The 72,089-nt window shown below is 42.0% G+C and overlaps 1 protein-coding gene across 1 annotated transcript; it reads left to right on the top strand.

The window, feature by feature from the left end:
- The first annotated feature begins 47,137 nt into the window (after positions 1-47,137).
- On the top strand, positions 47,138-48,668 carry KCNA10 (potassium voltage-gated channel subfamily A member 10). The gene has a single exon (XM_068266169.1). The coding sequence runs from the start codon at positions 47,138-47,140 to the stop codon at positions 48,644-48,646; it is 1,509 nt and encodes a 502-aa protein (XP_068122270.1). The 3' UTR covers positions 48,647-48,668.
- Positions 48,669-72,089: the final 23,421 nt, after the last annotated feature.

Below are 72,089 nucleotides of genomic sequence, written 5' to 3'. Positions count from 1 at the left end.
AAGAGAAAGATAAGTTGATTTATTACAGAGATGGTGATAGTAGAACGTGCTGCAGTAAGCCAGAACACATTAGAATAGCCTTTGGAACTTGTAGGATTATAAAAAACAGGATGCAATTTTTGTTACGGAGTCTCTTTAAGACAGGTGTCCTTAATGAGGGTGACTAATTGAGTAGAAGTGTCTAACCACTCTGTGGGAGCCAGAACTCTTAATGGTTGGTAGGGGTTCAAAAACTTATTTCACTTAATGAAATGCAAATCAGTTGCTTCCTTTTATTTAAGGTTATTTTTTCGATTTTCCTTTTGATGTGCTATCACTGTTAAAATAAACCTACCATTGAAATGATACTGTTCTGAGACTTTTCATTTCTTTATTATTGGACAAACTTACAAAATCAGTGAGGGAGTCAAATAATTATTTCCTCCACTGTAAATACAATGGAATTAATAATTTAGAGAGTGTAAATGTTGCTGCAAGAGGCTAGTAGTTGTGAGTTTGAGTAATATAATCTGATAAATAGTAACCAGGTTTTCCAGAATTTTTTATGGCATTTATTGTTCTGGATTAATGGAACTCAGTTAGTTGCATGAATTCATGTAACATTAAAAGGGTTTGTTGTACAGTGTGGGGTGTAGGGTTACCCCATTGAGTTAGGATAGCCGTTTAAGTAGCTAAAATTGTTAAGTGTTTGGTGGATATACTGTCAATTTTGATTATTGGACATTTGTTAGAATATTCTGGGGAGAATGAATAATGTAGTTGTATGTTACAAAGATTTCGTCATTGAGGCAGGGCAGCCATCGGGGGGACAACTGACACTGCAGGGAGGGGCCCAGGGCTTGTGGGGGGCCCCTCAAAGCGCTGGAAGGGTCACATGTTCTGGCTGCAGGCCTGTGGCTCACTAACCAGCACACCGTGTTCCAGCACTGAGAGAAGAGTGACATCAGCGCTTGAACATGGGGGGCAGATGAGTGAGCCCGCTACAGCAAACTTTCTATACTGGGGCACCACCTATATCTGGCTACAGGCTACTTATACTGGGCCACCACCTATACCTGGCTACCTTTACTGGGGCTCGAACCACCTATATCTAGCAACCTATACTGGGGCACCACCTTTACCTGGCTACCTATACTGGTGCACCACCTATACTTGGCTACCTTTACTGAAGGCACCACCTGTACCTGGCTACCTATACTGGGGCTCCACCTATACTTGGCTACTTATACTGGGGTGCCTATAGCTTGCTACCTATACTAGGGGCACCTGTACCTGGTTAACCTATACTGTGTCCACAGCACACTTCGCGCATGGACATGGGGGTGGGGTGGCTAGTGGGCAGGCACAGCAACCAGTGGGTGGGCCCGGGGGGGCCCAGGCCTGATGATGTGTATGAAACTGATGATTGTATAAAACAGTTTTTAGAAGCTTTTATACAATCCAGGGCACCTCTTTCCCACTATTTGTAAGAGTGATATCTTATCTTTCCAGAATGAGTATATAGGAAAGGACCAGAAATAGTGTAGTTTTTTTGGTTTTGAGGCATTGCACTTATGAGGCATTACAGCTGTATGATGCATCTATCCTTTTAAGGTAATACAAAGCTAACAGGTCTAATTCAGTATAGGGACACTCATAAAGAATGCTTAGATAAATGTCACATAAAATTAAAAAAAAAAAAAAATATATGGGTTCCATATCGCCATTTTTTTCCAAATGTATTGCCGTATGAGATTGATAAGTGTCTCTTTAAGGGTTAGTCCCACTGTAATTATTATTAATTATTAATTGCTAACATACTCAAGAGATGTGGAGGGCAGTAAGAATACAGTTGAAGATGCTTACTAATGGGCTAATTTAGTAGAATTTTAGTACTTAATCGAAGTGTGGTTAGGGACGGTTCTAGACTTTTTGCTGCCTGAGGCAAACTTGTGAGGATGCCTCCCCCTCCCTGAGTTGGAGTGATCGCACAGCACCCAACAATTTACTCTGCTTCATTTAATGTTCTCACATGACATGCTGCAGCTCAACACAATAGCACACTGGTTGACTGAGTCTGTGACAAATAAAACTGCTCACCCTCAGCCATTCCATTGCACCTCAGTCAGGACAGAGTGCCACCTCCTAAGTTCTGCTGTGCAAGTCAAATGAAACACTGCTGCTCTCCTGCCTCCCCCTTCTCACTCACTATCAGATTCCTCACACAGCACAACAAGCTGCTTTTCCCCAATGATGACCTCTTCACCTCGCTCTCCTCTTGCTTCTCCTTCTACTCTGACTGCATGCTGTTAGTGTAAACACAGTACAAAAATGCTCCCCCTGTAATCTCTGAACCTGATGCAAATGTTTCACCTTGCTTCATGAGAGAACCAGCCCATGAGTGTGGTTAATCAAATGTACTAGAAGTGATCATTTGCATAAAGACACATTCATTTTTAGTGCCTCCAGTAATGAGTAGGTGCTTGTTAGACTGAAGTGTTAAGGTAAATGAAGAATACCTTATGACTTTATCACAGCTGCTGTGTTTCCTGGACAGCATGCGCCTCTGGAGTTCTTTTGTTACCTATGGTTAGTCTTTACAGAAAGCATGTCACAAAAGAAACTCTGCGGTTGATTACCTATGTCTAAGATGCTCAGCTTCTAGGAAACTACAGCTAGACTCCTTGCTGTAATGTATATCCTTCTCTGCTATTGTAGTTAACAGATCAGGTGCTTTGACTTGGTCTTGACTGGTGTCTAACCTATCTACATACTGGTTCCAGATAATATTACAGTAATATAGCCTGCATTACTGCCAGACAACTAACATTATTGGAAGGTCAGAGATGGAAGCTTCCATCAGCTTCCATCATTTCCTCATTATAGGTTTACAGCATGAATTTCAACCAGTCACACAAATTGATGGTGCCAGCATGCAATTGCCTTTAACCACTTGAGGACCACAGTCTTTTCGCCCCTTAAGGACCAGAGCCTTTTTTTCCATTCAGACCACTGCAGCTTTCACGGTTTATTGCTCAGTCATACAACCTACCACCTAAATGAATTTTACCTCCTTTTCTTGTCACTAATACAGCTTTCTTTTAGTGCTATTTGATTGCTGCTGCGAGTTTTAGTTTTTATTATATTCATCAAAAAAGACATGAATTTTGTCAAAAAAATGACTTTTTTAACTTTCTGTGCTGACATTTTTCAAATAAAGTAAAATTTCCTATACATTTGAACGCGAAAGTTATTCTGCTACATGTCTTTGATAAAAAAAAAATGATTCAGTGTATATTTATTGGATTGGGTAAAAGTTATAGCGTTTACAAACTATGGTGCCAAAAGTGAATTTTCCTATTTTCAAGCATCTCTGACTATTCTGACCCCCTGTCATGTTTCATGAGGTGCTAAAATTCAAGGATAGTTTACATACCCCCCAAATGACCCCATTTTGGAAAGAAGACATCCCAAAGTATTCAGTGAAAGGCATGGTGAGTTCATAGAAGATTTTATTTTTTGTCACAAGTTAGCGGAAAATGACACTTTGTGACCCAAAAAAAAAAAAAGTTTCCATTTCTTCTAACTTGCGACAAAAAAAAAATGAAATCTGCCACGGACTCACTATGCTCCTCTCTGAATACCTTGAAGTGTCTACTTTCCAAAATGGGGTCATTTGTGGGGTGTGTTCACTGTCCTGGCATTTTGGGGGGGTGCCTAATTGTAAGCACCCCTGTAAAGCCTAAAGATGCTCATTGGACTTTGGGCCGCAAAAAAGTGCCACACATGTGGTATTGCCGTACTCAGGAGAAGTAGTATAATGTGTTTTGGGGTGTATTTTTACACATACCCATGCTGGGTGGGAGAAATATCTCCGTAAATGACAATTTTTGATTTTTTTACACACAATTGTCTATTTACAGAGATATTTCTCCCACTCAGCATGGGTATGTGCAAAAATACACCCCAAAACACATTATAATACTTCTCCTGAGTACGGCGATACCACATGTGTGGTACTTTTTTGCACCCTAACTGCGCTAAGGGGCCCAAAGTCCAATGAGTACCTTTAGGATTTCACAGGTCATTTTGCGACATTTGGTTTCAAGACTACTCCTCACGGTTTAGGGCCCCTAAAATGCCAGGGCAGTATAGGAACCCCACAAATGACCTCATTTTAGAAAGAGGACACCCCAAGGTATTCCGTTAGGAGTATGGTGAGTTCATAGAAGATTTTTTTTTGTCACAAGTTAGCGGAAATTGATTTTAATTGTGTTTTTTCACAAAGTGTCATTTTCCGCTAACTTGTGACAAAAAATAAAATCTTCTATGAACTCACCATACTCCTAACGGAATATCTTGGGGTGTCTTCTTTCTAAAATGGGGTCATTTGTGGGGTTCCTATACTGCCCTGGCATTTTAGGGGCCCTAAACCGTGAGGAGTAGTCTTGAAACCAAATGTCCCAAAATGACCTGTGAAATCCTAAAGGTACTCATTGGACTTTGGGCCCGTTAGCGCACTTAGGGTGCAAAAAAATGCCACACATGTGGTACCACCGTACTCAGGAGAAGTAGTATAATGTGTTTTGGGGTGTATTTTTACACATACGCATGCTGAGTGGGAGAAATATCTCTGTAAATGACAATTGTTTGATTTTTTTTACACACAATTGTCCATTTACAGAGAGATTTCTCCCACCCAGCATGGGTATGTATAAAAATACACCCCAAAACACATTATACTACTTCTTCTGAGTACGGAGATACCACATGTGTGACACTTTTTTGCAACCTAGGTGCGCTAAGGGGCCTAACGTCCTATTCCCAGGTCCTTTTGAGGCATTTGGATTCTAGACTACTCCTCACGGTTTAGGGCCCCTAAAATGCCAGGGCAGTATAGGAACCCTACAAGTGACCCCATTTTAGAAAGAAGACACCCCAAGGTATTCTGTTAGGAGTATGGTGAGTTCATAGAAGATTTTTTTTTTGTCACAAGTTAGCGGAAAATGACACTTTGTGAAAAAAAAAATACAAATCAATTTCCGCTAACTTGTGACAAAAAATAAAATCTTCTATGAACTCATCATACACCTAACAGAATACCGTGGGGTGTCTTCTTACTAAAATGGGGTCACTTGTGGGGTTCCTATACTGCCCTGGCATTTTAGGGGCCCTAAACCGTGAGGAGTAGTCTGGAAACCAAATGCCGCAAAATGACCCTTGAAATCCTAAAGGTACTCATTGGACTTTGGGCCCCTTAGCGCAGTTAGGGTGCAAAAAAGTGTCACACATGTGGTATCGCCGTACTCAGGAGAAGTAGTATAATGTGTTTTGTGGTGTATTTTTACATATAACCATGCTGGGTGGGAGAAATATCTCTGTAAATGACACATTTTTGATTTTTTTTAAACTCAATTGTCCATTTACAGAGAGATTTCTCCCACCCAGCATGGGCATGTGTAAAAATACACCACAAAACACATTATACTACTTTTCCTGAGTACGGCGATACCACATGTGTGACACTTTTTTGCAGCCTAGGTGCGCTAAGGGGCCCAACGTCCTATTCACAGGTCATTTTGAGGCATTTGCTTTCTAGACTACTCCACACGGTTTAGGGCCCCTAAAATGCCAGGGCAGTATAGGAACCCCACAAGTGACCCCATTTTAGAAAGAAGACACCCCAAGGTATTCCGTTAGGTGTATGGCGAGTTCATAGAAGATTTTATTTTTTGTCACAAGTTAGTGAAAAATTACACTTTGTGAAAAAAACAATAAAAATCAATTTCCGCTAACTGTTGACAAAAAATAAAATCTTCTATGAACTCGTCATACACCTAACAGAATACCTTGGGGTGTCTTTTTTTCTAAAATGGGGTCACTTGTGGGATTCCTATACTGCCCTGGCATTTTACGGGCCCAAAACCGTGAGTAGTCGGGAAAACAAATTTCTCAAAATGACTGTTCAGGGGTATAAGCATCTGCAAATTTTGATGACAGGTGGTCTGTGAGGCGGCAAATTTTGTGGAACCGGTCATAAGCAGGGTGGCCTCTTAGATGACAGGTTGTATTGGGCCTGATATGATGGATAGGAGTGCTAGGGGGGTGACAGGAGGTGATTGATGGGTGTCTCAGGGTGTGGTTAGAGGGGAAAATAGATACAATCAATGCACTGGGGAGGTGATCGGAAGGGGGTCTGAGGGTTTGGCCGAGTGATCAAGAGCCCACACGGGGCAAATTAGGGCCTGATATGATGGGTAGGTGTGCTAGGGTGTGACAGGTGGTGACAGGAGGTGATTGATGGGTGTTTCAAGGTGTAATTAGAGGGGGGAAATAGATGCAAGCAATGCCCTGGCGAGGTTATCAGGGCTGGGGTCTAAGGGCGTTCTGAGGGTGTGGGTGGGTGATTGGGTGCCCTAGGGGCAGATTAGGGTCTAATCTGATGGGTATCAGTGACAGGGGGTGATTGATGGGTGGCAGTGACAGGGGGTGATTGATGGGTGATTGACAGGTGATCAGTGGGTTATTACAGGGAAGAACAGATGTAAATATTGCACTGGCCAATTGATAAGGGGGGGTCTGAGGGCAATCTGAGCATGTGGGGTGAGTGATTGGGTGCCCGCAAGGGGCAGATTATGGTCTATTCTGATGGGTAACAGTGACAGGTGGTGATAGGGGGTGATTGATGGGTAATTAGTGGGTGTTTAGAGGAGAGAACAGATGTAAACACTGCACTTGGGAGGTGATCTGACATCGGATCTGCGGGCGATCTATTGGTGTGGGTGGGTGATCAGATTGCCCGCAAGGGGCAGGTTAGGGGCAGATTGATGGGTGGCAGTGACAGGGGGTGATTGATGGGTGGCAGTGACAGGGGGTGATTGATGAGTGATTGATAGGTGATTGACAGGTGATCAGTGGGTTATTACAGGGAAGAACAGATGTAAACATTGCACTGGTGAATTGATAAGGGGGGGTCTGAGGGCAATCTGAGCGTGTAGGCGGGTGATTGGGTGCCCGCAAGGGGCAGATTAGGGTCTGACCTGATGGGTAACAGTGACAGGTGGTGATAGGGGGTGATTGATGGGTGATTGATGGGTAATTAGTGGGTGTTTAGAGGAGAGAACAGATGTAAACACTGCACTTGGGAGGTGATCTGACGTCGGATCTGCGGGCGATCTATTGGTGTAGGTGGGTGATCAGATTGCCCGCAAGGGGCAGGTTAGGGGCTGATTGATGGGTGGCAGTGACAGGGGGTGATTGATGGGTGATTGATGGGTGATTGCCAGGTGATTGCCAGGTGATTGGCAGGTGATCAGGGGGGATAGATGCATACAGTACACAGGAGAGGGGGGGTCTGGGGGGGGTCGGTCTGGGGAGAATCTGAGGGGTGGGGGTGATCAGGAGGGAGCAGGGGGCAGTTTAGGGTTAAAAAAAATAGCGTTTTTAGATAGTGACAGGGAGTGATTGATGGGTGATTAGGGGGGTGATTGGGTGCAAACAGGGGTCTGGGGGGTGGGCAGGGGGGGTCTGAGGGGTGCTGTTGGCGATCAGAGGGAAGGGGGGGGCAGGATCAGTGTGCTTGGTGCAGACTAGGGTGGCTGCAGCCTGCCCTGTTGGTCCCTCGGACACTGGGACCACCAGGGCAGGAGGCAGCCAGTATAATAGGCTTTGTATACATTACAAAGCCTATTATACACTATCCGTGCGGTGATCCAGGTGCTAGTAACCCGCCGGCGCTACCGAACGGCCGGCGGGTTACAGCGCGGGGGGGTGGCGGAGCCAGTCGCCGGCGGCTGATCGCGTCACGAATGACGCGATCGCTGTATAACCACGCCCGCCGCCGCCACCGCCGATGGGCGTATTGCGGTCGTTTGGGCCCAGCCCTTGCCGCCGCCCGTCGGCTTAAGGCGGTCGGCAAGTGGTTAAACAATCATATTTTGTGTTTACAGAGCAAATAATGTAGATGATGCGTACAAAACACACAACAAAGATAGCGCATGTAAATTTTACCAGGCGTTACGCAAAGTATGCAATGTGCATTACGTAGTTTGCATAACTCACGTTATATATAAAGTCCATACATTGCTTGTATAATTAGCAATATGCTATTTGTGTATCGCTTGCTTTATACAAGCAACACATACGCTGTGTGTATGATGTTAGTTATGCAAACTGTGTAACAGTTGTAGTTTGTGTAGGTCAATTTTTCTGCATGTTAGTAAAGCTGTATCACTGGAGCTTTAACTAAAGCCTTATACTGTACACACAGAGGAATTTCTGTCACCCAGCAGGAATCGGTATTTGTTCCCTTGGGTGATGGTGCAATGCAGATGCTGTTTACATGCATCACTAGTGTCCAGGCTAATGACATGGCTGTTGCTATGGAGGGTGGTGGAGGGAAAAGTGGGAAGAACAATGCAGCCGGGTAATACTTTGGGTCGGTGGTTGCTAATGATCCAGAGTGCCGGATCATCATTAGCAGACATAGGAAGGCTTCTGTACTCAGGCTAAGTAATTTCAAGAGTTTAAACCAGAGTGTATATATAGCTAAGGAGAGGCCAACTTACCGTAGCTTACGCTATAGCACACTTTCTACTAAATGCTTTGCAAAATGTAGTAGGGCCTTTTTTGCACCGGCTGTGTTCCATTTTTTTTTAAAGGCTTGGGATTTTCCAAAGGCAAGTATAGTACAGTTATGATTGGAAGCATGGGAATGCGTTCATGCTGAATGCATTTACGGTTTTCTAAAAGGGCAATCATAGTTCTGCTGTATTTTTCCTGTATTTCGATTGGGCCCTACATAGAGAAGATCGCAAGACGCGTTTATGTTTTATGATTGCGTTCTGTGATTTTTGGTGTGAAAAAGCCTGTAGTTACACAACAATAAGCCCTTTACAAATCCCTCCACTCCAGCTCTTCTCTGCTATATTTCTGTACAAGTGTCCAGGTGCTAAAACAAAGACTAAACAAAATTTAGAATATATTTACAAAATGGAAACACAGCAGACTTCTCCCCTCTCTTAATGTGCTTCCTATGGCACTAGCATCTAATGGATAATACAGCCCTGGTGCTAGTAGAGCTGCAGTTTAATAATACTCTGTGGATGCAAGCAATTGTCATCATTTAATGTTACTATTTATCTAGGGCAGCCCTGGGCAAACTATGGCCCGCGGGCCGGATTAGGCTCACGTACGCTGTACATCTGGCCTGCCACTGTATCTGGCTACTGTTATGACAACCACATTTTTGTTCATGGTTCTGTTCATCCTGGAATACTGCTGGTTGTTCTGCCACTATCTGAGTTACCTTACATATTTCAATGAAATCTATGTTTTTTGGGGCTTGATTCACAAAAGAGTGCTAACTGATAGCACGGCTATTTATTTTCATGCGAAAATGTTCTTTTGCGCACGAAACCATTATCATTCCGCGCACATTTTTTATTGGTCTCCCTGTGGCGCAGCAGTGGTGGTTGAAAAGTGGACAGAAGTGCACTAGTGAGAATGAGGCCTTACTCTTCATAGGGTGGTGCTATTCACTGTGCCTGTATCTGTGAGTCTTCATTTTTAGGTTTCAAAACTGAATAAATTAAGTTTAAAAATAAAAACAACAATAATTTTGTTGGTGATACGCTTGACGCTAAAGAAGAGACATTCCCACTTTCCATGTATCCCATTGCATTTTTTTGTCTAACAACAGGTATATCATAGTTGCAAGTATCTTCTGTAGCCCTCTGGTGCAGGTTTAAAGAGAGTCTGAAGCGAGAATAAAGCTTCAGACCTCATAAATAGCAGGGGCATGTGTGCCCCTGCTAAACCGCCGCTATCCCGCGGCTTAACGGGGGTCCTTGATCCCCCAAATCCCCTCGGTGCAGCGGGGGAGCGCTTTCTGGTTGGGACAGGGCTAACCGCCGCAGCCCTGCCCCACGCGCGTCTGTCAGCGCGTATCTCTGCCTCTCCCCCGTCCCTCTCAGTCTTCCTTTGTAAAGAAAAAATAAAAAAGTAATAAATAGGAAATAATGAATTCACCACCCAAAAGCGTTAATATGTCTCTGTGGTTTGAAAACGTTGAATAGGTCAATTCATCTCCTTTGTGCTGAGGATAGAATTCCAACACTACTGGCAATAAGGAACTATTGACTGAATACTGCCAGGAAGGAATTTTACATATACTCATTGCAAAACATATAATTGTGCAAAGCACAACTTTTTATTGCTAATTAATATACATTTTGTATTGTATGCATTAAAAAGGTGGGGCTGAACTAATGCTTTAACCTAATTTGGTTCCTGGACGTATAAACTACGTCCAGGAACCAAGCGCGCTACCGCTCGCTCTTGGCGTACACACGCGCTCCCGGCCCGCGGTTCGTTAGTCAGGCAATCAGTGAATCGGGCTATGGTGCCCGATCACTGATTGCTCTCTCCCGCTGAAAAAGCGACAGCTTCTCTCAGAAGCTTCGCCTTTTCTGGCTGTTACCTCCCCCATGTGTCGCTCTAAGCGTGTGTTATGCTTAGAGTGACGTCATGTAAACAAACTCATGGCCGCCATCTTGTGGCCAAAAAGTAATACTACAACCAAAAGTAAAAAAAATTAAAATCAACACACATTTACATTTTAAACCTATTAATTACATCCCACCCTCCCAAAACTACCCAAATAAAATGTTTAATATAAAAAACAACAACTTTACAATAAAAAAAAACAAAACATGTAAATATTTACCTAAGAGTCGAAACTTTTTAAATATCAATGTAAAGATGATATATTTCTATATTTTTTTTATTTTAAACTTGTAAATAGTGATAGATGCAAAGCGGAAAAAATGCACCTTTATTTCCAAATAAAATATTGTCGCCATGCATTGTGATAGGGACATAATTTTAACGGTGTAATAACTGGGACATATGGGCAAATACAATACGTGACTTTTAATTATGGAGGCATGTATTATTTTAAAACTATAATGGCTGAAAACTGAGAAATAATGATTTTTTCCATTTTTTTCTTATTCTTCCTGTTAAAATGCATTTACAGTAAAGTGGCTCTTAGCAAAATGTACCCCCCCCCCCCCCCCCCAAGAAAGCCTAATTGGTGGCGGAAAAAACAAGATATAGATCAGTTCATTGTGATAAGTAGTGATAAAGTTATAGGCTAATGAATGGGAGGTGAACATTTCTCAAGTGAAAACGATGGAACGCAAATGGGTTAATACTTTGTTATTAGTCCATTACAGCCGTGGAACAGTGACCTAGCAATGTCATAAGGAATAGCGTGCACTTTCACTGTCTGTTTACAGGAAATGATAACAAGTTAACATCTGCTGAATGTGGAAAGAGATTGCTTGCTGTATGCCAGTGATATGATTGATTATATTTAGGAATCTACCACAATGTGTATATAAAGGCTTCGTTTGTATGTTTTTTAAAAACAGAGCCCTACTTCCCATGAGGCTGTATACTCTCTGGATCACTTGTCCATTCAACAATTATTAATTGTAGAAATACCTCTATAGAGGTGCTCATACAAGTGTGAGAGTGTAGCCAAATCAGCATGGTGGCGTAGTGGTTAGCGCTCTCGCCTTGCAGCGCTGCGTCCCTGGTTCGAAACCTAGCCAGGTCAACATCTGCAAGGAGTTTGTATGTTCTTCCCATGTCTGCGTGGGTTTCCTCTGGGCACCCCAGTTTCCTCCCACATCCCAAAAACATACAGATAAGTTATTTGGCTTCCCCCTAAAAATTTGCCCTTGACTATGCTACATGCACTACACTATACATACTGTCAGGAATATAGTAGTTTCCTCCGCAGCTTCCGTGTCTGAAGCTACCGCGGATCTCGCCGCATCTTCTCAGTCATTTCCGTCAGGCAGGACAGGTCTCTCCAGGGTTCATTTGAGCAGGGCAGCACACGCACGCGCCAGGAGACAGGACCTTTATGCTTTGAGGAGACGGGTCAGCTGACCTGCCGGTCAGCTGACAGTGCAGGACCGATCACCGCTCCTGATTTGTTGATGTGTGAGCTGGGTGGAACTGTCTGTATTTAAGACCTGAGCTGTCAGTAGCTCATTGTCTGCTGTTGCTGATACTTTGCGGTTAAGCTCTCAGACCATAGTCAGTTCCCAGTGTGTTTGATCCGGAAGGACCTCGGGGATTCACACATAGCTAGGATTATTATTATATTTGTAATAGTAATTATCATTCATTGTATAGTGATTATTTGTGTATGACTCTTTGCCTGAACCTTTGACTCCGCTCTCTGCCTCTCGATTCTGTACTCTGCCTCTCTGATTGTTGCCGACCTCGGCCCGACCCCAACTCAGATATTGCCTCCTGATTCTGTACCTTCGCACATCTGATCTGTTACCAACTCCGGCCTGTTTTCTCACTCCAGTTAAAGTATAAATAACTCGCACACCAGGCAAGCAGTAGATGCAAAAAGGTGTATATTGAATACAAAAATGTCACAGTGATTGATAACAGCTGGTTACATCAGACATAACATCACAGAAAGTGACAATTACAATAAAACTCTTATGGAGTCAATGTGCAGCATAAACAGGGCAATACATTACATACAATAAGCACACTTGTTACAGACAGAACATCAGTAAAGCTAATCAGCAGCCAGCATGAAGGCGGCATCAGCCATGAAGCTAAGAAGAGATGCAATATCAATACAAAGACTTGTCACTTTCTGTGATTATTTTAAAATATACATGGGGGGAGTTTGAGGGGACTATATTTTTTGGATTGGAAGTCATAAGCCATGGGAGAAGGGGGGGGGGGGGGGGAACTATATCCAAAAGATGTCCAAAAATGAATCTAAATGGATTTATCAGCTGGGGACATTAATTCCTAACGGTTTAAATAGTGAGATGGAACTATTTGCCTTTTTTTAATTAGTTCATTTTTTGTGGCAAATTGTTATTGTGGTGACATCAGGTAGGGAATAAGAGCAATAAGGAATATCCATATATAGATCTTTGAATGAAGAAAAGACAAGAAAATGAAAATTAGTCACTTTTATGGAATAAGGACTACAGGAAAATGGAGTTGGAGACTAGATGTTTGAAACTATTACCTGGAAAATGGGGGGCGGATCAAGTGTGTGGTCAAACCAGTTATAAATATGGCAGGACTAAATCGCTCTCTATTCTTGAATCCTCCTGAAGAAGGCCGACGGCTAAATCGGCAGAAACACGTAGAGGTGTTAATTCAAGCTAACTGAATGCCCACATGAATCTGTATAAGCTTTGGAAATAGCGTACTGCCAGCACGCAGCAGCCGCCAACAAAGTTCCAACAGCTTAGAGAGGTGACGTCGCCCATCAGTAGTACAAGCCAGAAACCAGAAGACGGGAAGAACATAGCGAGCGGACTTCAGTGACGTATGCGGAAGTGACGTATGCTGTTCAAGAACGTCTACCTGGCAAGCGGCGGGCAGAAGGGGAGAACCCGGATTATCCGAGCGGTCTAGGAACTGACCACACACGGGGGAGATACCAGTCGGGACTCTCTAACGGAGTGATGTATCCGCTTACAAGGAAACTGTGAGTTTGTGACTACACCGCTAGTTTTGAAAAGTGACATTTCTAGTCCATTTTTTGAAAAGTGACTAGGATTGGAGCAACGCTCTCTCTTTTCCTCAATTTTTGTAAACAAATATTGGCACATTTTTCAAGGGGATCAAGACGTAGGATTGACTACATACAATCTTAGACCGTAAAATAATCTCCAGTTTGGGTGTTGTACATTGGAATTTACACAACCTTATAGGTATCCAACGACATCTCCTTTCATATAAGTCTCTGACGTCATCAGTTGGCCGAGGCCGACATCACAGATAAAGGTTATACGGACTGTCTTTCGTATATTCATCGTAGCAGCTTGATTATTACAGAAATTATAATATATATTAAACAAGTTCACCTGAAATATCATTGCTGCTAGTCCCAAAGGAGGTAGAATACTAATAATAGTGCTCATGGACCAGTCTCAACTTATCTCCACTAACTATAACTATGACTATAGCTATGGCTATATCCAATCAATTTTAGACTGAACAGTTGAGTAGGAAGTTGTAGCAAGTGGAGAGGCCTCTCTGCAGTGTGGTTGTGGAATAAAAGTGTGTGTGGGTAATGATTGAGAGTACCTCATATACATTTTAATAAATTGTTGAAACTGATCAGCGCGTGTTAGTGATTTATAAAATATGTTAAAATATAGGTGTTGTTTTTCTGTTTTTGTTTTTTTTGTTTTAGCCATAATTAAACTCCTATGTAATAAAATTAATTTCCCTCAGTCAACTATTTATTTATTGATTTTAAGCTGATTTTTTTTACAAGTGTTTTTTTTATAAGGGGGGGGGGGGGGGGTGGAAGTATAATTTATTTATTTTATTAATATTGTATATTTTACATAGTATGTTTGTGCTTGTGTGTAATATACTTTTTGGCCACAAGATGGCGCTAGTGAACACTTTCCCGTTAAGGAAGTGATCACTTTTTTTTTGTACACTTTATTAAACGTAAACAGTTTCCTGTTTTATGAATGGAGGTGGCCGCTGTTCGCGGTCACGTCCATTCACTTCAGGCATTGCGATTGGGTAGAGGACCACTCGGTCCTCTTCCCCAATCACTTAACAAAGGATCCCGACGGAAACGGCGGCAGCAGCGGCGCGGACACGTGCGGAGCGGCGGCGGGAATGCGCGACATATTAAAACGTCATGTTGCTGTTAATAGGCTAAAGCATGGCGTTTTAATACGTTACATTGTCAGTAAATGGTTAATGACATGCTGACTTATAAAAAAAACGTCCTGCTAGAGTCTCTTTATGGCTCTAGGACGTTTTTATAAGTCAGACAGTGCTGCTGTCGCTGTGCATGTGCGCACTCCCGCGCGTGCAAGTGCATTCCCAAGCACGTGCACGTGAAAATAGTGGAAAAAAAAAAACAACCAAAGAAAAAATACACCTTTATTTCCAAATGATATATTGTCACCATACTTTGTACTAGGGCCCTAATGAAAATCTTGTGATAACCAGGACAAATAGGCAGATAAAATGTGTGGGTTTTCTGTACAGTAGCAGTGTTTATATTAAAACCATAGGGTATGAAATTGGAGAAATAGTGTATTTTTTTATTTTTCCTTGTATGTCCCTTTAAAATGCATAGAAAATAAAGTAATTACTGAAAACAAATATCAACTCCAAAAAGCCCAATTGGTGGTGGAAAAAACAAGATATAGATCATTTCATTGTGATTAGTAGTGATTAAGCTATTGGCAAATGAAAGGGACGAGCACGGAAAGGTGAAAATCGCTCTTGTCCGTTAGGGTGAAAACCGCCTTGGGGTGAAGTGCTTAAAAATTACCATTTTGAAATTCATTTTGAGAATTATTATTTTGTAAATTATCGTTGTGAATGTTTTTTATCATTATGAAATTGAAAGGCTGGGCACCAGAAAGGGTTAGGTGTCAGGGGGGGGGGGGGGGGTCTTAGAGTAAGTCCCTGTTAATACTGTAAGCATTTACAGAACGCATAGAAATTCAAAGAAACGCAAGTTGAAAAACGCATGCATTTGTATGCGTTTTTCTTGCGTTCAAATGCGTTTTCTATTGTTTTGCACACAAACGTCACACAGGAAACAGAAAAGAATTACGGGAAACGCAGAGGAAAACGTAAGCTAAAAACGCAATAGTACGCGTTTTTGATACGCATCTAGAGACTTTCATTGCGTCCGTTTCTGTGGGCGATGCACAGAACTGCGTGCAGCAATGCGGATGAGAAATGTATAAGTCTCATACGCATACATGTGAACGAGGTTAGAAAACATAAGTAGCCGTTTCTATGCGCAAAGTCTGCCCGTATGTGTTCTGTAAAAACGGCTAGGAACGCACTTAGTCTGAACGGGGCCTTAGGCACCATTGGGGGGGGTCTTTGGGATAGGCACCACTGGGGAGGTCTTAGGGTTAGACATAGGTAGAGGGAGGGTTTTGTGTGAGAGCAGGGTTAGGTTTAGCTGTAGTAGAATATTTTCCAGTGTTTTACTATCCTCATTACAACTGTAAATATTTATTTGGCTTCATTATTATAGACGATACTTAGCAACCCCGGCTTCACCCTGCACCCTATTTAATACTGTTATTTTATTATATTTATAATTATAACTGAGATAAAGATGAAGAAAAGAAAACAAACATTGTTATGGATGATATTTTACAATTTCGGTTCTGCCCTTTATTCCTGTCGCCCTTATTTAATGTATAGGCTCAATATATATATTGCAATGTGTGTGTAGCATATGGTATCACAGTTAGCAGCCATGGAATAAACCACAGTGATTCCGTCATAGTGTGCAAGGACCACAGGCAAGTGACAGGGGCAGTGAAGAGATGTCCACTTGGAGTCTGAAGAAACAAGTACTTTGAATTTGTGGTTTTTGTTTTTGCACTTTTGTGCACTTTTTCTTCACTTTCTTTATTTTAAAAGCATATGTAAAAAAGGTTTACTAGGGCTTCAATAGACGGGCCTATAATGATGGCAGTGATGATGATGATATTTCTGTTATAGTTATACCTCTGGAAAATATATAATATAACTTTTTTTTTTTTGAGGAAATGGCTCATGATTTTTTTTTTTTAAATATCTCTTTTTTACATACATAACAAGAAAATTGCCCTCTAAGCTTATAAACACCTTTGAATAACAGTTTTGTTGCTGTTTGACTTTGGAGAATGACTTCAACATAGGAAAAAAAATCTTTCATTAAACATTTACATGGTGAAAGAGTAGATGCGAGGAATCATTAAGAGAATCATTAGACTCCTTCTGTGCCAACATCTTTTTCATATATTCTTTTGTTCTCTGCACCTGTCTGATCTCCCTAGAAAGTGGATGATACCTACCAGCTGGTGTCTGCTATACTGTAACACATTCAACAGTGGTCCTCTAACAATAAACATAACACTACCTATTGAAATCTGAATCTCCAAAATACAAATCAATGATCATTTCTCCTATTCTAAAAAGCAAAAATAATATTGTAAAATGCAACAAAATAATTATTAACTGAACTACAGTGGCTGAGTGGCTTGAGAAAGAGCTATCAAAATAGCGGGCTGTCGCCGCCAAAGCCTATTTTTTTTTGACTATTATGTCATTTTAATGGCATTTCAATAAAGAGCTTATTTTTATTCTGTGGTGCCAGCCATTTTTGTGTGCATTAACAGAACTAAGAATGAAAGTCTAGGGTATACATTTTCTTAACAATTAGAAACTTAATTGAAAGCTCTATCCAAAAAAAGGTGTTTCAGATTTTTTAATAGATTTTGGTGACATTTAAAATAATAGTGCTTGAGTCTCCAGCAATAGTAATTACTGTATATTATAAGGACCAGTAGATCCACCGCTTTATAACAGTTCCTATGCCCCAATCTACCTCTGCAATCTTCCCTCTGTATGGTGCGTCCCTACTTGAACGGGAGACCAGTATCATCTGCTCGATTTCGGTTACACCCAGGCCTTAGGGACTGAAGGCTGTAAGGCAATGGTGCTACTGGTTCCCACTAGACAATGATTCTGGCAACAAATGTAGTTAAACAGTTCTAAGTTGTATACAGATATCCAATGACAATCACAATCGTAAACTCGAGGTCAGCAAGCCAGTGGTCATACACATATATCAGAAAAGTACAGGGTAGACACAAGAGTGATCAGGCAGGCAAGAGTGAGTTCAGGCAGCAGACAATAGAATAATCAGTGTTCAGGCAAAGGTTCACACAGGGTATCAGATAAGTAACAGGATCCATCTCAAGCGACTTAATGCTATCATAGGCAATGTGAAATGAATGCAGTTGATGGTAATTGTATGCACGTGTTTGTATTTATACCCTTTCCATCAACAAAGCAAGTGGTTTTGGTGCTTGGCGCTCAGTGCTGCAGCTGGACGCCGCTATAGCACTAATGCTTTAGTGCGCGCCCTGTGCAAGAGTACTTTGAGATTCTGGCAAGCGCCACCAAAGTATTTGAGTGGCAGCAGGGTGACCCGTCATTTGGCGCACCCTGTACCCAGCTCACCGGCAGCGTTATAGCACATACCGTATGCGCTACCAAAGGCAACAAAAAATGTCATTATGTGGCAGTTGAACCTTCCAAGTGTCAGGTAACAGGTTATAATTGGATACTGAGAAATCTGCTAGACATGTCTTGGGACTGAAAAGTCACAATCCAGGACATGTGTGGTCTGCTAGCATGTACCCTTAATAAAACAATATATCCCATCTATTCTGACCTATGAGCTGATGCTGAGCCTATCTTACACCAATTAGGCAGAAGGCTCAGGAGGCCATATCACATAGCAAGCAGTGCTGACTTTCATTACACAGGCTAACATGCCAGTATAATGAATCCTAACTGAATAGGTGTTTAGTAGTGTATGATATAACCATTGGTAATTTATGAGCTAGTTATATAACCACTTTACTGAACTTAAATAGATTTAGTCCTCTGTCAACAACTGAAATGCTGTTATGACTCATTAGGTAATACTGAATTACAGTTTGAGATTTGCACACAGGCATGAATGTATACTTATAATTAGGTGCAAAAATGTTCTCATGCGTATTTAATGTCAGTTAAGTGTGAGGAAAAGGAAGTGAACAAAAACAGGCCCTAAGGAAGTTTAAAGGGGTCCTGAGGAGTAGCTTTGAGTAGCTGGCAACTATGCTTTACAGTGCATTTAAGGGTGATGTCACAGCACAATGGAATAAATGTAGCACTGCCAGTAATCCTTCTCCCATGTCCACGCAGGCAAGGACAGGATGCTCCAGCGATCTCATGGTGATGTCGGACATGCAGACATTCTTTAGTGCAATGCCTCCCCTTAGCTCTTCCAGATCCACCCCCCACCAACGCCTGGACCACCAGGTAGCCGACTACCTGGCCTTAAGTGTGGATGTAGACACTGTGAGCAGCGATAAACCTTTGGACTACTGGGTGCGCAGGCTTGACCTGTGGCCAGAGCTGTCCCAATTTGCCATACAACTTATGTCTTGCCCTGCCTCAAGCGTCCTATCAGAAAGGACCTTCAGCGCAGCTGGAGGCATTGTCACTGAAAAGAGAAGTCGCCTAAGTCACAAAAGTGTTCAGTACCTGACCGTTATCAAAATGAATGAGGCATGGATCCCGGAGGCCTACTGCCCGCCCGAAGACTAAGTCAGTCCCCACACACAGCATCTCTGCCTGCATGCCGTGTGACTGCCTGCCCCAAGACTAAGTCGCTCCCCACACAGCACCTCTGCCCGCAGGCCGCTTGACTGCCTTCTTTACCACCACCAACAGGGTCCAGGACTCCAGGCGGATTCCTGAATTTTTAAGACCGCTACTAGCAGCGGCCGCTATACTAATTTTTCTGGTGCGTGTACATGCCTGCCTATTTTTTCTGGCTGCACTGCAGCTGCAACAACAAAACAAAAGGCATGTACATGTGCCAATTCCCCTTCGTGATCATTACCTTTCCACGGTGAAGGGGCTTGTGTATCACAATGAAGCAATGTGATATGCAAGCCCCTTCACCACGGCAAGGTAATGATCACGAAGGGGAATTGGCACATGTACATGCCTTTTGTTTTGTTTTTGCAGCCGCAGTGCAGCCAGAAAAATTAGGCAGGCATGTACATGCACCAGAAAAATTATTAAAGTGCCCGCTGCTAGCAGCATCCTTAAAAATTCAGGAATCCGCCTGGGTGGTGGCGGAGAAGGCAGTGTGCGGGGACTGACTTAGTCTTCGGGCAGGCCTGACCGTGCTTTGCAGACTACGTGGTCAGATGGTCCATTGACCCAACGCTGTGTGCCAGAGGTGACACCACTTGCCTTTCAACATCACGGTACAGTTTGGGTATCGCTTTTTTGAGAAATAATTGCATATCTTCCACTGCGGTGTGTGGATTTGCTTTTGTGAGCTGCTTTCCCTCAGGTGGTCATCCCATTGCAGTTTGTGCTTTGTAATCATGTGCCTTCGTAAGGTAGTTGTCCCTACGTGGGTCTTGGTCTTTCTACGGCTCAATTTTCGGTGGAAGAGATTACAGATGGCATTGCTCTCATCTGAGGCAGACATACAAAAAATTTCCACACCGCTGAGCCCTGGGGTGATGGCACTTTGTTGGTGGCGGCCGACTGAGTGTTTAGTGGGGTGCCAGAATCAAAGCAGGAGGAGGAAGATATGTCACGCTTCTGTGCGGAAGCTGAGAAAGATGAGGTGTTCTGTGTTAAATAGGGGGGGAGGGGGGGTTGATGGCACGTGCCTTCTTCTGAATACTGTACTTTGGTCACGGGCCACACGAAATCACGACAGCGCGACCACAAACAGACCTGCCTCTGTTTTTTTGCGCGACCACATGGGCCTGCCTCTGCCTTTTGTTTTGTTCATATTGGAGGGGATGAAGTGAAAGGAATGCACTGACTTGAATAATACAATGTGCAGTCAGTCACACAGGTGCAGTTAACAGATATGCACGGAGTGGTATATCACACTGCGTGCGCTCACGTAGGTAGGTGGGTGCACTGAAGTGAACAACAGGTAGTAGGTATATGCAGGGATGGGTATTACATGTGCACCTGTCACACACAGACAGGTACCGGATAGGCACAGTGACACTGCATGCACTCACGTAGGTAGGTGGGTGCACTGAAGTGAACAACAGGTAGTAGGTACATGCAGTGATGGGTATTACATGTGCACCTGTCACACACAGACAGGTATCGGATAGGCACAGTGACACTGCATGCACTCACGTAGGTAGGTGGGTGCACTGAAGTGAACACAACAGCTAGTAGGTATATGCAGTGATGGGTATTACATGTGCACCTGTCACACACAGACAGGCACAGTGACACTGACTGACAGGGCTGTGTATAATGCAAGTGGGCCACACAAAAAAAATAGATCACAAGAACAAGATTAGCTCTCAAAAGAGCTGTTGAGGGGTGCTTTTTTTTTTTTTAGCAATAACAATCAGCCAGGAGCAAGCTAACAAGCCTACAAGAGCCTAACTAAGCTTTCCCTATGAGGGACTGCAGCAGCTATCCCTTCACTAATTACTGCAGGCACACGAGTGAGTCCACTGCCTGACGCTGCCTGCCTTTTATAAGGGGGGGGGGCTCCAGGAGGGAGTGTAGCCTAATTGGCTACAATGTGCCTGCTGGCTGTGATGTCAGAGGGTCAAAGTTGACCCTCATGATGCACTATGGGGGCGAACCGAACTTCCGCAAAAGTTCCCAGTTCTGCGCGATCGCAAACTACGGAAGTTCGCCGGGAACCGTTCGCCGGTGAACCGTTCGGGCCATCTCTAATCACTGTATTATTGGCATATTTAAAAAGAATAGGTAGAGCAATACATGATATGCTATAATATTACAATTGGAGAAAACAAAATAGCCTGGCACTGCTGTCATGCACTTCTAAAATCGATACGTTTTTATGATAAGGCATGTGTATGGTCAGTCCTTCCAGTAAAAAAAAGACATGCACAATAGGTGAAAACATACCAGGGTGGTGACTGAGTTGGTCAGCAGTGAGTGCTGGGCACAGAAATTAGCCTGACGGTCATGGGCGGTTCTTCCAAGAATGATGATTATTGTCAGTTTTTTGACACTTTTATTTTTATACTAGCTAATTGCCCGGCGTTGCCCGGGTATGTATTTGGCTGGTGTTGGCTCCGCCTATTTTTTCTAACCCTAACACACAATTACTCACTGACCAAGTTTGTGAGCTTTGCAGTCTTTGGTATCAATAATCTGCATTGAAATGAAACAAATCTGATTGTCTGTTTGTGGCTCCACTCCCTTTTCTGAATTTGAACCCCAGTCACCCAATAACCAACTGTACCAGGTTTGAGGCCTGTGCCATTAACAGTTCAAGAATGGTAGCAATTAAATATTCCCCTTGAAAAGCAACAGGTGAAGTTTGATTTACTTTTGTAGGCTCCACCCACTTTTCTGAATATTAATCCCAGTCACCCAGTGACCAACTGTGCAAAGTTTAAAAACCCTGCCATTAACAGAATGGCTGCAGTGTACATTTTCCCAGTGAAATTTGTATTTGTCTCCACCCACTGATGACCCGGCGTTGCCCGGGTATGTATTTGACTGGTGTTGGCTCCGCCCACTTTCTAACCCTAACACACAAACACTCAATGACCAAGTTTGTGAGCTTTGGAGTCCTTGGCATCAATAATTTGTATATTCCCATAGAAATTAAACAAATCAGATAGGCTGTTTGTGGCTCCACCCCTCTCCAGCATTTGAACCCCAGTCACCCAATGACTAACTGTAGCAGGTTTGAGGCATCTGCTATTAACAGTGTAAAAATAGCAGCAATTTAAATATTCCACTTGAAAATCAACAGGTGAATTTTGATTGGCTATTATAGGCTCCACCCACTTCCCTGAATATCTCAGTCACTCAGTGACCATCTGGGCAAAGATTGGGAACCCTGAAATAAATAGTGTAAGAAGGGCTGCAGTTTACACTTTCCCAGTGAAATGTGTTTTTGGCTCCGCCCACTTTTTGTAACCTTGACACAAAGTCACTACTCAATGCCCAAGTTTGTGAGTTTTGGGGTCCTTGGCATCAATAATTTGTATTTTCCCATGAAATGAAACAAATCTGATTAACTGTTTGTGGCTCCGTCCCCTTTTCTGAATTTGAACCTCAGTGACCCAATGACCAACTGTACCAGGTTTGAGGCTTGTGCCATTAACAGTGCAAGAATGGCAGCAATTTTAATATTCTCCTTGAAAAGCGACATGTGATTTTTGATTGGCATTTTTAGGCTCCACCCACTTTTCTGATTATTAATCCCAGTCACCCAGTAACCAGCTATGCTAAGTTTGCGAACCCTGCCATTAACAGTGAAGAAGGGTTGCAGTTTACAATTTCCCAGAAAAATCTGTTTTTAACTCCACCCACTTTTTGTAACCTTGACACACAGTCACTACTCAATGACCAAGTTTGTGAGCTTTTGGGTTCCTGGCATCAAAATTGTGCTAATGGAAGCAGTTTATCCAGCAAAGAAATCTGGCTGTTTTTGGCTCCGCCCCTTTACTGAATTTGAACCCCAAACACTTAACGACTGACTGTAGCAGGTTTGAGGCCTCTGCTATTAACAGTGTGAGAATGGCTGCAGTTTCAATATTCCCCTTGAAAATCAATAGGTGAATTTTGATTGGCTCTTGTAGGCTCCACCTACTTTTCCGAATATTAATCCTAGTCACCCAGTGACCAACTGTGTGAAGTTTGAGAACCCTGCAATTAACAGTGTAAGAAAAGCTGCAGTTTACATTTCCTCATGTAAAAAGTTAGTTGTTTTTGGCTCTGCCCACTATTTCTAATTTTGACATACAGTCACTTAATGACCAAGTTTATGAGCTTTGGGGTCTTTGGCATCAATAAGTTGCATTTTACCATTGAAATTAAACAAATCTGATTGGCTGTTTTTGGCCTGCTCCCTTCAGAATTTAAATTTCAGTCTCCCAGTGACTGACTGTAGCAGATGTTAGGCCTCTGCCATTAAGAGTGCATGAATGGCAGCAAAGTAAATAATCCCCTTGAAATTCAAAAGGTGAATTTTGATTGGCTGCTGTAGGCTCCACCCACTTTTCTGAATATTAGTTACAGTCACCCAGTGGCCAACTGTGTCATGTTTGAGAACCCTGGCAATAACAGAATGGCTGAAATCAATCTAACAAATCTGATTGGCTGTTTGTGGCTCCACCCCTTTAGTGAATTTGGATCCCAGTCACCCAATGACTGACTGTATCAGGTTTGAGGCCTCTGCCACTAACAGTGTAAGAATGGTAGCAATGTGAATATTCCCTTTGAAAATTAATAGGTACATTTTGATTGGCTGTTGTAGGCTCTACCCACATTTCTGAATATTCATCCCAGTCACCCAGTGGCCAATTGTGTAAAGTTTGGGAACCCTGCAATGTAAAAAATGAAGTTGTTGGCACCGCCCACTTTTTCTAACCTTGACATACAGTCACTCAATTATCAAGTTTATCAGCTTTGGGATCCTTGGTATCAATACTTTGTATATTCCCATTGAAAAATAAACAAATCTGGCTGTTTGTGGCTCCGCCCCCTTCCTGAATTTGGACCCTAGTCACCCAGTAACCAACTGTACCAGGTTTGAGGCATCTGCTTTTACCAGCATAAGAGAATGGTAGCAGATGAAATATTCCCTTTGAAAATCAAAAGGGGAATTTTTATTGGCTGTTGTAGGCTTCACCCACCTTCCAAAATCTTAATCTGTGGCCCAATGACCAACTGTGCAAAGTTTGAGAACCCTGCCATTAACGGTGTAAGAATGGCTGCCGTTTATATTTTCCCAGTAAAAGTTGTTTTGGTTCCGCCCACTTTTTGTAACCTTGACACACAGTCACTCAATGACCAAGTTTGTGAGCTGTCAGGTTCTAGGCATCAAAAATGTGTGAATGGAAGCAGTTCATTCACTAAGGAAATCTGATTGGCTGTATGTGGCCCCGCCTCTTTAGAACTTTGACCCCAGTCACCCAATGACCGACTGTAGCAAGTTTGAAGCCTCTGCCATTAAAAGTGTAAGAATAGCAGCAGTTTAAATATTCCCCTTGAAAATCAATAGGTGAATTTTGATTGGCTGTTGTAGGCTCCACCCACTTTCTTGAATCTTAATCTCATTCACCCAGTGACCAATTGTGGCAAGTTTGAGAACCCTGCGATTAACAGTCTAAGAATGGCTGCAGTTTACATTTTCGCATTTAAAATGAACGGCTGAAATTTGATTGGCTGTTTTATGCTCCGCCCACTTTTCCTGGATTTGTAACCTCGGTCACCAAGTGACCAGCTGTGCAAAGTGTGGGGACTGTGGCTCGATTACTGTGAGAATGACAGCCTTTTACATTTTTTCCATTGACTTGAATGGGTGGAATCTGATTTGCTGTTTGTAGCTCCGCCCAGGTGTGCAGGGGGGCCGCGAGACCCCCAGAACATATCATCCCAGGTAGTAAGGTATCTGCATACCAAGTTTCGTTCAAATCGGTCAAGCCGTTTTCGCGTGATCGCGGCACATACACACACACACACATACATACATACATACATCCGATTTTATATATATAGATAATCACTAGTAGACCTACGCCTCCTTCACAACCCCCTTCCCCTCCTGCCCCTGTGAACGCCACCACCGCCGCATGTCAGAATGCATGCCCCGCATATTGAGTGCGTGCACATTCCCGGTCCCCTGGCCCAGTCCACCTCCTGTCCCAACAGCTGTTCGTGCTGCACATGCGCACTAGCGCAAATACACAGACACAGGGACAGGGAATGCAGAGACACTTGCCGATTATATAGGATGCAACAACACTCACTACATTACAGCACCAGTAAGACAGTTAGAAAAGGTACCCAGGAATGGCCAGTACAGTGTAGTGTCGGCTCCAATGATCGGTTGTGGTCCAGTTGGTGCTGGGGCGGAGGGCGGGGGGGGGGGGGGGGGGGGGTGGCAGATGGGTTTCAACCATACCCTATTTGGAAAATCTGATGTTCCAGAGCAATCCCACAGATCTGTTGTAGACTAACAAGTGTGAGCGGATCCTAATTATAAAGATCTATTCATTGTCAGTTTTCCAATGTGGTAAAACAAACCAAAAAATGACAATTTTCTGTTGCATTGAGAGCACAGCCTTACTGAGTCTTATCAGTAGTTCATCTTCTTGAAATCTGTCTGCTCTTATCTGTCTTGTTTGTGATTGCTATCTAGATGATTACCTTACTTGAGTGGTGTTCTGATCTGCTTTGCAAGAGCTCTTGTAACATGTAAATTGAATACTGACCTATGAAGATCCCTGTTCGAATTCAGAACGTCCTCTCTGCTCTAAAAGATACGTAATAGCATAATAACCTTTAACCACTTTCCCTTCCCCGGGACAAGAAACTACATCCCTGCAAAATGCCATAACTGCTTGCAGGGGCATAGCTACTACGTCCCTCCTGCTCGCCCCCCCTGCTCCCCACCGCACTTGTTACTGCAACCGATCATTAGCTGGGAGATCAATAAATGGGAACATCGTTCCCATTCATTGATCTAAGCCCCCCCCCCCCCCCCGCCCGTGTGAATGAGACGGTGCCTTCATTCACAAAATCCGTCCACACATCACTTCCTCTTGCGTACGCATAAGTCAGACGCAGGACATATGTGACCAAATAGTAAAATTACGTCTACATTTTTGTTTTTTCAATAAAAGACCTATTTAGACCTTAGACCTTCTTTTTACATTTTAAATTAAATCCTGACTGCCCACACTCCCCAATAGTTACATTTAAAAAAAATTACAATTTCAAAAAATACATAAATAGTTCCCTTCGGGACTGAACTTTTATAATATACGTGTCAAGTGGGTATATTACTATTACCTTATAAATTATGGGCTAGTAAGTGGGGATGGACGCAAAACTGAAAAAATGTACCTTAATTTACAAATAAAATATTTGCGGCATAGATTGTACTAGAGAAACATTTTAAATGTTGCAATAACCGGGACAAATGGCCAAATAAAATGTGTAGGTTTTAATTAAAGTAGCATGTATTATTTTAAAACTATAATGGCCAAAAACTGAGAAATAATGCATTTTTTTTCAATTTTTCTTCTTTTTCCGTATAAAACTGGTTTAGAATAAAATAATTCTTATCAAAAAGTACCCCCAAAGAAAGCCCATTTGGTGGTGAAAAAAAGCAAGATATAGATTGTTTAGTTGTGATAAGTAGTAATAAAGTTATAGGTGGGTGAATGAATGGAAGGAGCTCTGACAGGTGAAAATTGCCCTTTTTTTCTTAAAGGATACCCCAACTGAAATGTGACATAATGAGATAGACATGTGTATGTACAGTGCCTAGCACACAAATAACTATGCTGCGTTCCTTTTTTTATTTTTCTGCCTGAAAGAGTTAAATATAAGGTATGCAAGTGGCTGACTCAGTCCTGACTCAGACAGGAAGTGACTACAGTGTGACCCTCACTGATAAGAAATTCCAACTATAAATCACTTTCCTAGCAGAAAATGGCTTCTGAGAGCAAGAAAGAGGTAAAATAGGGGAATTTCTTATCAGTGAGGGTAACACTGTAGTCACTTCCTGTCTGAGTCAGGACTGAGTCAGCCACTTACATACCTGATATTTAACTCTTTCAGGCACAGAAAGAAAAAAAGGAACACAGCATAGTTATCTGTGTGCTAGGCACTGTACATACACATGTCTATCTCATTATGTCACATTTCAGTTGGGGTATCCTTTAAGGGGAAAAACCATTGTAGGTGAAAAACATTTATTTGTTACAGCTGATTCAAATCCTACAATAAATCTTCACTGTTTCTACTTCCTGCTTTAATGGAAGCAGATATAGGGCTTGATTCACAAAGCGGTGCTAACCTACTTAGCACGTCTAAAGTCTTTAGACGCGCTAACCAGGGTGCTAAGTAGATTAGCACCAGATTTCTCAATCAGATCGCGCGCTAACTTTGCGCGCGCAAAGTTTTACGCGCGCAAAGTTTTACGCGCGCTAAGTCCCATAGGCTTTAATGGGCACTTCGCGCGGAGCGCCCTGCGCTCTGTGCAGTACGCGCGTAAAGTTTTACGCGCATAAAGTTTTGCGCGCGTAAAGTTTTATGCGCGAAAAGCTTGTTTAGACGTGCTATGGGGGTTTTCACAGGCGTGCTAACAGTTAGCACCGCTTTGTGAATCAAGCCCATATTGTTAACATCCTGTGCTTTCAAATGAGCTTGCCTTATCTGCCATGGCAGTCAGCTGACATAGGGTAGAGATCAAATTACAACTTGTGATTAGACACAGATGAGGGGGAATTGGCTAATACATACAGGGTGCATTTCTCTATGTTTTCCTTCTGTCCTGTGCAAGAGTTCGGGCCCACTTTAAAGAGGAACTCAAGTGAAAATAATGTAATAAAAAAGTGCTTCATTTTTACAATAATTATGTATAAATGATTTAGTCAGTGTTTGCCCATTGTAAAATATTTTAAATCCCTGATTTATATTCTGACATTTATCACATGGTGACATCTGCTGGCAAGTGATGTAGCTGCTGCTTGCTGTTTTGGCAGTTGCTGTTTTGGCAGTTGGAAACAGCTGTAAACAGCTATTTCCCACAATGCAACAGGGTTCACAGACAGGATACTGCCAAGAGTACCTACTCAGAATTTCTTTGTGGGAGGGGTTTCACCACAATATCAGCTATACAGCGCCCCTTGATGGTCTGTTTGTGAAAAGGAATAGATTTCTCATGTAAAAGGGGGTATCAGCTACTGATTGGGATAAAGTTCAATTCTTGGTCGGAGTTTCTCTTTAACCACTTAAGGACTGCAGTCTTAAAACCCCTTAACCTCCTTAGCGGTAACCTCATGCTGGACACGGGGTAAGCCGCCTCGGAGGATATCTCAGCCCCTGGTGGGGCGATTTAAATTCTGTAAAGTGCTGTACGCGCAGCTAGCAGTTTGCTAGCCACGTGTACAGCTTGATCAGCGCTGCCGCGCGGCGAACGGCTGCACGCAGTGGCGGAAGAGGGCCCCCCCACCAGAGCCCTGCGCAGCCGGGACCAATTACTCCCGGGCAGCACAAAGGGCTGGATCGGGTGCGTCTGACATCATTCCGATCGTAGCCATGGCGACAGGAGAAGCCAAACAGGAGATCGTGTTCTATACGCAATCTCCTGTTTGCTGTTGTTGCCGGCGACACATGCGCCCTCTAGTGGTGTTTCATGTAGCTGCCATTTGGGTAGCTACATGAAACAAAAAAAAAACATTACAAAAAAAGTGTAATGCAACCTCCTTGGCAGAAAAATTTAACCGCCAAGGAGGTTAAGGACCAGACACTTTTTTTCCATTCAGACCACTGCAGCTTTAACGGTTTATTGCTTGGTCATACAACCTACTATGTAAATGAATTTTCCCTCCTTTTCTTGTCACTAATACAGCTTTCTTTTGGTGCTATTTGATTTTTTTGGTCAAAAAAATGATTTTTTTACTTTCTGTGCTGACATTTTTCAAATAAAGTAAAATTTCTCTATACATTTCTGTCTAAATGTACTGTGCTACATGTCTTTGATCAATAAATAGACACTTATTGGATTTTTTTTTTGTTTGGGTAAAAGTTATAGTGTTTACAAACTTTGGTGCAAAAAGTGAATTTCCCCAGTTTGAAGCATCTCTGACTTTTCTGAGCACCTCTCATGTTTCATGAGGTGCTAGAATTCCAGGATAGAATAAATACCCCCCAAATGACCCCATTTTGGAAAGAAGACATCCCAAAGTATTCACTAAGAGGCATGGTGAGTTCATAGAAGATTTTATTTTTTGTCACAAGTTAGCGGAAAATGACATTTTATGACAGAAAACAGAAATAAAAATAAGTTTTCATTTCTGCTAACTTGTGACAAAAAAAAAAAATGAAATCTGCCACAGACTCACCATGCCCCTCTCTGTATACTTTGGGGTGACTACTTTCCAAAATGGGGTCATTTGTGGAGTGTGTTTACTGTCCTGGCATTTTGGGGGGTGCTAAATTGTAAGCACCCCTGTAAAGCCTAAAGGTGCTCATAGGACATGGGCCCCTTAGCGCAGTTAGGCTGCAAGAAAAAGTGTCACACGTGGTATCTCTGTACTCAGGAAAAATAGTATAATGTGTTTTGTGGTGTATTTTTACACACACTCATGCTGGGTGGGAGAAATATCTCTGTAAATGACAATTTTTTGATTTTTTTTTACACACAATTGTCCACTTACAGAGATATTTCTCCCACCCAGCATGGGTATGTGTAAAAATACGCAAGTTAGCGGAAGTTGATTTTTATTGTTTTTTTTTCACAAAGTTTCAATAGATGCAAGCTATGTACTGGCAAGGTGATCGGGGGGGGGGGGGGGGGCGATCTGAGGGTGTGGGTGGGTAATTGGGTGCCCGCAAGGGGCAGATTAGGGTCTGATCTGATGGGTAGCAGTGACAGGTGGTGACAGGGGGTGATGGATGGGTGATTGATGGGTGATCAGTGGGCGATTAGAGGGGAGATCAGATGTAAACAATGCACTTGAGAGGTGATCTGAGGGCGGGCCTGCGGGCGATCTGTAGGAGTGGGCGGGTGATCAGGTGCCCGCAAGGGGCAGGTTAGGGTCTGATCTGATGGGTAGCAGTGACAGGTGGTGACATGGGGTGACATGGTGATTGATAGGTGATCAGGGTGTGATTAGAGGGGAGAATAGATGCGGGTGATTGGGTGCCCGCAAGGGGCAGATGAAGGTCTGATCTGATGGGTATGATGGGTAGCAGTGACAGGTGGTGACAGGGGGTGATTGATGGGTGATTGATTGGTGATCAGTGGGAGATTAGAGGGGAGAACAGATGTAAATAATGCACTGTCAAGGTTATCAGGGGGGGGTCTGAGGGCGATCTGAGGGTGTGGCTGGGTAATTGGGTGCCCGCAAGGGGCAGATTAGGGTCTGATCTGATGGGTAGCAGTGACAGGTTGGTGACAGAGGGTGATGGATGGGTGATTGATGGGTGATCAGTGGGTGATTAGAGGGGAGAACAGATGTAAACAATGCACTTGGGAGGTGATCTGAGGGTGGGCCTGTGGGCGATCTGAGGGTGTGGGCAGGTGATCAGGTGCCCGCAAGTGGTAGGTTATGGTCTGATCTGATGGGTGGCAGTGACAGGTGGTGACAGGGGGTGATTGAAGGGTGATTGACAGGTGATTGACAGGTGATCAGTGGGTGATTACAGGGGAGAATAGATGTATACAGTGCACGGGGGGGGGGGTCTGGGGAGGATCTGAGGGTGTGGGGGGGGGGGGGGTGATCAGGAGCCCACAAGGGGCAGTTTAGGACCTAATCTAAAATATAGCATTGACAGATAGTGACAGGGGGTGATTGATGGGTGATTAGGTGGTGATTGGGTGCAAACAGTGGTCTGAGGGGGTGATCAGGGGGGTATGAGGGGTGCTGTGGGCGATCAGGGGGGCAGGGGGACAGGATCAGTGTGTGTGTGTCATTACATACACAGCTTCCTCCTTCCCTGGTGGTCCCTCAATCACTGGGACTACCAGGGGAGGAGGCAGCCTGTATAATACACTTTGTATACATTACAAAGTATATTGTACACTTTTGCAGGGGGGATCGGGCTGTTTGCAACCAGCCGGCACTGCTAAATGGCCGGCGGGTTGACGTCGTGGGTAGGCGGAGCCTAATCCCTGACTAATTAGTCCCCCAGCTGCCGCCACCGATCGGCATTACACGGTCCTGGGGGTGCCACTTTGACGCCGCCTATGTATGGTAGTGGGCGGTCGGCAAGTGGTTAAAGGTGTATATAAAAGCACCATACACACTAATCAAAGGTCTACAGTAAGCTTTTAACAATTAGAAAATATACCATATAAATATTCAGGCCATAACAAATGAACACTTAACCAGGTTTAAGGATCTTGCTGGTGATTATCAGAAGATGAAGTACGATGTATTCTTTTCAAGAGAGCAATGCCATAATTTATGGGTTAAAAAAACAGAATACGAAATCTTGAGGTTTCAGAATTAGTGTATGAGGGTTGGGAGTTATTTAGGCCCAATCCAATTCTCTTGTTCTCCTAAAAAATGTTCCCAGGTGATATTTTCACATCTTATCAATAAAGTGCATTTTAAGCAACCAACAAGCAAGAAAACACTAGAGATGGCCCAAACCTCAGATTTTCGGTTCGCGAACTTCCGCAAAAGTTCGGTTTGCGCGAACTTTCGCGAACCGCAATGGACTTCAATGGGGAAGCGAACTTTGAAAACAAGAAAAATTTATGTTGGCCACAAAAGTGATGGAAAAGATGTTTCAATGAGTCTAAGACCTGGAGGGAGCATGGCGCAGTGGGATACATGTCAAAAGTCTCAGGGAAAAATCTGGATTGGACACAAAGCAGAGTTTTAAGGGCGGAAATCACTTTGAATGCTAAATTGCAGGTCTAAAGTGCTTTAAAACATCTTGCATGTGTATATATCAATCAGGGAGTGTAATTAGAGTACTGCTTCACACTGACACACCAAACTCACTGTGTAACGCACCGCAAACAGCTGTTTGTGTTGTGACGGCCGTGCTGGACTGGTGCGCACTATGGCAAGAGTGCAGGCCGTGGCAGTTTTCAAGCCCATATGGTCGCCGGGCTGAGGTAGCTGAATGACAGAACAGTGACTGTCCAGCTGATCAAATTTGGTCTGTCCACAATGAAGCAACGACCTTATTATCTTGGGTGTGCCCCCCCGAGACACTCATGTAGCTGGCGGTCATTGCTTCATTGTGATACGCAAGCCCCTTCACCGCGGAAAGGTAATGATCACGAAGGGGAATTGGCACATGTACATGCCTTGTTTTGTTGTTGCAGCTGCAGTGCAGCCAGAAAAAATGGGCAGGCATGTACACGCACCAGAAAAATTAGTATAGCGGCCGCTGCTAGTAGCGGCCTTAAAAATTCAGGAATCCGCCTGGAGTCCTGGACCCTGTTGGTGGCGGTGGAGAAGGCAGTCAAGCGGCCTGCGGGCAGAGGTGCTGTGTGGGGAGCGACTTAGTCTTGGGGCAGGCAGTCACACGGCGTGCAGGCAGAGATGCTGTGTGTGGGGACTGACTTAGTCTTCGGGCGGGCAGTAGCCCTCCGGGATCCATGCCTCATTCATTTTGATAAAGGTCAGGTACTGAACACTTTTGTGACTTAGGCGACTTCTCTTCTCAGTGACAATGCCTCCAGCTGTGCTGAAGGTCCTTTCTGATAGGATGCTTGAGGCAGGGCAAGACAGAAGTTGTATGGCAAATTGGGACAGCTCTGGCCACAGGTCAAGCCTGCGCACCCAGTAGTCCAAGGGTTCATCGCTGCTCACAGTGTCTACATCCACACTTAAGGCCAGGTAGTCGGCTAACTGCTGGTCCAGACGTTGGTGGGGGGTGGATCAGGAAGAGCTTAGGGGAGACGTTGCACTAAAGAATGTCCGCATGTCCGACATCACCATGAGATCGCTGGAGCGTCCTGTCCTTTCCTGCGTCGACATGGGAGAAGGAATACTGGCAGTGCTACCTTTATTTTGTTGTGCTGTGACATCACCCCTAAATGCACTGTAAAGCATAGTTGCCAGCTTGTTCTGCAAGTGCTGCATACTTTCTGCCTTCAGGTGAGTTGGTAACATGTCCGCCACTTTGTGCTTATACCAAGGGTCTAGTAGCGTGGCCACCCAGTACAGCTCATTTCCTTTGAGTTTTTTTATACGGGGGTCCCTCAACAGGCAGGACAGCATGAAAAATGCCATCTGCAGAAAGTTGGATGCAGACGTACTATCCATCTCCTCTTACTCTTCCTCAGTGACGTCAGGTAAGTCCTCCTACTCCCCCCAGCCACGAACAATACCACGGGATCGCTGAGCAGCACAAGCCCCCTGCGATGCCTGCTGCGGTTGTTCTTCTGCTTCCTCCTCCTCAAAAGAAAATCTTCCTCATCATCTGAGTCTGACTCCTCTTCCCCACACGACGCTTCCTCCTCCCCCTTCTGTGCTACCGCAGGTGTTGAGGAAACATCTTGTTCTGATGTAAATTGCTCCCACAACTGTTCCTCCCATAACTGTTCCTGTTCACGCTCCTCCACAGCTTGATCCACCCCTCTACGCATGGCATGCTCCAGGAAGTAAGCGTACGGGATCATGTCGCTGATGGTGCCTTCACTGCAACTCACCAGGTTGGTCACCTCCGCATGAGCCTGCATGCATTTCACATGAGTGTCCAGTTATTGGGCCAGAACATCCCTATCTCCCCAGATTGTGTCCTTCTATTGTAATTGTAGAGGTACTGGGTGACAGCTTTCTCCTGTTCTAGCAGGCGAGAGAACATAAGGAGGGTCGAATGCCAGCGAGTCGGGCTATCGCAAATGAGGCATCTCACCGACAACTTGTTTCTCCGCTGAAACTCGGCAAAGTGTGCCATGGCCGTGTAAAACCACCTGAAATGCCCACACAACTTCCTGGCCTGCTTCAGGACGTCCTCTAAGCCGGGGTACTTTGACACAAATCTTTGAATGACTAGATTCAGCACATGTGCCATGCAGGGTACTTGTGTCAGCTTTTCCAAATTCAACGCGGAAATGAGATTGCTGCCATTGTCACATACCACGTTGCCGATCTCCAGCTGGTGCGGGGTCAGCCACTGATCCACCTGTTTGTTAAGAGCAGCCAGGAGAGCTGGTCCAGTGTGACTCTCCGCTTTGAGGCAAGACATGTCTAAGATGGCGTGACACCGTCGTACCTGGCATGCAGCATAGGCCCTGGGGAGCTGGGGCTGTGTAGCTGGAGAGGAGATTGCAGCACCAGTAGAGTTGAACTGCCACTCAGCCAAGGAAGAGGAGGAGGATGACAGTGAAGAGGATGTAGCAGGAGGAGAGGAGGTGGCAGGAGGCCTCCCTGCAAGCCGCGGAGGTGTCACAAGTTGGTCCGCAGCACAGCCATGTACTCCCTGCTTGCCATCGGTCACCAGGTTGACCCAATGTTCTGTGTAAGTAATGTAGCGTCCCTGACCGTGCTTGGCAGACCAGGCATCCGTGGTCAGGTGGACCCTTGACCCAACACTGTGTGCCAGAGATGACACCACTTGCCCCTCCACTTCACGGTACAGTTTGGGTATCACCTTTTTAGAGAAATAATTGTGGCCTGGCATCTTCCACTGCGGTGTCCCAATGGCCACACATTTACAGAGGGCCTCAGAGTCCACCAGCTGGTATGGTAACAGCTGGCGAGCTAACAGTTCCGCCAAGTCAGGTGTAAGATGCCGGGCAAGGGGGTGACTGGCAGATATTGGCTTCTTCTGCTCAAAGATTTCTGTCACAGACACCTGGCTGCTGTGGGCAGAAGAGCAGGAACCGCTCAAGGTCAGAGGCGGAGTGGAGGAGGGTGGTTGTGGAAGTGCAAGGGAGAAAGTGGCTGAAGATGATGCACCTGAAGGAGGAAGAGTAGAAGGAGGGTGGCTTTTCTTTTGTATGCTGCTTTTACTCAGGTGCACTTCCCATTGCAGTTTCTGCCTTTTCTCCATGTGCCTTCGTAAGGCACTTGTCGCTACGTGGGTGTTGGCCTTTCCAGGGCTCAATTTTTGGAGGCAGAGAGAACAGATGGCATTGCTCCGATCTGAGGCAGACACATTAAAAAATGTCCAAACCGCTGAGCCTCCTTGGGGTGATGGTACTATGGTGGCATCAGCAGCTGACGTTGAAGGGCATGTTGGCTGGCTGTACATAGGTGGCGATACATGGTGCCGGACACTGCCACCAGCTGATCTGTTGACGAGCTACTCCTGCTTCTTTCAGGAACTTGTCTCCTCCAACTCCTCTCTGACTCCCCCTCTTAACTGCCCCCCTGTTCATCTCCTCTATTGGGAACATACGTGGGATCCGATCATAATCATCCTGCCCAGCTTCGCTTGCCTCAAACAGCTCCAAAACTGCACCAACAGCAGGTACTTCATCATCCCCCTCCACACACGTTACGTCCATAGTGTCGCCTAACTCAGACATATGAGGTGGTGGTGTAACTTGCTTAGCGGCTTCATCTGGTTGTAACAATAATGGCTGTGCATCAGTGATTTCCCCGCCAAATAACTCCTGCGAACTGTCAAATGTAGTGGATGTGGTACTTGGAGTAGCGCTGGTGGCTGCGGAAGATGAGGTGTTATATAGTCAACCACGTCCTTACAATCTTGGGAGTTGATGGGACATGCCTTCTTCTGAGCACTGTACTTTAGTCCACGGCCGCACGAAATCACATCATCACGACCTCGCACTGACCTGCCGGGTGGTCTTCCTCTGGGTCTGCTTCTACCTCTGCCTCTATCTGCTGTTTGTGCACAGGGTGGGTGGGTGGGTGCACAGCGTACAACAGGTAGGTATATGCAGTGGGTATTACAATGTGTACCTGTCACACACAGACAGGCACCGGACAGGCACAGTGACACTGCGTGCGCTCACGTGGGTGTGTGGGTGCACAGTGGACAACAGGTAGGCATATGCAGTGGGTATTACAATGTGCACCTGTCACACACAAACAAGTACCGCACAAAGCGCTAGGGTAATAATAGTCAATGGGCCCATTCTCATTTAGGTGTTTTGCGCTAATTGCCACAAATCGCCCAAAAACGCTGCACCATTTTCAGGCGATTTCCCGGCAATCGTGTTTTAGTGCTATAGAAGCACAAAACACGAGCGCTAAAAAAATCGCCAGGTGTGAATGGTGATTTTTTTTGGCGTTAATCGCCAAAAAACGCCAGAGCAAAACGCTAGCAAAATCGCTAGTGTTTTGCGATCAGCAAGTGTGAATGGGCCCTCAGGGGAAAACTTAGTAGGAAAAGTGTATTGGACCAGGCCAATAGTGTCTCTGTGGAATGTTAAAATCAGTAAATAAGCATCACAGATAGCTTTGTTTTCACAAATTTTTTGTGTACAGAGTCACTTGTAAAGATCACTACTACTTTGACTTAGCTACTGTATATGCTTGGAAGCATTCATTACTTGGCTCAACTACTTAAAAAGCCAGTCATAGGGTCAGCAATGTACTGGAATAAAGCAAATTTGGAACCTATATTTAATATATATATATATTTCCTATTTTTTATTTTTTTTATTTTTATAGCTCTTACATCTTCTGCAGCTTTTTACAGAGTATAACATCTTGTCACTCACTGTCCCTCAGAGGGGTCTCACAATCTTATTTTTATCATAGTATACATAAATTGTAGTCTACGGCCCCTTCCTCACTTATACACTACATGCAAAAGAGATCACTTTAGCAATGCATGCACTAGAGCCTCTCTAGAATGCATTGCGTTCTCAGAAAATTGCATGCAACCATGACTCCCTTTAATGAACAAAGTAGCAGTAGCAGCTTTCTGGGCCATAAACTGACTAACACATAGCATACTGACATAACACACATAAAAAAAAAGTCCTGAATGCTGAGTTTTTTTTCTGGACTTTGCTGCTAGTGTTGTTAACATCTAGTGAAAATCGAAATTGCAAATCAAAATTGTAAATCGGAATCGCAAATCGGATTTGTGGTGTGCAAGGGGCCTCAGAAAGAAGAAAAGGGGGAATTTCACTTAAATTGAGAAATAGACAAGACCCTGGTAAAAGTGAGGAAAAATAATGCAGATTGTATGCTGCAACAAAATTGGGCTTGCAAGAGAATTTTCAGGGGGTTGGGGGAACGTTTCCTCATTGCAGTCCCAAACAGATTTGTGACTACCCTTCTACATCGTATAACTCAGAATATTAAAGTGGGGTCCCATTTCTGTCCTGATTCATACACAGAATACTGCACCAGCAAACTACAGGAGAGAGGCAGGACCACAAGTCTGAAGACTTGTTTTCTAGAGTTCTCAGTGCTATTCAGTGGTGGACACAGGCAGCAGTGGGCCCCTGTGCAAAATATCAATTGTGGGCCCCCCTGACCTGCGGCAAAAATTGCAAAAAAATGGGCGTGGCAATGACCGGATAAGGGCGGAGCTAACTGTAATTTAAAGTGATCCCGGGGTGAGAGTGATATGGAGGCTGCCATATTTATTTCCTTTTAAAGGATACCACAACTGACATGTGGCATAATGAGATAGACATGGGTATGTACAGTGCCTAGCACACAAATAACTATGCTGTGTTCCTTTTTTTCTTTCTCTGCCTGAAAGAGGTAAATATCAGGTATGTAAGTGGCTGACTCAGTCCTGACTCAGACAGGAAGTGACTACAGTGTGACCCTCGTTGATAAGAATTCCCTGCTTTTTTATCTCTTTCTTGCTCTCAGAAGCCATTTTCTTCTAGGAAAGTGTTTTATAGTTGGAATTTCTTATCAGTGAAGGTCACACTGTAGTCACTTCCTGTCTGAGTCAGGACTGAGTCAGCCACTTACATACCTGATATTTACCTCTTTCAGGCAGAGAAAGAAAAAAAGGAACACAGCATAGTTATTTGTGTGCTAGGCACTGTACATACCCATGTCTATCTCATTATGCCACATGTCAGTTGTGGTATCCTTTAAACAATACTAGTTGCCTGGCGGCCCTGCTGATCTATTTGGCTGCAGTAATAAACTGAATTACACCAGCAACAAGCATGCAGCTTAATCGTCTCAGTTCTGACAATATTGTCAGAAACCCCTGACCTGCTGCATGCTTGTTCAGGGTCTATGGTTGAAAGAATAAGAGGCAGAGGACCAGAACGGCAACCAGGCAACTGGTATTGCTTAAAAGGAGAGAAATATGGCAGCCTCAATATTATTCTCACCTCAGGTTCCCTTGAAAAGTGCAACGCAAAGACAGTGGGCCCAAGTTTTGGTGACCCTTTCCCCAGAAAATTCACATAATTGTGCAGGTTTCCTCAAGAAAATACACATAGTGTGAGCAGATTTGCCCAGAAAATACATTCAATCATGTCGGCAGATTTGCCCAGAAAATACATTCAATCATGTCGGCAGATATGCCCAGAAAATACGTGCAATGATGTCAGCAGATATGCCCAGAAAATACGTGCAATGATGTCGGCAGATATGCCCAGAAAATACGTGCAATGATGTCGGCAGATATGCCCAGAAAATACGTGCAATGATGTCGGCAGATATGCCCAGAAAATACGTGCAATCATGTAGGCAGATATGCCCAGAAAATACGTGCAATCATGTCAGCAGATATGCCCAAAAAATACGTGCAATCATGTCGGCAGATATGCCCAGAAAATACGTTCAATCATGTCAGCAGATTTGCCCAGAAAATACGTGCAATCATGTTGGCAGATTTGCCCAGAAAACACATGCAATCATGTAGCAAATTTGCCCAGAACATACATGCAATCATGTGGCAGACCTGCCCAGAACATACACACAATCATGTGGCAGACCTGCCCAGAACATACACCTGCTAAAATAAATAATAAAAAAAACCATTTACTCACCTGCAGCAGCAGACCTCCTGTCCCATCCTCCATCCGGCGCGCAGCTCCCATGGGTGGTTGGGTGGATAGGTAGCCTGGTGGGTAGGTAGGTAGGCAGCCGGGTGGGTAGGTAGGTAGCCCTTAGCCGGGTGGGTAAGTAGCCTGGTGGGTAGCTGGGTAGCCGGGTGGGTGGGTAGCCTGGTGGGTGGCTGGGTAGGCGGGTGGGTAGGTAGCCTGGTGGGTGGGTAGGTGGGTGGTTAGGTAGCTGGGTGGGTGGGTAGGTAGCCTGGTGGGTCTTTAGGTAGGTAGCCTGGTGGGTTGGTAGGTAGCCGGGTGGGTAGGTAGGTTGGTAGCCTGGTGGGTGGGTAGGTAGCCGGGTGGGTGTGTAGGTAGCCGGGTGGGTGGTTAGGTAGCCGGGTAGGTAGCCGGGTGGGTGGTTAGGTAGCCGGGTAGGTAGCCGGGTGGGTGGTTAGGTAGCCGGGTAGGTAGCCGGGTGGGTGGTTAGGTAGCCGGGTAGGTAGCCGGGTGGGTGGTTAGGTATCCGGGTGGGTAGGTAGCCGGGTGGGTGGGTAGGTAGCCGGGTAGGTAGCCGGGTGGGTGTGTAGGTATCCGGGTGGGTAGGTAGCCGGGTGGGTGGGTAGGTAGCCGGGTAGATAGGTAGCCGGCAGGGTGGTTAGGTAGCCGGGTGGGTAGCTAGGTAGCCGGGTGGGTAGGTAGCCGGGTGGGTGGTTAGGTAGCCGGGTGGGTAGGTAGGTAGCCGGGTGGGTGGTTAGGTAGCCGGGTGGGTAGGTAGGTAGCCGGGTGGGTGTGTAGGTATCCGGGTGGGTAGGTAGCCGGGTGGGTGGGTAGGTAGCCGGCAGGGTGGTTAGGTAGCCGGGTAGGTAGCCGGGTGGGTAAGGTAGCCGGGTGGGTGGGTAAGGTAGCCGGGTGGGTAGCTATCCGGGTGGGGGGCCCGACTCCTATCCTCCCTCACTCACCTCGGGGCCCCCCTCCCGGTATGCGCGGCGGCCGGCGGGAGAGCAGAAAATACAGGAAGTCTCCGGCCGGGGCTGCAGCAGACGCTAGAGGCAGCTGCCACTTGGTCTCCGATATGTCTCCAAGTTGGAGACATATCGGAGACCAAGCGGCAGCTGCCTCTAGCGTCTGCTGCAGCCCCGGCCGGAGACTTCCTGTATTTTCCGCTCTCCCACTGCATGAGGGGGGGGGGGCGCGAGGTGAGGGGGGAGGGGCCCGAGGTGAGGGGGGAGGACAGGAGTTGGGGCCCCCCAGGTTAAAAAAATTAAAAGCAAAATAAAAAAAAAAACCTGCAATACTTAATGGGCCCCTGAAGCAGCGGAACTTCAGGGGCCCTCGTGCGGCGGCACGGCCTGCACGGCCGTATGTCCGCCACTGGTGCTATTGCTAAACAGTAGCCTAGTGAAATAAATTATGGAGTACAATACAGAAATGTGTTCCTTCATAAATATATGCATTTAGCTCTCCCGCAAAATATTGGCCTCCTGAAGAAATCCTCAAGTATATAAATAAGCGGAGAAGCACCGATGTTCCAATTTTAAAGTGTGAGTCAAGACCAATGCCCCGGTACCATAATGCCCACAGTCCAATAGAAGCATAAACTATGGCTTACCATAATCACATTATGTAGTGCTGAACTTTCTTGTTCCTATTGAATAAATGTTTTTTTGATCAAGTAGCAGTAGTATTTCCATACGGAGTAGTCTCTTCGTATGGAAATAAATTTCTCTTTCATTATTTTCAATTAATTTAAAGAACCTATTAAGTATAAATTAAACATTTATTGGATTGTCTTATCATGTAAAGTTATAATTACCTGCCTGCATTCTGCTTAATGGATGAAACAGGGTAGGAGCCATTTTGCTCTTGTCTCCTGCAGTTAACCTGATAAGTTGACCAACGTGCAATGCTCACCGTGCTGTCCTTCCTTCTCCATGCTATAGGTTGCATGCAAGATAATTTGCAGCTCATATGAAGACATAATCAGGTACTTTTGCTGGTTTTATTTAAAATGCATTTGGTTGTTGCTTTTTGAATACATTTTGGGGCTAAATGGTGTTTTTATTTTCTATCTGTACCTTTGTTGCATATTCTAGCAGCAGCCTTATAGCCTCCCTAACAATTTAAGAAGAATAATCTAATATACAGTTTTTTGTTTTTTTTCCACACAGAATGGATGGTAATAACACACTGTTTTCTGCACGAAAATCTCCAAGCTGACAGATGCATGGGTAAGCAGGAATATGGCAACATGTCTAATGAAAAGTTAGGGTCAGATTTTAAAGGGAACAGAAAGTAAAAAAATAAACTGGTGAGATAAATAATGTTATCTATAGATCTAACCCTAAATAAGACTTTTGTTGAAATGTAATGTTGTGTTACTTTGGTTTAAGAGGTCAAGGTTAAGTTTAGATTACACTCTGAAATGTTGGTATCAGTAAGTACTGCCCCAGGTTAGATTTATTCTGCCCACTAGGTGTTGATGCATCTGTGATGAATGTATGCAATGCAGTATCAGTTGAAAAGGGTGTCAGAGCTGTCTGTGTAAAAAGGGTTCCGCCATAGACTTCAATGTTATTTGCTGCGATTAGCGTCTATAAGCGTTGGAAAGGGCGCCTGTTACTTTATATCAGCTATATTTAGACACACATTGTTGGTTTTGCTATATACTCATACAGCTATGTTGCATCCAACATTTTTGGCTGTATTTTCCCATCAAGTTTTTTATCTGTATTTTCTATTAAGTATTATAGAATATAGACACATTTTTTTCTATTATAGACAGTTTGTCTATATGTTCTCAACAAAATTATGTGGCTATATTTTTACCCACATATATCGGCTATATTTTGCTGCTATAATGTTCAGGTATATTTTACCTCTATATGTTTTCAAGAGAATATTGTGGCTATATTTTCCAAACACATATTTCTGCTATGTTTTGCTGCTATCATTTTCATCTCTATTTTTCCATCAACTTCTCATCTGTATTTTCTATTAACATTTCATCTATACTGCTATAATTTATAATTTTTGGCTATATTTTCCCATTAATTTTTTCATCTGTATTTTTTATTAACATTTCGTCTCAACCTTCTCAACAAAATTATGCTGCTATATTTTCCCCACACAAATCAGCTATCACACCAAATACTGGTTATATTCTTCAAAAATTGTGGCTACAACAATCTCACTGAATACCAACATTAATGTTAGGCACCACCATGGGAGGTTGAAGGTTAGGCTTTAGGGAAGGTTAAGGTTAGGTGCCAAGGGAGTTTAAGGTTAGGCACCACCATGGGAAGTTAAGGCTAGGTGCTGGGTGTAACGATCGGTGTAACAGAGAGGATCTGATTACCGGCGATCTGCAGTATCACCGAGAATGCAGATATATACCCGATTATAGATGATCTGCAGTATCACCGATAATCAGATATATCTCTAACCTCTGGACACCTGAGTAATATATGAGTGTTTGGTGCAACAGTAATACTTTGAGGAGAGCACCCTTACAGTGGGTGCGAGGCAGTAGGAGGTACTGCCCAGAGAACAGATTCCTTCCAAAGGCCTGAGGCTCCCCAAGGGGCGGAGCCAGGCTGAGAGTAGGAAGGATCAGAGAGTGAGTGACACCAAAGGAGAAGTGTCACTGACAGGTCTGTGAACTATTTCCCAACAGGAGAAATAGTTCTCGAGGTCGGACAGGCCAGGTCGGTAACAGACTGACAGATCAGGTACAGAGACAGGAGACAGAAGCGGAATCCTAAGACTTGCCGAGTTTGGCAACAGAGTATCAGAATGACAAAGGTACAAAATCAGAGATCAGAAGAATGGTCAGGAAAGCAGAAGGTCATAACAAATAATCAACAATTCCTAGACTAAGGTGTGAGTTCCTTGGTCATCAACACCTTGGAAACTGGTCTAGATAATAACACAGATAATAGCAGAATTCCTAGACTAAGGTGTGAGGTCCTTGATCATCAACACCTAGGAAACTGGTCTAGATAATAACACAGATAATAGCAGAATTTCTAGACTAAGGTGTGAGGTCCTTGATCATCAACACCTAGGAAACTGGTCTAATGTAACACAGATACTGACAAGATCTGAGTGCTACCACGTAGTGATCGCAACGCCAGACACCAGAGGAATGACCAGTACCCAGTATATATACACCAGCGCTCTCCTGCACCTCCCCTAAGTGCTGGACCAATGAAAACTGAAAGAATTGTCAGCTGACCGGCCTGGTCAGCTGACACCCTTCTGGCTGTCATAAATGCTCTGCCTCTCCGCGCGCGCGCGTCCTTCTGAACCTGTGTGGACTATCAGTCCCAGCCACACCAGACATGTGTTGTAATGCCTCTGTTGTTTTGGATGCGGAATCCGCAGCACCGCTGTCCGAGCGTGCGGCGTTTTCTCCGCGTTCAGCAGTACTGACAGAAGTAGGCCTATGCGTGCAAACCGCCGCATCGGACGCGGAATCCACCGCCCTGTTCTCTGGGCATGCGGTGGTTTCTCCGCGCTCCGTCAAGCCAGTAAATGCAGGTCTCTGCGCGCAAGCTGCCATGTTGAATGCGGAATCAGCCGCCTTACTCTGAGTACTTGCTGCGGCTTTTCCGCGTTTTCTCACACTGGGGGGTTAAGGTTAGGTAGTGGCACTACCATGGGGGGGTTTAAGGTTAGGCACCACCATGGGGAGTTAAGGTTAGGTGCTGGGGGTTAAGGTTAGGTAGTGGCACTACCATGGGCGGGTTTAAGGTTAGGCACCACCATGGGGAGTTAAGGTTAGGTGCTGGGGGGTTAAGGTTAGGTAGTGGCACTACCATGGGGGGGTTTAAGGTTAGGCACCACCATGGGGAGTTAAGGTTAGGTGCTGGGGGGTTAAGGTTAGGTAGTGGCACTACCATGGGGGGGTTTAAGGTTAGGCACCACCATGGGGAGTTAAGGTTAGGTGCTGGGGGGTTAAGGTTAGGTAGTGGCACTACCATGGGGGGGTTTAAGGTTAGGCACCACCATGGGGGGTTAAGGTTAGGTGCTGGGGGTTAAGGTTAGGCAGTGGCAGCACCATGGGGGGTTAAGGTTAGGCACAAGCGGAGATTAAGGTTAGAGGTATATTCTAATAGTGGCTACAGTCTCTGCCTTTTGTAAATGGAATCACATTCATTGGCTACAAACAGGCGCCTTTTTATAAACAAAGTCACCTTTATCGGCTATATCCAGCACCCTTTTATTTATCAGCTATACCCACTGCCTTTTGTAAATGGAATCACACTCATTGGCTATAAACAGGCGCCCTTTTATAAACAAAATCACATTTATCAACTATATCTGGTGCCTTTTTATAAACAAAATAACACGTATTGGCGATATATGGCACCCTTTTCAAATGAATGCCCTAGCACAGCCAGGGGAGAGTAGTTATTATAAATTCCTGATCCCTCCTTGGTCCATACAGGTATTTTAATAGATTTTTTTCAGCCATATTGCACATCATCATGAAAGGAATAGGGTACATATTATTCCTGGGGGCTCTGGCTCTTCTAAGTAGTATTTTTGTTGGGGGGCTCATGTAGCATACCATCTTGGACCATAGTGTTACTCTTTGTATCAGCTTTGCTGCTGCCCTCGACCTCAAGACTATACCTATAACACTAGAGGAAGTCTAGGTCTGTGTGTGTGTGTGTGTGGGTTGGTTGGTTGGTTACTGAATTGCTAATTAACCAGGCAGAAGTCCCTGTGTATCATTACTGCAGAACTTTTTGCAGGGGTTTAGCAAGTCTCTGGGGTTTCTTGTATTTGTTTCTAAAAATGTAGGTAAAACCTGAGGTGATAATTAAGAAAAATAATCCTGACCATCCATTGCAAAAGCAACTGCACAAAAGGGTCTTTGTAAATGTTGTGATTGAGCCTGGATTGTACAGTTCCCAATTCTGGTTCCCAGTACTGTTTAAGCAGCAAGTTACTGTATGAACCCTTTACATAGATTATTATTACTTAGTATTTATATAGCGCCAACATCTTCCATATCGCTGTAGATAGTATCTATTTACATACAGTGGTTTACATATAAACACTGATTTTGCTTTTCATAAAAAAAAGTACTGGATGCTGCATAATAATTAATAATACTTAACTTGAATAAAAAATAGAGAGAAATGAGGACAAACAGAACTGTAATTGTTTCTCACATGGGCACTCCATGTGAGTTTTGTGAGTATGCACTTTACTTGCACACTGCATGTGTAAAAATACACCATGAGTCCACTGAAATATGTGCATTGGGTTATCCATTCACTCATTACGCCCACTGTCACAAGCTAATTTTATCTTTGCCAAATCAATAGGATGCTTGCTTCATAATAAGCAGGGAATGGAAAGTTGTTACAGGAAGCAAACAACTGTCATCCTGTAATATAAGTATTGCGGTATGTGTTGTGATGCAGTATTAATGGTACCAAGGTTGGAGATATCTTATCTTTTGCCAGTTTAAAATGACAAAAAGCTGAGAATATATTATGAAATGCAAAGGGAAAAAACATTTACTTAAAAAATAATGCTTAATGCAATATCATTACTTTACCCTGTTTGTCACAGCTGCAGAGTCTGCCCTCTTCCAGTTTAATAAGTCATCCTGCTTAAGTAAATTCTGGAAAGTACCTTATTTGCATAGCTGAAATGACTGAGTGAGAGTGACAGATGCTTCAGACATCTCTGCTGCTCCCTTGCTTGCTTATAGGGAACTTGAACTGAGAGGGATATGGAGGCTGTCATATTTATTTACAATTAAACAATACCATATGCCTGGCAGTCTTGCTGATCTCTTTAGGGCTGGTTCACACGGCGTCTACCCAGCTTTCGGCGGCGTCATGTTCGGCGACATTGTGGCAGAGCTGCGTAGCGGTCAGCATTTAGCTGCGGCGGTTAACCGATGTGTCACCGCGTAGCGTACAGGGTGGCTTCAAATACCAGGGGAAATCAGATTCTGAATGCCGCGTTCGCGCAAATGCCGGTAAAAACTCAGTACAAATGCTCTAATTCACTTGAATGGGAGCATTTTAACTCGGAGTCCCGAACGCAGGTGGTAAACGCGGGTCAGATGTCTGTGTGAACCAGACCTTAGCTGAAGTAGTGTCTTAATCACACACATGAAACAAAGCATGTGGCTAATCTATTCTGATATTAGTCAAAAAACCTGATTTGCATGCTTTTTAAGTGTCTATGGCTTAAAGTAAAAACGGCCAGACAATTTGCATTGTTTAAAAGGAAATAATTTTGACAGCCTCCGTATACCTTTCACATCATGTTACCTTTAAATTAGAGAAGAACATCAGAGGCAAATCTTAAAGATGGCCATACATTCGAACAAATCAGCCATTATTTTACTTGCTTTATAAAAATGATCAATTTCATAGAAAAATGTAAAATATTGCTTTCAATTAAGGAAAAAAATGAATCTAATTGGATGTGTTTAAAAAAATCAATCATATGTAAATGGTATATTGGTTAAATTTCTCAAATTATTTTATTAATCAGAAGAAATGTATTGTATTTCTATGGTTAAAATAAAAAACAAAATCATCGCAATACAGTAAAATGAATTGATTTCACTGCATTTCAATAAAAAAGACCACTGTACGGAAAAGACAAACTTTTTTTTTTATTATTCAAGCAAGAAATCTGATCAATTTTTTTTCTTTACTTTTTTTGTAAGTTGATCAGGACTGGTTTCTTTGTATGATCAGTTTTTATGAAGATGGAATGGTGTAGGATAGATTGTTCATTATTTTAATTTATAGATATAAATACATTTTTAGGTAAAAAGATATATTAAACAATTGTATCATGTGGTGCCACCTTGTACTGTGTGCTGTCAACTTCACAAAGACTCCCAAAAAGAATCAATGTAGAAAAAAAGAATTTGCATTTGTGCAAACAAGAGACATGAGTAGAAACATATAGTATTTGTAAAGCTTTTCCATAGTTTTTGTTTGTAGCCAAATTGCTAAGGTTGTATATTTGTTTACATCATAATATTTATTTTGGGATACTAAAACTGATTTTCTTTTACAGAAATGTAAATTTTTATAGCCTATTGACACCAAATGGTGTGCTTCTAGCATATGGATCTAAAATAACAAGATGGAACTCTTTCATAAGACTCCACAGAATTATGAAGAAGTTCACATTGATGCTAATACAGATACGGCATGTACCAAAACAATAGATGACAATCTATGCCAGAAAAAGCAAAATTCCAACTGGAAACAGCAAATGAATGAATGCTTAAATGAGTCAGATGTTTCCAGATATTCCAAGGAATGTCACGACACTATAGTGTCTGAACAAATGAAACTTGAAGAAGGAAACCAAAGGGTGTTCATCAATATAGCAGGTCTAAGATATGAGACACAACTCAAAACACTTAGTGAATTCCCAGACACACTTCTTGGAGACCCCCAAAAAAGGATTCATTATTTTGACTCCATGAGAAATGAATATTTCTTTGACAGAAACCGTCCAAGTTTTGATGGTATACTGTATTACTATCAGTCTGGGGGGAAAATACGACGCCCAGCGAATGTTCCAACAGACGTGTTTGCTGATGAAATTGTATTCTACGAGCTTGGAAGTGAAGCTTTGGATCAATTTCGAGATGATGAAGGTTTTCTAAAGGATCCAGAAATACCTTTACCAACTAATGACTATCATAAACAATTCTGGTTGCTCTTTGAATACCCCGAAAGCTCTAGTGCTGCGAGAGGAATGGCACTGGTTTCAGTTTTGGTAATCATCATCTCCATCCTTATCTTCTGCCTAGAAACCTTGCCAGAATTCAGGGAAGAAAGAGACTATACTATTTTCAAAACTCCAGGGAATTATTCACAAGGCATTGCATACTTGAACACGTTCACAGATCCATTCTTTTTAATAGAAACTACTTGCATAATATGGTTTGCATTTGAGCTTGCAGTTAGGTTTGCTGTGTGCCCCAGTTCCCCTGAGTTCTTCCAGAACATCATGAATATAATTGATATTGTGTCTATCATTCCTTATTTTGTAACACTCATTACAGAACTTGTAAAGCAAACAGAGCCCAACGGACAGCAAAATATGTCATTAGCCATTTTAAGGATTGTCCGGCTTGTTAGAGTCTTTCGAATTTTTAAGCTGTCAAGGCACTCAAAAGGACTACAAATATTAGGACAAACCTTGAAGGCAAGCATGAGAGAGTTGGGTTTGTTAATTTTTTTCCTTTTTATTGGCGTTATTTTATTTTCTAGTGCTGTATATTTTGCAGAGGTCGATGAACCTCAATCACAGTTCATCAGCATCCCAGATGGTTTCTGGTGGGCTGTAGTGACTATGACAACAGTTGGTTATGGAGACATGTGTCCTATCACTTTAGGAGGTAAAATGGTGGGCACACTTTGCGCTATTGCAGGAGTTCTGACTATCGCATTGCCAGTTCCAGTGATTGTATCAAACTTTAACTATTTTTATCACAGAGAAACAGAGAATGAAGAGCGACAAGCTTTACCTGCTGAAGTGGAGAAAATTAGTATAACTAATTTAACAAGATCAGGAAGTACAGCTTCTCTAAAGAAAAACAATGGATCATGTATTCCTGACAGAAATGGAAAAACGTAAACCTACCTCATGTAACTTATTTCCCTGACCTTCCTCTAAAATGATAAATTAGACAACACAGCATTTACAAAATGTTATTAATATATACCTAAAGCAGAAATCTTGTCATTTGTTTTTGTCCTGCTCTGCAGGGTTTACTTTTTGTTTGGCAAATTGGGGAGATGTTGTTTTTCTTAGGTAGACAAGATGGCCTTGACGCCCTCCTCTCAGACCAAATATGAGGTGCAGTAATGGTCAACCCACCAGAGCACCGACAGGACCAATCAGTTTCTCTTGCAAAGACCATCACATCACTAGCAAAGGCTATCAAAGACCACCATTATCTTGCAAAGACCAAACTTTTTGAGAATACTAGTGTATACTTCGTTCAAATGCTTTTACATGCAATTGTAGTGACAATTCGAGGAATAAACTGACAAACAGATACCGTAGTTGTCAAATAAAGATAACTCACAGTCCATAAAGAGAGTCAAATTCCTCTGAGAAACAGTTGGCGCTATACACATGTGGTTGCTATAGAGGACAGATGTTCAAGCAAAGTTGTGCATGTGTCCTTAAAAATTTACATAGGCCTTTTTTGTGTTTCAGGCTGAATGCCCATTTTTAAGCCAGAAATGTGCACTCACAAACATAAAAACATCTGCACCTTATGTCTATTTAGAACAAAAATCAGAATGCAGTAATTACATTTGAATCATCCAATCACAATAAGTTACCTCCTGTGGACCTGATGGAAGACCACTGATTACTGCGTGGTGGTGGTTTTTGATTGCGTCAGACTTTTTGTGTCAGTCACATGCACTATACTTAATAGTAGCAGAAGTTTGTGGTCTCATTGGAGGTTCTGAAAATGTATTCCCTGGATTGTCACTACAAATACATGTAAAAGCATCTGAATGAAGTCAACACTAGTATTCAGAAAATGTTTTGGAGTGTGCTGGTCTTTGCAAGAGAAACTGTTTGTTACTCTTAGGCTAGTTTCACACTGTGGGGTTGCATTGCATGTGGCTGGTGGTGTGCGCGCACATGGCGGATTACTGACAGACCTAGCCCATTTTAAAACGGGCTAAGGTCACTAGTCCTATATAATAAAACCCCTGTGTCCCTGTGTCCTGCTCTTGTGTCCCTGTGTCCGTACTTTTGAGGTACCATGCATGCGCAGCACGCGGGCGGCCGTTGGGACAGGAGGAGGATGGTGCCAGGAGAGCGGGTGTGTGGGCGTGTACGTTGCGCACGTGTGTTCACATGCGGTGCGTGCTGACATGCGGCGCCAGTAGATGTCAGCAGGTGACAGGAGTGGAAGGGGGGTTGTGAGGGAGGCCTAGAGCCCATTACCCTAGTTACAATATAATTACATCATGTTAGCAATGTGATTATATTGTCTGACGCAATGGATCGCAACGCAACAGTGTGAAAGTAGCCTAACTGTTTTGATCATAGGTGTCATGAGAAAAGGAAATAAGTTGAGATTTTACAAATGGAGGCATTAAAAGAAATTGTTGCACTGGGGAAGAATTTGCACATCTGTCAGATGTTTTTTCTGTCTGGCTCCACTTGAAGACACTTTTTCTGTGTTCTCACCATTACGTGACACCATGAACTGAAAGTCAGGGGAAGTCTCCCAAACAGGTAGATAGCAGATAACAAAAAACAGACAGTGGTGATAAACTTTTCTAGGTTACCAAAAACAAAACAAAAATGGTATTCCATCAGAAAATGAAATGTATACAAATGGCTTATTATGCTATAGTTTTACAGTACAGGGCATAACTAGAGAACATAAGTTATTCTGCAAACCTGGCATGGATTTATTATTATTATTATTATTATTATTTATCTACTATAGTAAGCAACTGTTTGCAATCCTTTTTTAGGCTGTATTTAACCAAAGTAAGGATCCCTGAAAATGAATTGTTTTCATGCATTTCATGTACAAACACCATCATCAAGAACTGTTTTAAATCAATAATAAAATACAGACTATTTTGCATTTATTTACTCAAATATTTGCTGAAGGTTGGTGCATTGGAGTACATTGACATAAGTACATAAGCAATGACCTTTAAGCAACGCTTTTTGTTGTAAGTAGTACATAAGTGGTGGTTGCATATGTTATCCACCTACTTGTGTTCTTTGGTGATAACCAGACCGGGGGGGAATTTAGTAAACAAAATTGTCTACACTTCAAAATGTTTCAGAAGGTCACAGAAGGTTTTTTTTTTTTTTTTTAAACAGCATGGGCATTGAAGTGTTGGTTATAGTTGAACTAAAAATTGTAATTGTATGCCTCCCAATGCTGATTATGTTTTCCATGGAAGAGAAATTGTATTAACAGGCATTCAAAGTATTCTAATTTGTAGCCTAAAGTATACCTGAAGCTACATAAATAAAGTGATACGAATGGTAAGGGTGCATACTAGTCAGGGGATGTGCTGATCTGATGCAAACCCTAATAGGATCCATGTAAATCCCGTCTAGCTTCTGCATTGATGTAGAGATGCATGACACAATGAGAGTGGTCCATAACAGGACTTCTAAGGGGACACAGTGGTCTTAAACAGAGCTCTAATAAGTTAACTACTTTCAAACCACACTAATTGAAATCTGCGCCCTGTTTTGGTGGGCTCCTGGCTGGCAGGGCATAGATTTTAATTAGCCACCGCTGAGCGCATCCGCCGTTTCCGTCGCTCCCCGCCAATCTCGCCGCTCAAACCCAATGTTTTTCACTGCACCTCACAGGCTCTGCCTGTCTCTATGACGGAAGAGCCAGGTGAGCTGGTCAGGAGCCGATTTCATTGGCTCCTGGCCGTGTCTATCAATGTAAGCCGCTCCCATTGGCTTACAAAGATACACACGGTTAGGAGCCAATGAAAGCGGCTCCTCCTGACCGGCTCACATGACTCTGCCGTCATAGAGACAGCAGAGTCTATATCCTGAGGATCCCGGCGAGTGGTGTTGATGGCGGTTGCGGTGGGTATGATCGACGATTCGTCAGGATTCCGTCCTTGTACCAGCGGTCTCTGGTCCTTAAGGGGGCAGAGACCACTGGTACTTAAGTGGTTAATAGGCTTCCCCCTAAATTGTGGCCCTAGACTACGATACACTACACGATACATACATAGGCATATGACTGTGCTAGGGATTAGATTGTGAGCCCCTTTGAGGGACAGTTAGTGACAAGAGAATGTACTCTGTACAGCACTGTGGAAGATGTCCGCGTTCTAAAAATACTAAATAATAATAGTCCTATATTTGTACCATAATCTAAAGCCAATTTTAAAGAAACAACTTATTATCATACTTGGGATATGTGAGGAAACTGCAATGTCCAGAGGAATGCCTTGCAGACATGGAGAATGTATACAACCTCCATGCAGATAGTGTCCTGGCCTACATTTAAATCAGATATCCTGGGTAACTGCATCACAGTGCCATCTGCTTTAAAAAACTGCTTACACTGACAGACTGATAATGTTGCCTTGTAGTCTAACAGCTGGTGTTTGTATCATGAAATGCTTCTGGTTTGTTTTAAAGAGAATCTGTACTCTAAAATTCTTACAATAAAAAGCATACCATTCTATTCAGCATGTTTTCCTGGGCCCCTCTGTGCTGTTTCTGCCACTCCCTGCTGCAATCCTGGCTTGTAATTGCCAGTTTTAGGCAGTGTTTACAAACAAAAGACATGGCTGCTAACCAGCATGTGATAGGCTGAGAGAAGCTCTGTCTGTGACTCATACAGAGCCTGCAGGGGGCGTGGAGTGGGTGTGTATAGCTTCTGCCTATCACAGCAGAGTAGCACATTCCTGCCTCAGCCAACAAAGCTGACAAAGAAAAGAAGATTAGATTAGATAACAGAGATAATACAGCCACTGTGCAACTAGGAAAGGCTGCAGTAAGACAGACCACATTAGAACAGGTATAGGAACGTATAGGATAGAAGAAATACGGCTGAAAATTTTGTTACAGAACTCAGGTTTACCCCCTCCCCCGTCCCCAAAAAATAAAAATAATAATAATAATAATACATACAAGTCCTATAGTCCTACATCAGAAGTCTTGCATGACCTATTGCAGAAGTCTTCTTTGGAGGATTCTCTTGCATTCTGCACTACTCTCTGTAGGTAATATCTATCAGTGCAGGGTAAAGGAGTGAAAGTGTACAGACAAATGAGTAATATTGTAGGTTTTTAATACGGGCAGTCAATTTCTTCAGTAACCGGTCAGTTGATCAGCATAGCAGTAAGTTACAGCCAGGTCACATAGGTCACCGAGTCAGTAGCAGCTAGCTCCAGCTTTCTTTTAAACATTTTTTAATAAGTCCAGTCCAGATTTGTCTGATTACTCCAGCCTTTATTGAAATTCATAAATTAGTTTCATGCTCTTCTATTGTGGCCCATTTAGGTGACTCTTGAATTACTTGCTAGTAGTACTATTTTTGAATTTATACCACATCAAATTGCATCATCTTTTATGATGACTTTTGCTAACTCTCTAATGCTGTTTGGTAACTTTATATTTCTTATATTGCAATTTCTGATTAAAATATTTTCTGAGAAAACAACTATTGCATGTATGTTGCTAAAAACTGGTATCAGGGAAATGTGTAATGTGCCATCTATTAATTTAATCATTAGATCACATATTGTATACAGAGTATTTTTTTAAAAACAATAGTGAGGTTAATAATTTAACAGTTAAACTATCAACTGTAAGTAACATAATGGTTTTAAAATAAAATAAAATATATCTACCAAAATATTTGTCGTGCAATCAATACCAGCTAAGTATCTCTTTAAGGAATGAAAATAAATGTGAGTTTTCAAATAGTACAGTATCAGTATGTACGCTTTGAACACGTATTTACGAGTACCGTATTATTATTATTCTATATTTATGTACTGCTTACAAAAATTCCATAACAATTATATTAAACTGTTTGTGTGCTCTACTGAGGGTCAGTTAATAACACAATCTAGAGGCATGGGCCATTTTGGGTAAAATAAATTATCCAGAAGAGTTAACAAGTTCTAATACTTTTGGTGCTTTTTAAATTGCGAAATGCTGGAAAGTTATTTTAAAGAGAAGATGAAAAATTATAACCTTGGAGAAAACTTAGCAGAAAGAGTTAATTGCATATGGGCCCATGTGGTATCCATATTAGAAACTCAGCTGAACCAGGGACTTTAGCACATCAATCCAATTAGCCACCCTACAGTGGACCACATTACTGTAGATCTGATTTAGACATCTTGATGTTGGAAATCAACGAAATTTAGTGATTCTTCAAATTTTGCTTGGATTTGTTAAAAATCCTCTAACATGAAAATATGGGTATTTGAGAGTAGAATATTTCAGCCATGATGATGTTTAAGGATGTGAATGCTCTCTTTGAAAACCAAACCCGTAATGAAATTTTTAGCTGCTGAGGATACGATGGAGTCCTATTTTTTATCTTCACAGACAGCTGTAAAGCAAGGTAAATTATTTGGAAAAGTTTTTTAATTCTGATTTCAAGCAAATATGACATTATTGTAATATAGTTGCAACAATTAATCATATGTAGCTCTGAATTTTATTAAGGTAAGTTTAATATTGATAATAGAAAAGTATTATCTGTTTCAAAAAGAAGAAGAATTGGTGTTTAGAAAAATGAAAAAATTCTAATAAGGGCATCTAGAACCAAATCAACTTTGTAGATTATTTTTTAAATGCAAATATGTTTACCTTCTTTTCACATTATAACTGACAATTAGATATGAGGAAAAGAAAGCAGTTTATCTGGTGCACCTCTTTGTGAAAAGTAAACACTAATTAAGAGAATATGGTCCTTGTGTAAAGTAAAAAAAATGTATAAAAAGGTGGCCCATTTTTAAAGCCTGCTTCAAAAAACAGAGATGCATATGCGGATACTACATTCTAAATAAAAAAAACAAGTTCTGGCCAATCAAGAGACTACTTACTGTTGATTGGATGCTGTTTAGGAAAGAGAAATCTTACACGCATCTTTGTTATGTAAATAGCAGTTAGGGCAGATCATCAGAGGAGGCAGTTGCATTTTTTCAGAAGCACATCCCAGCCGACTTTTAGGGTCAAGACATATAACATTTTATATGTGCTTTTCTCTTGGCAAACTTAAAGTACTTTAGATTTGCAGCCACTTAGGGTCGCTCTCCACGGGTGACCAGGAGTATTAGGGAGCCTTGCCCAAAGATTCCTTATTGTTGTAAGCTCTGGCTTGAGCCAGGATTCAAACCCTGGTCAAATGCTTGAACCTTCAATCTAAAGCAACACTCTTAACCAGAACACTATCCAGGAACATTAGAGCTCTCTGTGTGACTATACTGAATATGTTATTTAACCCTGTAAAATTGCTTGTTACATCCTGTCAATTCTTAAAGTGGCAAAAGGATGTATTTTCATAGTCAGGATGCAAGCTGAAATGCATTTGAAAGTCCACACATTTCTGAGGCTTTTTACTATACATCACTAAGGGATCGGTAAACTGTAGTAATATATATTTTGCTAATAAGTGATTGAGTTCAGCTTTCACAGGGACAGTTGATTACATATTCTTGTATTCTAATATATTGTATTATTTGGTAATAAAAATATTTAGTAATAATAATAAGCTATACAAAACCTCACTTTATGTGCCTAAAAATTATATTTTATCACATTTTAAAGTGCTTTAAAGTATAATTACCGTAGAAATATTTCTTGAGTAAATCAATGTTAAATTTTTTATTTTAAAAAAATACACTTTTTGGTATTTGAAATTTACTGGACAAATTATATTACACATGCACAGCAGTAATATTTGTAATATTACAATCTTTTATAAATACTACTTAAAGGGAGCTGGAAGCAAGAGGTATATGGAGGCTGCTATATTTATTTCCTTTAAAACAATACCAGTTGCCTGGCAGTATTGCTGAAATATTTTGGCACCAGTAGAGACTGAAGCACACACCCAAAACAAGCATGCAACTAATTTTGTCAGATTTTTGTCAGAAATATCTGATCTGCATGCTTGTTCAGGGTCTATGTTTAAAAGTATTAGAAGGATAGTATGGGCAGGACAGCCAGTCAACTGGTATTGTTTAAAATAAATATATATATGTCATCATCCATATCCCTCACACTTCAAGTTCCCTTTAACACTGAAAAAGAGAACAAAAATCTTTCCAGCAAAACTATATATGTTAGTAGGCTTTAACCATTTAAGGACCGCAGTGATTGAGATCTACACCCTGTATTGGTGGGCTCCTGGCTGGCAGGGCGTAGATCTCAATCACTGTCCGCAGCGCGTATCCGCCGTTTCCGCTGCTCCACGCCGATCGCGCCGCTCAAACCCGACGATTCTCGCCGCATCTCACAGGCTCTGCCTGTCTTTATGACGGCAGAGTCATGTGAGCGGGTCAGGAGCCGATTTCATTGGCTCCTGGCCCTGTCTTTCAATGTAAGCCGTTCCCATTGGCTTACATTGAAAAACAGGGTCAGGAGCCAATGAAAGCGGCTCCTGACCGGCTCACATGACTCTGCCGTCATAGAGATGGCAGAGTCTATGTCCTGGGGGTCTCGGCGAGCGGCGATGACGGCGGTTGCGGCGGGTATGTGCGGCGATTCATCGGGATTGGACGAGCGGTCTCTGGTCTTTAAGTGCCCAGAGACTGCTGGTCCTTAAATGGTTAAGAACATTTTTTGGTCCGGGAATATACTTTCTTTAAAATGCTGTGTCTTAGATTGTGGAGAGGTAATTGTCTGCAGTTGTATACCAGACAGTGTATTGTTGCTATGATTGCAGTCATTAGAATATGTCTTGAAAAGTCATAGCTGTCCATAAACTGACATTGAAAAGTAATAACAGTTAGAAAATGTCTTGTATGCCATTGCTACAGGGTATATCAATCTTTCCATCTTTCAATTAAAGTTTGAGTTTTCATCACATATTATTCAGCATATATTTAAAGTATAGGGATTAGGGATGGCCCTGCTTAGGATAACTCATGGAGGAGCATGTGATCAGTTTGATCAGCTGATAGATTTGTAAGGTTCTGCTTTGCTGGTCCTGATCATGTGTTAAACCAGGAAGTCATCACTGCAAATCAAAACCTTATCAGCTGATCAAACTGATCACATGCTTCTCCACGAGTTCTCCTAATTAGGGCCATCCCTAATAGGGGTGCCTTACTTTTTTTTTTTATTCTCCTTTCAGGATTTTATTGTAAACTGATATGCAGTGTGTAAAAGTATCATGTACAGTATATACTCAATAATATTTGTTGCTGTTTACTTGATTTCTATCATATGTATTGTGCTATTACAATTTCCCTATTTTAAACAATATGGAAAAATATTGTTCATATTATGCTGTAAGGAAAGAATCTATTCAACAAATTTTATAGAAATCTGCAGTGAAAGGTGTGTGCAATAAACTGAGTTGAGCAGAATTAGGTGGATAAAATTTTAACGCACAATAAGCAGAGCAGAATGCAATACTTTGCATCATGAATAAAACATAGCGCATACAATTTTATGTACGTGATTCTGCTTAATACAGTTTATTGCATACACACCTAAGTCACGCACTTGGAACAACCACACAGCTAGTCAAGTCAGAACATGATCTGCTTTATAATATGGGCCAGTAGTAAGTATTAAAAGCAAAAGATCAGTACAACACCATGGCAAGTAGCATTTAAAAAAAAGACAAGCGAAAAAAAATCTGTCTCCATATTCCACTTAGTACAAAGTTTCCTTAATACAGTGTTTGAGTGCAGTGACATTATTGCAGATAGTGATCTACATAAAACATAGTTTCCATATTATGCAATGTGTCTGGTACATATTTCTGCTTATTACGTTTTTTATTTAGAGGTTTTGGCTTTTTTCTCTGGGTGGCAATGGATTTTAAAATAATATGAAACAGAATGTGTCATTTTTGTTTGTGTTTACAATGTAAAACATGTTCAATGTTTTACATTGATGGAATACCTATGATGTAATTTCGCTGCAGAATAAAGATTAATTTGCAAAGCTGGGATCCATGTCCTTTTAAAACCAAATTCTATTTCTCAGCTATGTTGGCGCCTTCAGCTTGAAGTTTTCTCCATGTCCTATGTGTGGCACTTCTGTCCTAAGATTGTACCCTTGTGGCCTAAAATGTGTAAAATTACTTTAGATTGTATGGTTATTAAGATAGCCAACACTTTTCCTATGGCTATTAAAAAATGTAAGAAATCACTTTTGCGGCATGTTTTGGCTGTGGCTCGCTTGTACATTCCTAAATGTTGTAAGATTGAAAATGCTCCTTCAGTTCAGGACTGGCTGAAGGAAATGGATTATCTTTAGTGCGTGGAGGCAATGGTTCAAGAATCCCACAGTAAACCTCTGACTCATGAATTCCTGTAAGCTTTGGGCTTCCAGTATACAGTATAGCTATGTTCTTTATTTGATACATTTAATCATTTGGACTGTTTCAATTCAGTGGCAATGATGATATGTTTTTCTTTCCTATGGAAGAAGCGTTATTGATAAGTACTGTATTTTTCTAAAGAGTGAGCCATCAGTAGAGGGAAGGAGGGATGGGTGGTGCTTGGGTTGGGAGAGTGGGTAGGATGTTAGGGGGACAATAAATTGAGTTAATAGGAATATTGTAAGTGGAAACATTTCTGTATCACCGCAGTGCCATGTTGCCATGTCTCCATTGAGTGACATAATTTCTGTTCTCCCTCTTGAGTACAGTGTTTGAATTGTGTACTTTTTACCAACACTTTTACCAACACTCCCTGTGGTGAGTGGCTTGCTTTATCTCTGTTCTCAATAAAATATATTGAAATAATAAAAAAAAAATCCAATTTCAGGTGCACAACTTTTTTGCTTTCTCCATACATTGATTTGCAAAGTTAGATAACCTGATAACATGCCTGAGTTTCATGCCTGAGTTAGATAACATGCCTGAGTCTTGCAACTGAAGTTTAATTTCTAGAACTAGTTGCAGGCAACTGGGTCTAGTGTGAATTGGACCTTGCTTTGGGACTGAACCCGACTTACTGAATGAGCTTGGGCTGTTGGCTGGTGGCTGATACTGCTCTTCTTTATCACTTGATTTGTTGACCTGTTCATTTTGACAATGATAGCAAGCGTAGGTTCTTTAAGTCCGCCCGGCGGATCGCTCAGAAACAGCCGTATCAGTCTGCAGACAGACTGTACACAAGCCGGACTGTCGCTGGAACGCCCACCCAGCGGGAGGTGACGATGGACCCGTCGCTGCCTCCAGTCCGGCGTGTGTACGGACCTTTTGCCTGACTCTCTGAGTAGTTTGTCAGTAACCAGTTCAATGTTTACTTTCCAGTACAGGTGTTTATGTATAGAATGCAGGCCAACCAATATGCAGGTGCTGATACGAGAGGCATACACACACACACCACACCACACTATACTATAGAAAAGGTTATGGGGAGCAATAGGGTTGAGTTTCATAATCCCATGGAACTGATTCTGCAGTAGAAAGTGCTTTTCTGGACAATGGTGGGACTTGACAGACCCCCCTTTAATTAATATTTTTAGCTGTTTCTGCTGAGAATTATCCAGGACACTTTTAGCTTTTTCATATTCTACCAGTTCTTTTGCCAGCTGGTTTTACACAGTTGTCATTGCAGTCATTGCAGTGGCTGAGCCTGAGTTCATATACAGTACCAATGGACTCATCAACCAATCATTGATGCATCCTCTTTCTCTCTCTTGTAGCGCTAGTGCACACAAATATGACAATTGCAATCACTAGCACTTAGCGATTTGCGACTTCCAAGTTTGTAATCTGAATTTCAGAGCGATTTTTGAGTGAATAAGCATTTTTACACACTCATTTAAGCTGAATCACTCCACAAATGCCACATGCTCTGCATTTGCGAGTTTTAAAAAAACACAACGCTGCTGTAGGAACACCTTCATAGGGTTACAGTTGCCATGCCCTTTTGAAAGTGATGGCAATTTGAAAAGTTCTGCTCAGAAGCACTCTTGGTGTACACCAGCCCTAAGACACATGAAGGCTTATTTGGACTCAGTGAGTTTTCAGCTGGTGGGAGTAGAGGTTGAGGATAGTTCCTACGAAATATAGTAGTAATTGCTGCAGAAGTCTATTTTATTTAGCTTATTTTACATTAGGCAGGAGGCATGGAAAGGGGAGCAGATAAGAGAATGTTTATTTCTTTGCAATATCTGTTTTTTTTGTTTTAGTTTTTTTTTCTTTGTGTGTGTGTGTGTGTGTGTGTGTGTGTATGTGTGTGTGTGTGTGTGTGTGTGTGTTTTTATGCAATACTGTAATTGTCATAAATAATTTTGATAGCTTTCTCATTACTTGCAGAGCTTTGGTACAGCCTATTCTCACATTTGCAGTTATCTGGGTATCTGTTCTCTTCATATTAAATTAGTACTAGAATACTAAAATAAAGATGAAAAAAGTTATATTAAAGTGAATTTAAACAACCATGAATATTTATCTTTAATAAATGCTCCCACGCCAATATCATCAAAAATGATTCCACACCAATATCCTCTAGCTAACTTGATTGAAGATCTTTGTGCACCCACCACCACACACGGCACTCAATGTTCCCCTGTGCAGCACTAGCTCTACTAAATATAGTTAGAGCCAAAACATCTTTAAATATCCCTCCAGGGCTTTCAAGTGGTCCATTAGCAGACCATTGGTAATCTAGAGGATGCGTAGTCTTCAGCTAGGTGCTGTGTGTGCTTCAGGTGCTGGCATGGGTTGGCATGATAGGTATGGGCAAGCAAGGAGCGAGAGCCATGGTGGCAGTGACAGGTAAGGGGCTCTAGCTGTACTAAGTATAAGATCACCCTAGAAAAGACATGTGCTGCACATAGTTCATGAATCCATCTTAAATATCCAAATCACCCACGTGACCACTGCACTACAATCCAGGAGGTTTTCACTCCAAACTAGACAAGAGCAAATAGCAAGGTAAGGCATAGAGGAGTGTGAATGCACCCCCCACCATAGACTGCACTCACCAAATGCCCATTTGTAATGTAGCATGTAAGGCCTCCTAGATCTGAGCAACACCGCTTAGCAGCAAACCTTAAATAAGAACAAATGCTTCCATAGCATGAAAAACGTAAAGTTAATAAACATCCCAATCCCCTTTAAAAATGCACATACAATATAGTTAAAGAAAGATTCTGTTTACTATATTGTATCTGCATTTTCTGCATGTAAATGTACACTACCGATAGGTAAGTGTTATTTAATTATATTTTTAAAAAATACTTTTTTTCCTCTCGTAACTTTAAAATCAGTTTTCTGAAAAACGACAAGTTTTTTTTAATTTTTTTTTCTCCTCTTGTTCCCAATGTATTCCTTAATATACCCTGCCTGCAACTTTTGTGATTCTAGCACGTATGGGGACTTTGCTATTGACTGCTAAAATTGGTTAAATGCTAATGCAAACTTTTGATGTGAAAATTTGTGTCAAACGTGAACAGGCAAATGGGGACTGTCGGTTCTGCCATACCTAATTGTAAGATAAGGTTTAGTTTATGGTTCCTTCCAACTTTTTGGAATTTCCTGTTAATACTGAATTTATGTTTTCAGAATGATGCTTAGTGGTACTTTTCATTTGATAGCTTTCTTTACTTTTGACCAGGGACATTATTTGTTGTGAGTCACATAGTAAGCTGAAGTTCAGTTTACAGCTTCTGAAAATAGTGTGCAGATATAAATTGGATGGCCTTCAGTATACATTCCTTTACATGAGAGGCCATCAAATTTAGATTATCCACAAATCATTTTACATTTATGGGGAGATTGTACTTGTAGATACAGGGAATGGTGCCCGGACCTGGTTTGCATCTAGTTTTGCTCATTTATATATTGTTTGGCTGGAGGACATGATGGTATGGTCTCTAGTCAACCTATACAGTGCTAACTTGGGCCTCCACAAATGGTTTATTGATTATGTTTTATGTATATTGGGCACTAGGTATTAATTTGATACGTATATAAAATACCTCAATCAAAATCATTTTGGGTTAAAGCACACTGCTACTGTTTGAGTACTGACTTCCTTGATTAGACACTATTTATTGATTCTGATCTATCCATGATTTCTACTTAGACCTATTTCAAGAAGACCAATTGTAATGGTTACTTACTGTAGATTACACCAGTCAGTACCATACACCAGTCAGTACCATAAACCATGGCTCAATAAAGTACCATCCAAACAGTTCAAACTAATTAACTCAAACTTAAATTCTTAACGATAACATTACAAGCAAAAAGTACCTTACTCAAATAGAGGAACATTCCTATAAAAGAGTATGCAATGTTCTCAGGGCAATTGTGTTTGCCCTAAACAAGCATCCAAAAAGATCACCCAAGACAATAGACAAATGTATTTTATCATGAACTATTCTACCCAATCTGGAGAATGTATGAACATTTTGAACAAACATTGGCCAGAGTTACTTAGCGACCCTCTCCTGAAAACAATACTCCTGTAAACGCCAAAATAATTTTTAGAAAGTGTAGATCTATCCAAAACTATGTAGCACCAAGTGATTTACATAAAATAGGAGATAGTACTATTCATTCAAAGACAACAAATACAATTAAGAAGGTGGGGTGCTACCAGCGCAGGGTCACAAGTTGTCACTGTTGTGTCACTTAAATTAAAGGATGAAAAAAAATTCAGCTCTCATACAAATTTGAAAAAGTTGACCAATTTTAAACTAATTAAATTGTCAAAGTGACCATGTTATGTATATCTTGTTATGCCCATGCAGCCTAAAATATGTGGGCTGCACAACAGCCTACCACCAGAGACTTAACAAGCATAGGGTAAATTTTATAAAATGTTATTCTAAACACAGTTAATTCTGTTAAAAGCAATGTTAACTGAACAAATACACAACACAAAATCATTTAGTAGATTTAGAACTTTTCTGAATATAGAGAAGTTGTGGATTATTCAATTTGGAAATGTTTGCACTTAGTTAAATCAATGATTTGTTGGAGTTACTGTATATACCTCTATTTTTAAATAAATCCAACTTAGTGTGACACCTATTTTCATATGGTCTACAATTCAATTCCTATCTATAATATTAATATAACAATTTATCCAGTATTTACATGAATGAACTGCTAGAGATGAAGGGACTTCTCTTCATTTGCATAGAACATTGTTTTATTGATCATTAATTGATGAATTGTAGGGATGCTGGGTATTCATTTTATTTGCATACAATAAGGATGATAGGTAATCAATACCACTTCAGGGTGAGGATATCTCCAAATGACATGGGTGGCACTTGTAACCATGTGTAATGCATATATAGTTGATGAACTACATACTGAAACTGTTCTGCATGATGAAGCAAGAGAGAGAACCCCCAAGGAATGCATTGTATTTTATTAGGTTTTAAAGCATAAACACTTTCATGCACTTTTTTTCCTATTCATTTTTACTTCTTTTAACAAAGTCTGCCCGACATATGATGCCTTAGACGGTGCAACTGCTTTCACTTCTGCTGTTTCCCACTAATCCTCAGCCTGCAAGCTGTGGAACTACCAGGACCAGCAGACATTCTAGAGTAAGCCAATTCCATTTAAGACTATCAATTGACATGCCAGGTCCCTGGCTTAGTGGGACACACACACTGGCGCTGGATAACCCATAGGCTGGGAACACTCTAGGCAGAAACACTAGCATTGCAAATAAAATGCTATGGTTAACGCACCAAAACGCATCTAAAATACACATAATGAAAGTCAATAGTGACGCAGGGGTATTGTGTTTTATTGGGTTTTTATGCATTTCTTTTTTTTTTGTTCTTTCTTAAAAAAAAAAAGTTTGGTGATATGTATTTCCGCTTCCTGTTGATGTCCTAGTGATTTGCACAAAACGCATGCAAGACGCATATGCGATTTATACATGTGAACCGCAAACGCAAATACAACGCACACATTAAGCAAAAAAAACGCATGTGCAGGGAAAAAAAACAGACAATGCAAATGCATAGAAAACACACGGAAAATGCACTAAAAACGCGAAAACCCATATGCTGCAAAATGCAACATTTCCTGCACTGCCTAGTGTGTTCCTACCGATACAGGTACACCGATCTTCATATGAGAGGAGACTATTCCACTGTTGCTACACTGCATATAGCCCTTTGATTGAAAGTATGCTTGTCCTCTTGGTCTTCAGCATATCTGTACCTTTTGGTTTCTGGAGCAGCACCTCCTCAGCACTGATATGCAATACTTCAATCACTCCCATGGACAATGCTAGTTCTCTATACTAGGGTTTCTCAATTCAGTCTTCAAGTACCCAAACAGTGTATGCTTTGCCACATTCTCAGGGGAAATAATTAGTGTCTTAGCAGAGCTCGTTAATAACTACCTCTGTGGATTTCCCCAAAATGTGCACTGAGGGTACTTGAAGACTGAGCCATTCTCGTTATAGCTATGTGGGAAGAGGGACTGGACTGTGTATGCTTCAAGTTTAGCCAATCTCATTATAGCTATGTGGGACGAGGGACTGGGTACCCCAAGTTTAGCCTATCTCTTTCTGGCTATGTGCGAAGGACAAATCATTGAAGAAGAATGCCTAATTACAAAATAGAGGAAATGTATAGAGAGCCTCTTTATATTATGAAAAGGGGATACGATATTTTTTAAAGTTTTAAAGTAAAAAAAATAACTACACATTATAGATTTATGACCAAGCTTTATTTCAGCGTCATTATATGCAAGCTAGTAAAACCTGTGCATGTAAAAGACAGTTATGGTGGCCACTAATGATCCAATCTTGTTCATCCAATCTTACCAAATCTATGTAGTATAAGGGTAAATTGAGTGAATATACTGAATGGATACTTCAGGCAGTTGCCTTATATTACATGGAAATGGTAAAATTGGATCAAAAAGATTGGATCACTAGTGGACACCTTTATACCACACAGTCCACAATAGAAACCAGGATATGGGAGTGTACAGGTTTATGCTGCCTGCCTGCTTCCAAGAAGCAGTATGTGTATTATTTATTTTTGTATTGCAATAAAGCTGGTGGCTTGTCAGTACATAAAACCATTTCCACTTTGGCGATTTTGCTAAAGGCCATGACCTATAGTGTTTCTCTACATATAGTGTTTCACCACCTGGCTTCACGTGCATAAAAAGGGTGCAAGGGAAAATAGCCACCCACTTTTTTTGTTAATAAAATTATTCTTAATATCTACCGATATTCTTTGTTTTTAGGTGTAAATAGTGTAAATTATCATAATAAAATATCGGTATATATTACCAATATTGTACTACAACTTAAAGAGAATCTGTATTGTTAAAATCGCACAAAAGTAAACATACCAGTGCATTAGGGGACATCTCCTATTCCCCTCTGTCACAATTTCGCCGCTCCTCGCCGCATCAAAAGTGGTTAAAAACAGTTTTGAAAAGTTTGTTTGTAAACAAACAAATGGCCACCAAAACAGGAAGTAGGTTGATGTACAGTATGTCCACACATAGAAAATACATCCATACACAAGCAGGCTGTATACACCCTTCCTTTTGAATCTCAAGAGATCATTTGTGTGTTTCTTTCCCCCTGCAGTTCTCATGCACTGAAGTTTCAGGCTGCTTGTTTCTTCCTGCAAACAGCTTTGCCTTTGTCTGTAATTCCTCAGTATGTGAAAGCCCAGCCAGCTCAGAGGACGATTTATCCAGCTTGTAAAATATAAGAGAAAAGAGAGAAGCTGCCCTAATCTAAATAATACACAGGCAGTGTGCATAGAGGGGCCTGGAAGGGGGAGTTCATAGCAGAACCACAACACTGAAGAACTTGGCAGCCTTCCAGACACAGGCCGACAAGTCTGACAGGGGAAAGATACATTGATTTATTACAGAGACTGTGATAGCAGAAAGTGCTGCAGTAAGCCAGAACACATTAGAATAGCTTTTGGAACTTGTAGGATGATAAAAAACAGGATGCAATTTTTGTTACGGAGTCTCTTTAACCTAACCCTTCTCTCACACAGAACCCTCCCTTCCTGGCGCCTAACCCTAAAACTCCCTTTCCTAACCTTTTAATGTTCAAAACGATACATTTCAAAACAATAATTTTCAAAAATGAATGATTTTTAAATACAAAACAGTAAAAAAGTCTACAACTATAACATACTAACTTAAAAACGATAAAAAAATTCAAAAACTATAACGTTTTAATTTTGATAACAATAATTATCGGGCACCAAATTTCTGCTTTAAGCGCCTTAAAGCCGATAGTTGCATTAGCGCCTATGGGGCACTCAAATTGCTCATTAGCGGCTGGGCTTCTACTGTTTTAAACAGCATTGTTAAGGTAGCACCAAAGAGAAATGTGTAGCCTCAAATGCACAACATCTAAATGAAAAAGAATGTAAAATTTTAAGTTAAACTTGTAAGCCAAAGTTTATGACTTCAGAAAAAAGAAACATGTGTGAAAGCAGAGACTTGATTTGAAGTTTAAACACCATGAGAAGCAATGGCAGCCATAGATAATGCCTTCCTAAGATTACACAAACACTAGGACAGGTGAGTGATTGCCGTGCAACCAGCACCACTTGACACGTGAAGTGAGAACTGAACCCTTCTAGCAGCCTCATTAATGTGTCCTGTGTCAATCAGGCTCGAGGATTGCTTTCAGTTACAAACTGTTGTCTGTAATTACTTTGTCATGCACAGCACCCATTACAAAAATCTTCATGGATAAACTTGAAATTATATGAATTATAGCCACAATCTGTAAAACCTTCTAAAACATATGCAAAGATTTGGAGAACAAAATAAAAAATCATTTCCTTTTTTTTTTTTGCATAGGATATTAATATTATTGAACTGTTGAAGGGAGGAACCCCCCCCCCCCCTCCTGTCCCACCTTTACATTGGACAACTATACAGATTGGATTCTTTTTTGCTAGGAAAATGTTATTGTAATCTTGCAAGATTACTACAAATTTGGCCAGATTGAAAGCATTACTGTCTCATTTCTGTAATGGGATGTATAACTGAAGTGCACAATGTAATTCATAGAGATATACTTCAGTGATCTTAGAGTATCAGTTTCTATTGAACTAGTATTTTGACATTATGAACTTAGAAGCAAATTCCTCTATTCTTTAGCTCTTTAGCATATAGAATATTTTTCCAGTAAAAAATCCTATACAAAGGGCATTGTTGTCTGTATGGTAAAAGTAGTACTCAGACATCTATTGTTGTTGTACTGAAAGCAACCTGGCCTGAGCTTTACTGACGTGTTGGCTTCCCTGGAAAGTTTGATAGGTGGACTTAAATTTCACGAAGGTTTCCAGCAGCATATGACAGGTGTGATGTGTCAGAGGACAGGAATCCTGGCCAGGATGCTTTGATGATAATGTGCTCAGTCACATGAATCTGAACTATGCTTTGTTAGCCATGTAAAGCATCCTAGAACTGGATTCTGTCCCTGGCCTTTTTAACATATGGTAACAGAAACTTTCTCAACTTAATTAAGTACTTGGCAACAGCAAGCACAATGCACATTGACACAAGTGTTTGGAAAACCTGTTGCTTACATGTGTTTCTGGACACCGTATCATTTAGATGACTCTCATTGCATCAAGATAGAAAATGAATTGCTTGTTTGCGTCACTTCCGTTCCAAATTACAGATGGTATATTTTTTCTGCCTTTTGCAATTTTTTTCTCTATACATGTAATCTTAAGACGTAAAACAGAATGCAGAGGCATAACAAAATTCCACTATTATAAATAAGCTTTTTAAATGATTTTTTTCTACTCAGTACATACTCAGTATGTACATTGTATACAGGGCTTCCTGTTATGCAGTAGCATGTGGCCAGCAGTGACTCAACCCTGAACAGTCTGTCCAAAGGAGCAAGGCAATGTAAAACCCAGGATACTACCAACAATGTGCAGTAGTCATGTTAGTATTTTTAATTGTTCTTGCAACACAATTAGATACAGTATTATTATTTATTATTATTATTATTATTATTATTGATTTATAAAGCGCCAACATATTCCGTGGCGCTGTACAAAGTAAGAAACAAACATGGGGTACATAATACAGACAATGGTGTACACTAATATACAAGATACATAATTAGTGACAAAATACAAAAAATTATACAGCATACAGAATACAAAATACAGAAGTGGTAATGACAGTGATAAAAATAACATGATGAATAAAATGTATAATGATTTCCAAGACACAAAAGGGGGAGAGAGCCCTGCCCTTGCGAGCTTACAATCTAAAGGATACAGTATGTACTCAAGTTTTGTTTTGTGGTTTTGTAATCTGCTGAACCAAAACTTTTTTTTACACTTCTTTGCTATTGTTAATGTAAACGCTTAAGTACATGCCTTCTTAAGCCTTGTACACATGCTAAATGGTTCTCAGCTGAGGTGGCCAGTTAGGGTCACCTCTGCCGAGAATCTAGTGTGTGTACAATGGCCCCCGATCCTCCGCAGTGTGCCGGCCAGAGATCAGACTGGCAAATTGGCTCAGCCGAGCACAGGACAAGAGAGTTGCTCTCCTACTCAGCCTGCCCACTTTTGCACTGCTCCATCGTGCACAACACCATCAGCCCTCCTCCCCTCACTATAGCAACAAAAGGCATTGCTAGCCTGCAGACTAGAGACAGATACATATAGAACTTGTCCGGAACGATATCCCTATGGATCAAGTCCAGATTCCTTCTGGCAACAGTCCTTGTACATGTGTATAGAGATGGCTCGAACCTCCGATTTTTGGTACACGAACCTCGAACGTGAACTTCTGCAAAAAGTTTGGTATGCGCAAACTTTTGCGAACCGCAATGGACTTCAATGGGGAGGCGAACTTTGAAAACTACAAACATTTATGTTGGCCACAAAAGTGATGGAAAAGATGTTTCAAGGGTTCTAACACCTGGAGGGGACCATGGCAGAGTGGGATACATGCCAAAAGTCCCGGGGAAAAATCCGGATTGGATGCACAGCAGCGTTTTAAGGGCAGAAATCACATTGCATGCTAAATTGGAGGCCTAAAGTGCTTTAAAACATCTTGCATGTGTATACATCAATCAGGTAGTGTAATTAGTGTACTGCTTCACACTGACAGACCAAACTCACTGTGTAACGCACCGCAAACAGCTGTTTGTGTAGTGACGGCCGTGCTGGACTGGTGCGCACCATGGCCAAAGTGCAGGTGATAGTGGTTTTCCAGCCCATATGGTCGCAGGGGCTTAGGTAGCTCAATGACAGAACAACACAGTGACTGTCCAGCTGATCGAATTTGGTCTGTCCACAACAAAGCAATAACCTTATTATCTTGGGTGTGCCCCCCCCCCCCCCCCCCCGAGACACTTATATAGCCGGCGGTCATTGCTTCATTGTGATATGCAAGCCCCTTCACTGCGGCAAGGTAATGATCACGAAGGGGAATTGACACATGTACATGCCTTTTGTTTTGTTGTTGCAGCTGCAGTGCAGCCAGAAAAATTAGGCAGGCATGTACACGCACCAGAAAAATTATTATAGCGGCTGCTACAGCGGCGTTAAAAATTCAGGAATCCGCCTGGAGTCCTGGACCCTGTTGGTGGTGGTGGAGAAGGCAGTCAAGTGGCCTGCAGGCAGAGATGCTGTGTGGGGACCAACTTAGTCTTGGGGCAGGCAGTCAACCGTTTGGGCCATCTCTACATGTGTACAAGGCTTTAGTCTTGGGCAGGTACTGACTGGTCAAGCTTGTTATCAGTGATGCTCATCATGGCCTTGTGATGATGGAATAGCCGTGATTCACGAGCATTTTTTTTACTATCTGACATCGTGATCCAAATTCGTGATCGTTTCTCGATCACTGGTTCAGTTCCGAATGCAGTCGTGATCGTGGTCCAAATACGGCTCGTGATCACGGATTTAGCCGTGATCATGACCATGATTAAAACCGCCAAAACCCACCAACTTTAGCAGTTAATAGCAAAGCTCCCTTGCAGGATATGCTAATTAGAACAGTGGGAACAAGGGGAATTTTTTTTCTCAAAAAGACCTTATAGTTTTTGAGAAAATCAATTTTAAAGTTTCAAAGGAAAATAGTATACATTTAAATGCGGTGAATGACAGTTAATGTAGTTACTGCATTTACATGTATACTTTTTTCTTTGAAACTTTAAAGTCAATTTTCTCAAAAACTATAAGGTCTTTTTGATATTAACATATCCTGCAAATTCTGTGTTTCTAGCATCTAAGGGGGCTTTGCTATTAACTGCTAAATTCGGCGGGTTTTGGCATTTTTTAATTACAAATACTTTTTCATTTGAAACTTTAAAATTGATTTTCTCAAAAACTATTAGGTCTTTTTGAAAATGTAGCCACTGATCACCTTTGTAATCCATGCAATTTTGGTGATTGTAGCATGTATGGGGGCTTTGCTATTAACGTTAAATGCAAATCCGTGATCACGGCCGTGATCGTGGATTCTACATGTAATCACGGCTAAAATCTGAGTCTAATCCAGAGCTCCGATTCAAATCCGGATCACTATCACGGCATATTCGGATTTTGAACAAAAGAGATTATAGAGATAACACTGCCCAAATTAATTAGGGCTAAAGCCATGGACCTTTAGTAAACCACAACACAAGAAAAAGCGTCCATCTAGGCACTCAATCATATAAGTCAAATTCGCCACAACATGATAAAGTAATCAATATCAAATTTTATTTAGGACTTGTCCCTTAGTTCATAAAATCAATTAAAACAATGCAGCACACAGACTGACAGATGGATACCACAATTAACAAACTTAATACAGGTTACACTGTATGTGTGGGTGTGTTGCCATAGCTTATAGCATGTAAACATAACTTCCACCTTCCACAATGTTGCACACATCTGCCGCTAATAAGTATGGTAATAAATAAATAAGTATTCCTCACCCAGACCTGCAAAGCTGGTGGTCCACTGCCAGTCCGCGCCCCTGGACCACCAGCTTTGCAGATCTGGGTGAGGAATACTTATTTATTTATTACCATACTTATTAGCGGCAGATGTGTGCAACATTGTGGAAGGTGGAAGTTATGTTTACATGCTATAAGCTATGGCAACACACCCACACATACAGTGTAACCTGTATTAAGTTTGTTAATTGTGGTATCCATCTGTCAGTCTGTGTGCTGCATTATTTTAATTGATTTTATGAACTAAGGGACAAGTCCTAAATAAAATTTGATATTGATTACTTTATCATGTTGTGGCGAATTTGACTTATATGATTGAGTGCCTAGATGGACTTGTGTTGTGATATTCGGATTTTGATTCTGCTGTGGCCGGATTTACTCAAATTCGTGAGGGGGTATCCAAGCAACACTACTTGTGCTACACTTCTTGTCTATACACTTCTTGACTAATTAAGGGAAATACATTCATTAAAACCTGCATTTTCTGGAGACAAAGATCACCATTGCTGTTGGATGGCAACATCCAGACACTCTGATTTCTAAGCTGTCAGATGGTGTACTTAGTTTTGGCCAATCTGTGCCTGGAAGTGGGCTTTTGTGAATTTTGGTTAGTAGTAGTCTACGTTTAAAGACTCCTAAAGTGAAGGGGATATCCATATTTATTTGATTTAAACAATGCAAATTGCCTGGCTGTCCTGCTGATCTTCTGCCTCTAATAATTTTAGCCATAAACCCTGAACAGGCATGTATGCACATGTGACTGAAAATGGACTGGATTTGCCACATGCTTGTTTCAGGTATGTGATTCAGACATTACTGATGCACGAAAGATCAGCAGACAAATGGTATTGTTTAAAAGGAAATACTGTATATGGCAGCCTCCATATCCTGCTCACTTCGTGTGTCCCTTAAAGCAGCCCTGAATCAAATCCAAGTAACAAAACAGAGATTTGATGAAACTACAGAATGTAAGATAGCTACATATTAAACAATGTTCTCATAGATTAGATGTTACATTAAAAAAAATTGAATCTGATGAAAATCTTTTCCAAATTTTGATATCAGTCAAACACCACTCAGGAATAAAATGTTCTACTGGAGATCAAGCAAGACAAGTTGATTTAATATTAAAGGCCCATACACACGTCGGATTTGCGCGAACGACGGGTCGTTTGAACGTTCCGTCGTTCGCACGTTTCCGCATGAAATCCGGCGTGTGTACAGACTATCGTTCGGGAGATAAGACTGGTTACCAGCGATCCGCCCGGCGGATCGCTGGTAACCAGTCTTATCTCCCGAACGATAGTCTGTACACACGCCGGATTTCATGCGGAAACGTGCGAACGACGGAACGTTCAAACGACCCGTCGTTCGCGCAAATCCGACGTGTGTATGGGCCTTTAGGTTGGTAATGTGATTAATGTCAGGTGGATATTGAC

Source organism: Hyperolius riggenbachi, chromosome 2, assembly GCF_040937935.1.
Source record: "Hyperolius riggenbachi isolate aHypRig1 chromosome 2, aHypRig1.pri, whole genome shotgun sequence".
NCBI lineage: Eukaryota > Metazoa > Chordata > Amphibia > Anura > Hyperoliidae > Hyperolius > Hyperolius riggenbachi.
Note: the sequence above shows the minus strand (reverse complement) of the source record. Positions and strands in the feature narration are given on the sequence as shown.

Excerpts from the sequence above, each read along its gene's own strand:
- KCNA10 (XM_068266169.1), top strand. The coding sequence starts at position 47,138 with ATGGAACTCTTTCATAAGACTCCACAGAATTATGAAGAAGTTCACATT.